General features: G+C 51.4%; 1 protein-coding gene and 1 long non-coding RNA gene across 2 annotated transcripts; one reads left to right on the top strand and one right to left on the bottom strand.

Annotated features, from left to right (window-relative positions):
• Nucleotides 1-14,869: 14,869 nt before the first annotated feature.
• On the top strand, nt 14,870-37,358 carry SPOCD1 (SPOC domain containing 1). Its single transcript, XM_029949861.1, is given in 21 exon segments — nt 14,870-14,998; nt 15,000-15,471; nt 15,474-15,535; nt 15,538-15,632; nt 15,634-15,805; nt 15,807-15,891; nt 15,894-16,180; nt 26,408-26,449; nt 27,218-27,394; nt 28,057-28,095; nt 28,213-28,273; nt 28,532-28,622; nt 29,329-29,488; nt 29,617-29,733; nt 31,308-31,433; nt 33,467-33,599; nt 33,815-33,965; nt 34,279-34,414; nt 34,970-35,059; nt 35,342-35,528; nt 36,524-37,358. Coding segments are annotated over 21 exon segments (3,477 nt in total). The 3' UTR covers nt 37,189-37,358.
• An 18,994-nt stretch (nt 37,359-56,352) lies between these two features.
• On the bottom strand, nt 56,353-62,134 carry LOC115300219. Its single transcript, XR_003912551.1, has 3 exons — nt 62,022-62,134; nt 57,241-57,391; nt 56,353-56,806 (listed from the first exon to the last, which is right to left on the bottom strand). It is a non-coding gene; the product is annotated as an uncharacterized LOC115300219 (long non-coding RNA).
• Between the last annotated feature and the right edge of the window lie 28 nt (nt 62,135-62,162).

The raw sequence follows: 62,162 nt of genomic DNA on the forward strand, positions 1-62,162 counted from the left end.
GGCATGATCAAGGTTGGGGCTGATGCTCACCATGGATGCTGATGTGCCCCCAAATGCCTCTTTCATTCTGCAGGGCAGGTGGTGGCCTTTGGAGCCAGGAGCCAGGAGTTAGAGCCATTCTCTGTCATTCACTAGTGGAGTAGCCTTGGGCCACTGACTGCTTCTCAGGAACCCAGTGTCCTCACCAATAAAATAAGAGTGAATTCTAATTACATATTTAGTAGTTGAATTATTCGTCTGTCCCCCACTGAACTGTAACTCCACATGGGTGGGTACCATATGGATCTAATTCAGTGATGTGTAGGACTGCTTCAGGCCCATCCAGTGCTTTTGGAGGGATTAGGAAAAGGCACCCTGTTGAGCAGACATATTGTGAGCCCACAGTCTGGTGATTGGTCCATGCGCTGGATCTTGGCCCCCACTCGTCTGTCAGCTGGGGGCCCTCCTGTGGTGAGTGACCTGCCTTGGTGTGTATACTCCGTGCTTGGCCTAGGCCTGGCACATGAGAAGTGCTCAAGAAACGTATTGACTAAGTAGATGATTCGGTGGGGGGGCTTAGAAGATGAAGGGACCCTGAGAGGGAACTTGTCCTCAAAAGGAAGTCCTCTGCTTCAGGGTGCAAAATAACATGGAATATTCCAAGTGCTTTTTCTTTTCTTTTCTTTTACTTTATTTTTTATTTTATTTTAGAGAGAGTGAGAGCAGGGGAGAGGGGCAGAGGGAGAGAGAAAATCTTAAGCAGGCTCCATACTCAGTGCAAAGCATGACATGGGGCTGAATCCCATGACCCTGGGACCATGACCTGAGCCAAAATTAAAGGTTGGACATTCAACCACTAAGCCACTCAGGCACCCTCCCCCCACCTCCTCTGCCAAGTGCTTTATTTCCCTTAATTCTTCAGGTACTAGGGATGGTGCCCTCTATAGGAACGGGTGAATCTGATGATCTGGTAGGATGTGCACCCCAGGGCTGAGGGAGCCTGTAAGAAGCATCCTCACTCAGGGAGGAAGGAGCCTGACTTGATAACAAAACCTTGAGCAATCCAGGGAAGTAGAGATGAAGAACAGATGAAGAGTAACTGGTATGTGTGTGTAGGGGGGGCGGTGCTTTCTGAGGAGAGGAAAGAATGGGGTGACCCGAAGGATGAGGAAGAGCCAGACACAAGAAGCATGTCTGGAATATACTTGGATGTTGGATGGAATGTGCAAAAGTCCTGGTGCAGGGGACAGGTTGCTTAGCCTCTTTGGGGAGTTGAATACTGGCAAAACTGGCTAGCCCTCTGTGCATCATTTCATAGACTTTTCATTAATTAGATGCCTTTTGGGATTTTCTACAATGTCCTCCTCTTTCTGAACTTTGTGAAGTTCAAATAACGGAGACATACCCTCACTATAACACTGTCTCCCCGACATGGATTCTGTCTCTTCATGTAAGGCCAGCCTAGGGCTGACAGAGTCATCCAAGCAATACAGATAAGAGTCCCATCTCCATGTGTATTGACTGTGGTATTTGTCAACTCCTCATGGCCTCCTTCTCCATCTGTAAAATGGGGATAAGAAAATCGACCTTACCAAGTTGTTGGGAAGATTCTGCCCTCAGTAATAAGGGCAAATAGTGCAAGAACAAAGGAAAGACAATTCAAAACTACAGGAAAAACATAAAGATGCAGAAGGAAGGAAATATACAAGCACACTCCTTGACTCAGCAATGAACAATATGTAGATGGTCACAGTAATCCTTATGCTTTAAATTTCTTTTTCATGTTTTTCTGTACTGGCCAGAATTGCCAATGCAACGTTGAATAAAAGTACTACTAGTAGGCAACCTTGTTTTGTTCCTGACGTTAAAAGGAATGTTTTGAATGTGTATCACCAAGTATGAATGCTAGCTTAAGCAGCTGTGGGAAGAGTGAAATCTGAATCCTCCAGGCACCTCTGATCTTTTTCTTCCGCAACTAAACAGTGGTTTTCATGCTTCAACCATTCCAAGATTCCACAGTCCCTATGGGATGAAGTTTAAGCCTTTTAAAAGCCCAGAATTCAAGGCCTCTCTTTCCCAATCCTGGTCTTTATGATTTACCCACTGATCCCACTCCAGATGTCTGGACATTCCAGAACACGGTTTTGATGAGATCTTAAATTCTATCTTAGAATAGCTGTTTGATTCCTTCATGCCTGCCTGCTCTTCTCCTTGCCTGGAACACCCTCTCCTTCATGTACACCCACTTATCTTTCAAAGGCCAACTCACCTCTTCAAGGAAACTTTCCTTCCACCCCTCTCTAGCACTTGATAGAAGATTCATTTATAGTCTGAGGACAGAGGGCCCAACACATACCAGGATTTTTAAGTGTCTGTTGCTTAAACAAATCAATGAACCTATGACTAAGACTGTAGGTCACCAAAAGGAAATAAAAGTCCTGTTCTTCCAATAAATCCAGACTGTGCTTTTGCTTCAGCCTCCAAACTCCCACACATGTTCAAAAATGTTGTCTTCTGCTTTATACTTGATCAGCAGTTTGGCTCAAAATAAAATTCTTGAGTCACACTTTCTTTCCTTGCTGACTTTGTAGGTGGTGCTCTGTTGAGTTCTAATGCTGGATGCTGCTGTGAAGAAGTCAGAGGCCAGCCTGGTTTGCCCCCGCTTGTAAGTGACTAGTTCCCTTCTGTCAAGTTGCCCAAAGGATGATGATGATGATGATGATGATGATGATGATGATGATTTATTGAGATCTAATAGCTTTATTAGGACATACTTGGTATTGATCATTATAAATTCATTTTCCTGGGGCTCATGAACTTTTCAATGTCTCCTTTTTCAGAAAACGTTTTCTTATATCTTAGAATATTAGTTTGGTGTATTTTTTTGTTTGCTTTTTCTGTTATGTGTCTATGGTCTCTGTCATGTTCTCCCATCATTTAAGCTTAAGAAAAATCTCTCCATTCCATTTTTCTCACATTTCTCTTTTTTTAAGGTTTTTTTGTAATGCTTATTATTTTTGAGAGAGAGAGAGACAGTTGTGTGTGTGTGTGTGAACAGGGGAGGGGGAGAGAGAGAGGAAACATAGAATTTGAAGCAGGCTCCAAGCACTAAGCTGTCAGCCTAAGCCTGATGCAGGACTCGAACTCATGAGATCATGACCTGAGCCGAAGTTGGACGCTAAAACCAACTGAGCCACCCAGAGGCCCCTCACATTCCTCATTTCCAACCACTCTGCCCCTAGTGTGTTTCAGCAGAGTCTATTTTCTTTGGTGCTACATTCACATTCACGTTTATTTCTGCAATATCATCATTTTCCTGAATCCTTGTTTTATTTCCTTTGGTTGTTTTGCTTTTATTTCTGTGAGCTCTTCTATCTCTTCTCTGTATTCTTGTTTAGTAGAAATAAGCCCTTAATATCTGGTGTATGGTAGGCATTCTTTTTTTTTTAAATCAAGGTGACTGTTTTCATTTTCTAGTGTTTTCTGGCAGGCTTTCATCAAGTCAAGATGAATATTTTGCACCTTTCTGATCATGCTTTAAATCTAATTTTGCAGTCTGTTCATAGACTTACTATATTATAAGGAATTGTTTCCATGTTTTTGTAATTATTTAATGGTGGAACATCATGCCATCGAATCAATGTACCATTATTTATGTAACCATTCTACTACTGGACATTTTGTAGTGTTATAACTTCATACTGAAAATATATTCTATATCATTGGTTTTTTTATTTGTATCTCACTTTTATTTCCTATTTTCCATTGAAGATTGAATATTCTTCCATGATGGAAACCAATTTAACAATAAATTATATTAAAAAAAGAATAAAAGACTGTTACCGGGGCACCTGGGTAGCTTAGTTGGTTAAACCTCTGACTTCGGCTCAGGTTATGATCTCACAGTCCATGGGTTCAAGCCCCACATCGGGCTCTGTGCTGACAGCTCAGAGCCTGGAGCCTGCTTCATATGCTGTGTCTCCCTCTCTCTCTCTCTGCCCCTCCTCAGCTCACTCTCGGTTTCTCTCTCTCAAAAATAAAATAAAGACATAAAAAAAGAGAGAGGTTATATTTTAAAAAATAAACAAGAGACTGTTACTGACAAAAAAATATTCTTTTGCGGTTATTACTACTTCTATTTCCTCACTCAAATTGCTTGCTTGTGTGTGACCTTTGTCCAGCTATATCTCTTAGCAACTCGGGTATTTTTCATTGGTGTGTAAGAACCCTTACATAATATAGAAACTAACCACTTGCCATTTTCCCCACTCCTGGGTGACATTTAAACTATAATAATTTTTCTAATATATGAAATTTTGGTGTTTCATCTATCAGTCTTTGTATCTGTGTTCTCTTTGACTTAGTTCATTATTTATGCAACAAACACTGTGTAAGCACCCTATCCATATGATAGGCACATGGGGAGACAGGGAGTGGGGGCGTGGAGGACACTCCAGTTCCTGATTTCCAGGTAAGTTGGGGAGCAGACACAAGAACAATCAGAGTGTGGCCTCAGTAAGTGCTAGAATAATGAGGATTGTAAAGGCAGAAGAAGTGATGGCAAACCGAGCTAGCTCTCTGCATCCAGTCCCAGTGGAAGAGCTTGCATACTATATCCCGTTTTTGTGTGTGTGTGTTTTATTTTATTTTTGAGAGAGAGAAAGCATGAGCAGGGGAGAGTCAGAGAGAGAGGGAGACACAAAATCCGAAGACAGACTCCAGGCTCTGAGCTGGCAGCATAGAGCCCAACGTGGGGCTCAAACCCATGAACCGTGAGATCATGACCTGAGCTGAAAATGGACGCTTAACCGACTGAGCCACCCAGGCGCCCCCTCACAACAACACCATGACTGAGGCAAGGAGAGTGCGCCTCAGAAGTTTTACAGATGGGAACGATTCTCAGAATGCTAACATGACTTATTTAAGCTCCAGCTATTAGTAAGAGCCGAAGCCTATATTTCGGGTCAGCCAGTTAGACTGTAACAACCATGCTAAACCAGCTCCCCAGGGGCAAAGTGCTGATGATGGTTGCTGATGGCAGTGATAGCGATGGCGTTGCACATCAAGGAAAGCCTCCAAGAAGAGGCAAGTCCAAACTGAGAAATGAAAGATGAAGACAACTTTGCCATCGGCCAAGAGGCTGTGGAGGAATGGCCATCCCATTGTAGCCTGCTGAATCCATGTTTTGTTTGGTTTGAGAAGGAGCAGATTTCCCCCAGGCATGGAGCTATAGCTTTGAGACACCGAAAGTTGGCCAATAGCTTCAAGGAACAGGTGGTTCTTTCCTGACCCACGTTTTATTTGTCTGTTCATTCCCTACAGGCTCCATGTAAGGTGCCAGGGCCATAGAGGTGAGCAAGACATTCGAGACATCTGTCCCATGGAGTTTGTATTCAAGGTGAGAGGAAATAGACAAAAAAGAAGATACCCTGAATGTTTGCTCTTTGCCTGATGGGTTTTTTTTTTGTCTTTATTTTATTTTGAGAGACAGAGAGTCAGTGGGGGAGGGGCAGAGAGAGAGGGAGACACAGAATCTGAAGCAGGCTCCAGGCTCTGAGCTAGCTGTCAGCACAGAGCCCGACACCGGGCCCGAACCCACAAACTGTGAGATCATGACCTGAGCTGAAGTCGGATGCTAAACCGACTGAGCCACCCAGGTGCCCCTCTTGATGGTTTTTAAAATTCCTTTCTCCATTTTGATTATTCCTGGTATCTTGAGTTCCTCCTCCCCAAAGCAGAAGGCTGCCTCCCTTGAAGCGAGTGTGCAGACATGTGACCTACTTTCCTCCAATCCCACTCACCGATCTGAGATGCCAACAGGGAGGTGAGCTCTGTGTGGGGACGGATGCGTACTAGCCTGGGTGGTGGCCAAGGCGGTAATGGCTCTGGGGTCAGTGACGACAGCAGCAGCTCCCCCGTCGGTCAGATTCTGTTGTGTGCTTCTTGGATATGCTCCTGTTTCTCCACCATCCGATAAGCTAACATCCCTAAGTAAATTCCCTTTCTACTTAAACTTGCCAGAATGGACCCAGCTGTGTGCAAGCAAGAATGCTGTGAATGTGCAAAGAAAGAAATCTATGCACCAAGGAAACTAAGAACTTGCGAGGTTAAGAGACTGGCCCAGAGTTCCCTGGTGGTGGCACTGAGATCTGAACCCAGGAGAGTGAGAATCTGGACCCTGACCTCTCATCCTGCTGGAGGGATACCCCACCTGGTGGGATCCGTCCTAGAGGGCTTGCTGGCATCCCCAGAGGACCAGCCTATCTTCCTTCGCCCCCGTTTGGCCAGGGCATAAGAACAAGACTTCCTCCTCCTTCGTTAGGTGCACAGATTATAGGAGCCGGGGATGGAAGCCCTTGCACCTGGGCCCTGGCCAAAGGCTCTTGATCTCCTGCAGGGAGTACTATACTGTCCTCTTTCGTGAGGACAGTGAGATGGTATGTATTAGGATGGAATTGTGTCTTTTTATCTTTTAATCTATTTTTTATTTGTTAAAGATTTTATTTCTTTGTAATCTCCACACCCAGTGTGGGGCTCGAACTCACAACGCTGAGGTCAAGAGTCACCTGCTCTTTCTACTGAGCTAGTCAGGTGCCCCAGATTGTGTATTTTTATTCATGATATATTGTCATACAATTATGTATCCATTTCACAGTCAGAAATAAGTAAGGGGCTAGAGCCTGACCGGATCTGTCCCAGGAAAGGAAGAAGGAAAGAAACAATCCAGGATGTGTGGCCTTGGGGTTGTGGGCCCTCTAGGCCCTGCGTATCTATGTGAGGGAGGCTGATTCAGTGCCCCCGGAAGCCAGATTTTTGCCCTCTGACATCACTGTTAAGACTAGCCTCAGAAGGGGAACCGGGAGCTCCTGCCCACAATTCAGGCCCCTGCTTTAAGGAAATCAATGTCTTGTCCCAGGAGCCAGACAACTCCCCATGAGCACCGAACTGATGGCAGGGGAAGGGGATGTCAGTTGCCCGGAAGGGCCTTATCCGCCGGCAGGGCCAGACTGTTAGCAGCGCGAGATGAGAGGGGATTTTCTGTTAGATGCATTTCTCCGCGTTTTCTAAGGCTGGTGGATCAATAGCTACAAACAGCCAAAATAAATTTCTGTCTTTGCCCTCTGTGCCCTCTGACGGGGGGATGATGGGCCAGTAGGTAACTCAGGTTCCCATCATGTGTTCCTGCTCTCAGAGACTGCTGTCCATGACCTCTCTGGGTACTCACAACAGCCTTCCAAGGTAAGGGCTACTGTGTCTATTTCAGAGATATGAAAACTGAGGCTCAGGGAGGGGACATCATGAGTCAGAGTCCCAGGGCCTCTGTGTATGTAACTGTTTGTTTTTCCAAGTTCTGTTATGACCATTGTTTATTTCGCAGGCTAGAGAGTCATCATGACCCTCTGAGAGGGAAGGTTGCTTGCCCAAGGTCACAGAGCCAGTGAAAGACAGGGCTGGAGTTAGAAGCTGGCCTGTTGGATCACAGAGCCCCTGCTAGGAGAGCTCATCAGCCTGGGCAGGCCTCTGCATGCCTGCCCTGGGATCAATGGGAGGAAGGCATCAAGATGTATATTCCTCCGAGAGCCCCTGGAGGGAGGAGCAGGCTCCTTCCCCATCCGCAGTAGCAAGGGCATCAATTCCTAGCTCTGGAAGGACCTACTCCCCAAAGCTGCTCTATTTTTAGCCTTGAATCCATCAATAAATGGAGCCTAGCAGAGCAGGCAATTCCTGGCTGCCTGATATTAATAAGAGGAGAGAACGGGACCATTTATTAAGCGCTTTCTGGGTGCCGGACATTATGCAAGGTGCTTAACATGGATTATCTACTTAAATCTTACAACATTCCTATGAAATAACTACTATTATTATCATTTTATTAATAAGGAAAATGAGGCACAAAGAGGTTTAGGGAACTTGCTTGAAGCCACACAGCTGATAAAATGCAGAGCCAGGATCCAAATGCAGGTCACACCCGGGTTTGTGGGACTCGGAGTCCATGGCTTTCCTCCCTTCCACTCGGTCCAATAAAACAGACCCCTGACCATTGGGCAGCCTGGCCAGTGGGGGTGCAGGGCAGCAGCAATCACGGCACTAGGAGGTGGTGTGAGGCAGGAAGGAGCCACAGGCTCCAGCTGATTGGTTGGTGTCTGTCACTGAGAACGGAAACCCAGAGCTGAGAGTCTTCAGATGGAGAAAGGCTGGAAGAGCATTGTGGGCAGAAGGAAGAGCATAGGCAAAGGCAAGGAGGTATGAAGCGAGGCCTGTTCAGGGCACAGTGAATAGTCTGGTGGGATTTGGGCAGGGAAGGAAGGTGAGGCCCGTGTTGGAGCAGGGCAAGATTCCGCAAGATCTTCAATCCCAGGAAGTTTCGGTGCTCTGGATCCTGGAGGGATTGTGAGGGGAAGAGTGGCTTCGTCATGTCTGAGCTTCAGGGTAGGGGGGTGGACTTGAGAAAGAGACCAGGGAGAGGGAGACCAATGGTTATTCCCACTACTAATGGCGATTATAGCTTCCATTTGTTGAACACCCACTATGTGTGTTAGGCCCCATATTGGGTGCTTTTCGTAAGTTATCATCTGATAAATACAGCAGATACTCCATCAATGGTGGCTATTTGAAGGCTTTTATTAGCCCTCTTTTACAGATGGGGAAACAGGTTTTGGGAGGTCAAGTGACTGCCCAGGGCCACTAGGACTGGAATCTCTAGAGACCTTGGTGCTGTACTGGCCAGAGAGGGGGGTGTATAATAGTAATAGTCTCAGGCAAAAGGACATTTATCTGAAGTCTCAGGAATGGAGATGATAAGGTAGGTTTCAAAGATAACAGAGACGAAGACGTTTTGTTTTATTTTGCCCTTTAAATACATTTATTCTCACACACTGAGGATAGCATTTATATTGCTAAGGTTACAAAGCTTTCTGGGGCCGGAACTGGCAGAAAGACTCAGCCAAGGGAAAGGGCACTGTTTCGGCAGGGCAGCGACTAGGGGAAGGAGGAAAAGGCAGGGTCTCAAGTTCAGGGTGTCCAGCAGCTCCAAGGTCTCGAGCAGAGCTGCAGCCAGCGTTCGAAGGCCCTGTAGCAAGTGGCAGGGGTGAGTGGAGGAGGGGGTCAGTCTGAGTCCCAGCTGCATCTGACATCTGACATCAGTAGGGTCGCCAGTCTCTCCTCCCTGCCCGTCCCCCCGCCCCCACCGCCCCCGCCACACACAATAATAGGGATAAGTCAAAATGTTAAGAGACACAGAAACCAACTAGAAACACTCCGGGTGGTCATAGCAGGAACAATTTGAGGAACAGAATCAATAAAGCAGCCCTGGGGGCGCCTGGGGGCTCAGGGGGGTGAGTGTCCAACTTTTGATTTGGGCTCAGGTCGTGATCCCAGGGTCATAGGGTCAAGCCCTGTGTCGGGTTGTGCGCTGAGGGTGGAGCCTGCTTGGGATTTTCTCTCTTTCTCTCTCTCTCCCTTTGCCCCTCTCCCCACTTGTGCTTTCTCTCTCTCTCTCTTTAAATTAAAAAAAAAAAGGCAGCATTGGGTTGTAACCCAAAGTATAAAATAAATATCCATGAGTTCATACCGATATAAATAAATGATTGGGTAAATGATATAAATAAATGATTGCGAAGAGACCAATCTCTAATGCGGAATCCCAAATAACTTCTGTAGATATTTCTCCCCTCAAGGAGATGGAGCACAGCTCCTCACTGCTTAAGTGTGGGCTGCACGCAGTGACTTCCTTCCCAAGAGTACAGCTGGGGGCAGAGTGGACTTTTCAGAGGAGAAACCTGGCAAACATGGCCCAGCCAGGTGATCAAGGTCACTGTCAGCAGTGGTAAGTCATATCGATATGATGTGGGTCCATCAGCAGCCTTGGTCAGGGCACCAGCAGCCCCCTGCAGCCGGGAAAGGTCCACTTTTCTTTTTTTTTTTTTTTACGTCTTTATTTTATTTTGAGAGAGAGAGAGAGACAGAGAGTGAGCTGGGGAGGGGCAAAGAGAGAGGGAGACATAGACTCCGAAGCAGGCTCCAGGCTCTGAGCTGTCAGCACAGAGCCTGACGCAGGGCTCGAACCCACGGACTGTGAGATCATGACCTGAGCTGAAGTCAGATACTTAACTAACCGAGCCACCCAGGTCCCCAAGGTCCACTTTTCGTAAATACAAGCACATCTGCCTGCAGTAGCCACAGCTCGGGTCCATTCCTGGCTGTCTGTCCACGACCCGGCAGGACGGGGGCGAGGAGCCTGGAGCGCCTGAATATTGCCTGAGCTGCTGGGAGCCCAGGGGCACGGAAAATCCAGTCACTTCGGCTGCAACCAGGACTTAGATGCAGATGCATCCAGGGGTGTCTTGGCCGGGCTATGGCAGAGGCCTAGTGAACTTGACGGGGAGAAATTAAAGTATACATGCTACAAGTTTAAGTTACTATCGAAGATTAGAAATAGGAAGATTTTTTTCTTTTGAGGAAAATCAAGGGGGTAAGTGTGATTTGATACATCCTAGGGCGCCTGGGTGGCTCAGTCAGTTAAGCGTCCGACTTTGACTCTGGTCATGATCTCGTGGTTTGTGGGTTCAAGCCCTGCATCCGGCTGTCTGCTGTCAGCACAGAGCCCGCTTTGGATCCTCTGTAACCCCTCTCTCTGCCCCTTCCCCTCTCATTCTTTTCTCTCTCTCTCTCAAAAATAAATAAACATTAAGAATAAAACAAAATAAAACCTTAAAGAGGAATACCAAGGAAGCAGAGAAGTTGTAATAAGAAAGCTACAAAGCAGCGATAGAAATAATACCACATATATTAGTGGTCCCAAGAATATGATTGGGTTAAACACATCGATGAAAGACAAAGACGCTCCGATTGGAATTCTGAAGTGTAGCTATGCCACGCAAGAGAGGTGTGGTGAAAGGCAGAATTGCACATACGGGTTGAAAATAATAGGATAGGGAATTTAAGATACAAAACAGATGAACATAAGGGAAGGGAAGCAGAAGTAATATAAAAACAGGGAGGGAGATAACACATAAGAGACTCTTAATACAGAGAACAAACTGAGGGTTGCTGGAGGGTTTGGAGTGGGGGATGGGCTAAATGGGCAAGGGGCATTACGGAGGACACTTGTTGGGAGGAGCACTGGGTCTTCTATGTAGGGAATGAATCATTGGATTCTACTCCTGAAATCATTATTGCACTATATGCTAACTACCTTGGATGTAAATTTTAAAAAATTAAAAAAAAAGAAAAGGATAAAAAAATTATACTAAGTAAATGCTGACCACAAGAAAGCCAGGTACTAGTAAAATATAAAAAATAATAAATGAATGATTATTATAATAAAGAACTTATTACGACTAATAAATGAATGAACTAATACATGAATTCAAGCAAAAGAACACCTATAGGAAGAATGAAGAACATTGGGCACTGAGGAAAGTCATAATCTACCAAAAATATGTAAAAAACAAATGAACGTGTATGTATCTAATTCAGCGTTTGAGATGTATGCAGCAGGACCTCACCAAAGCAGATGAAAAATCAACAAGTCCACAATCATAGCGTAAGATTTAAAACCGCACCTCTTAGAAATAGATAGATGAAGCAGATGGAAAAATAATTTAAAATAGGGTCGAGGTCAAAGGGGACTGATTCACTCTGCATCTGTTCCCACCTGCCGGTGTACCTTCTAATCCTGAAGAGGGAGGAAAGCTGACAATTCTTTCCTAGAGTCTCTTACAGCTAGAGCTGCAAAATGTGGAATCGTTTCCAGCACTGGCTGCCACCGCGGAAGATCCGGAAGGCAGATGACGGGCAGAGGCCCCTGTCCTTTCCCTTAGGTGGTTCCTGCTCATGAGCTTAGTGGGAGGCCCGCTGGGTTGTCTGGTGTTGCGAATGTTGGGAGGCCCGTGGCAGCAGCTGCAGCGCTCTGTCCCAGTCTTGGCTCAGCTCGCTACCCACAGGCCGGCTCTGGTGGTGGGGTGTCCCTGAGCCCGGCCTAGAGTGCACTCCTCCTGTGACCCCTCCAGCCCCCTGGTAAACACCCGACGCCTCCTGATGTCTCAGATTCCAGGAGTGGTTTCTGTTTTCTGCCCTGAGCACTGATGTCTGTAGTTTCAAGTTATTATAGATCACCGCGGGTTTAAAAAACGTGATGTAAACGCCGAGGTAATAAAGAAAGAGGAAAGAAAAGCCTTCGCCATTAAATTGATGCTTTATGTTGTTTCAAGAACACAACACATATTAATCCTGACCCTGACCCAGCCCTCATCTGTAGAAAAGGAGTAATAGTACTTACCTCATAGACTTGGTGTTAGGGTTGATATAGGTAAATTGAAATAGAGAAATAGAGGTAATGCGTTTGGAGCAGTCTCTGGCTCCGAGTAGCACTATGCGTGTTGGCATCGCTGTCTTTGTACCCTCAATAACACCTCCACTGGCCCTTCCTTTGGCGATGGTGGGAGACTTCCATTATGGAAATGGACTAGAATAACAGTTCGCTTGGTCCCAGGAGGCCTGGTCAGGACTGAAACATTCCGTAGTGGGAGGTCTTTTCACTTAAAAAATCATTTCTTTAGAGTGGTAGTTGGATGGAATCAGTGACATCGAGTCTCAACTCCTATGTCGTCTGTGACCCTGACAGCCAGATCAGATCATGAAAGCTTTCGGTATGGATCACATGACACGTTCTTTACTTTTCTTCTCTTTTCTGTTCTTTTCTTTTTTGTAGTAGACCTTATTTTGGACATTCTAATTTTTTTTCTTATTCATTCGTTTTTGAGAGACAGAGACAGAGCACAGGGGAGGGGCAGAGAGAGAGGGAGACACAGAATCTGAAGCAGGCTCCAGGCTCTGAACTGTCAGCACAGAGCCAGATGCAGGACTCGAACTCACAAGCCATGATGAGATCATGACCTGAGCCAAAGTTGGACGCTCAACTGACTGAGCCACCCTGGGGCCCCACTATTATCTTGATTTTTAAAGTGAACATTATGTCTCTGAGATACAGCCATGTTGATATGTAGACCTAATGTGTGCACTCTAACTCACTGGAGTATTCCACTGACCCAAAAGCGTCTCCTGGCCTCACGTGGGTGCAGGTTCAGGGCTGGTGGATTCCATTCCCTTCTCGGTGATGTCTATCAAATCCCTAGTTCCGCAATGAAAATATTTACATAGCTGTAATGTCATAAATGTCATATGGTTTTAGTGTTAAGAATCAATCTACAGGCAAAGTATGGCAAACTGAATTATTTTTACAGGCTAGGGAGGACGTGCTACAAATCTTAAAGCAAAACCAAAAGGTGAGGCGTTGGAGGAAGGGCTGCCTTTGGGAGGGGGCACTGTTCATGTCGCACAGTGGAGAGTCCAGAGATGCAAACTAAAGGAGAAATGGACATTTAAGATTATTATTCAAAGTGGTGATAGCATCCGATACAAACAATAACAGAATAAATATAAAACAGAAAAACTGGGGGGGAGAAAGGGGCACAGGTGGTGAACACAATCACCACAACAGGGAGTCAATAGTTACTATTAAAATTTTTTTAATGTATTTTAAAATTTATTTTTGAGAGAGAAAGAGAGTGTGAGCAGGGGAGGGGCAGAGAGAGAGAGAGAGGGAGACAGAAGCAGAAGCAGGCTTCAGGTCTGAGCTGTCAGCACAGAGTCCAACACCGGGTTGGAACTTGTGACCCATGAAATCATGACCTGGGCTGAGGTTGGATGCTCAACCGACTGAGCCACCCAGGTGGCTCAGTCAATTGATACTATTTACAGGAATGAGCCAAGTACTAGAGTAGGAGAATAATATTCACAGTAATGAAATATTCGCAGTTAAATAAAAACTAAAGCGACAATGAACATGGTAAAAAGAAGGTGGCTCCCAAGAGTCAGAATGCGAGAAGACGGTGAAGATTTTTATTTCTAACCTTTCAGCTGGGCTTGGAGATGCATTTTCACTCATATGAATTATATTTTTACATTTGAGATAATGAAAATAATAATAGGCAGAAATGTGATTCTGATTTCCCTCGGGCTTCAGGTCCTTTCAGTCATTCCCCATGGCCCTAGGATCAAGTTTAAACTGTCAGATTCAAAGTCCTTTCATTCTAATCTCTGGTTCCAGCGCCCACCTGCTCCGCCCAGGAGCCCAAGGGATCGGCACCTCCGCCGGGAAGCCCTCGGGAGGGAGAGCGCGCCCCCTGCCGGTGCCAGGACGCCAGCACGCCTGGGGTGCCGTCCTCGGCGCGTCTTCAGAGGCCCCGCCTCCGTCCCGCCCCCGGGGCTCCCTGCCTCACGTGACCCTAGCTCCTGCCCAACTCGGGGGGTGGAAAGCTGGGAGGGGGCGCTCGGGGAACCCAGGTGAGAGCTTCTGGACGCGCTGGGCGGTAGGGGACGGTCCTGGGCAGACCTGGGAATCTGGAGGTGGCACCTACTGGACCGGGAAGGCTGTGAGGGGAATTATTCCCACTCCCTGTTCACTGCCTGGGGGTCTAGAGCTGGGCTTTCGGTGGGGGGACAGAAGCCCCGCTCTCCCTCTCCTGTCTGCGTGAGTCGCTAAACGTCCCCGTGTCTCAGTTTCCTCACTTGTGGCTGCCAGCACGAAATGAAATTAGGCACGTAGTAGGTCATTATGAAATGGCCCTTTTATTACTCCATCCCGGTTAAGCAAAAGTGTGAACTCTCGGGGATGGAAAGCCCTGAAGTTTCGCTGTAGCTCAACCCTGTTTGGTGGCAGGCCCCCGTCTCCCTCACTGGGACCTGTGGCTTCTGGGCCTCCACCTGGAAGGGAGGCTTGTCTCCCAGATTCCCCGGGGCCCGGTGTCCTGAATAGGCTGCACAATGGAGTCTCCTCTGTCTCTCCGCAGGGCCTGGTTCTGCTTGGGGCCCCTGTAGGTGGACAGACATGGCTCAGGAGGGGGCTGCAGTGGGCTCCGGCACACAGGACCCTGGCCTCAGCCCCAGCAGCTGGGGGCTTTTCTAGGAGGATGTAGAAGAAGCCAGCTCCATGTCAGGCTTGATGCCACACATGGACACATAGAGGGGTGAACCCTGGGGCTGGCAGCAGGAGAAGGGTCCTTAGGGAAAAGGCACATTGAGGTGCCAGCTACCAGGCTGGGGGTACTCCTGGGGCCAGCCTGGAGGCAGAGGTCCTGGAGCTGCAGGCCGTGGGGCAAAGCCAATATTTGGTGCCTGTCACCAGGCTCCATGTCCAGCTGCCCATGGTGCCTGCTTAGGGGAGGGCTCGGGCCTCCAAGAGGCTCCAGATTTCTCTGCACGACATCTTAGCTGAAAGCTGGCCCAGGTATCCTAGTAGCATGTCTGTGGGTCTCCCAAACAGAGCTGTGGTTGGCAGGGAGAGGCTGGCTGGGGTGGAGGAGACAAGCCGCCCCCAGCCAGGAGAGGCCAGAGGAGGCTCGAGTTCTCCAGGGGGTGATGAAGGAAGCCCCAACCTCAGCAAAGAGGAGCCCCCCAAATGGAGCCTGCCTTTCTCACCAGGCTCAGCCCCTGTGAGGGCAGGAAGCGTGAGGCCCGCTCAGAGGGTGGGGAGGGGGCTGGTGGCTTCTTGTGGTTTGGTCAGAGCCGCGGTGGGATGACCCCCAGTGTGTGGGAGCCCTTCCCCCACCAGGTGCTGACCTGGAGTCCTTGGGAGGCCTTTGCAGTCCCCTCTGGGACTGGCTCTGGGCCCAGAGATCCGGGTGGACGTTGTGAGGGATGTGTCTCAGGGGCTGAGAAGTTTGAATACTTGCCCACTGCGGGGAGTGGGGCCCAGCCTGGGAGCCCCTACGACCCCGTCGGGGTCCCACTCCTCGATGGAGGAGAGCCCCTCAGGCCAGCTTCCCCGGGTTCCTCCAGAGAGCTCGGTGCTGTGCCAGGGAGTGCCTGGAAAGGCCTTCACGGAGGGCCAGGGAGCCGAGCACGGAGTTGGGCTGGCAGTGATGGTGGCCCTGCTGTCTCGCACAACCAGGAGGAGCTAGCCGTCCAGGCTCCGCCAGAGTCCAGAGAGAGGAGCCTCGCAGCTCCCGCCAGCACCCCGGCCACCTCCCTTGAGCCTGCAGCCAGCAAAGCTCCCTCAGGCCCGTCCATGGGGCAGAGAAGATCCAAGGGTGCTGGGCGGTGGAGGAGGGGCCCATTGCCCCGTGCCCAGCACCAGGGCACAGACAACTGCGGCCAGGACCAGCCAGAGGGACCCAGCCCAGGAAGGTTCCCCAAACTGGTAAGTTGCATCTGAGAGGTTGGGAAGGGAAGGGCTTGGCCAGTCTTAACACACTATGCTTGGCTGTGGAGTTTCATAGAGGTAAGCTTACAGAGGCTCTTCAAGGACATTATCCTTCACACCCATTTTGTGTATGAATAAACTGAGACCCACCATGTCAGGAAAGAGAAGATGAACTAGATCTGCTGACATCTTGTGAGAGTTCATGATCTCTTGGCGTTGGTGAGTCCTGGCTTCAGATCTTGCCTCTGTCCACTTCCTAGCTGAATGACCTTGGCATATTTTATGTCTTAATTTTATTTTGAGAGACAGAGACAGAGAATGAGCGGGGGAGGGGCAGAGAGAGAGAAGGAGATGCAGAATCTGAAGCAGGCTCCAGGCTCTGAGGTGTCAGTACAGAGCCAGATGTGGGGCTTGAACCTATGGACTGTGAGATCATGACCTGAGCAGAAGCTGGATACTTAATGGACTGAGCCACCCAGGTGACCACCCCCTTGGGATATTTTTTAACCAGAGTTTCCTCATCTGTAAAAAGGGGATACTGATTCCAATGTAAGAGAAGTTGTGTTAAGAATTATGTGAGATGATGGTGTAAAATATGCACCTAGCACGGCATAAAACAAAGTAAATTACTTAATTTACGTTAAATTTGTGTTTCCTTTAGTGTTAACAATAACCCTAAGAGATGGGCTTAGCTACGTGGTTCCAGATGGGAAAACTGAGGCTTGAGCCTCCTCCAAGCTCACACAGCGAGAGAGTCAATGCCCAGCCATTTTCCCTGTATTCACGACTCCTCTCTCCATTGTTCTTTAATGATCGTAATTATTATTTTATTAATAATCATAGCTGACATGTTTCTACACCAAAGCCAGAAGGTGACCTGCTTTTGGTGTATATTCTCTGCTGGGAGTTTTATCACATTCATTGAATATGTATTATGAGCTATAGGCACTTTTGATTTAATATTCCCATGAGGCCCAGAGAGGTAAGGTAACTGGCCCAAGGTCACATGTGGTCATTGACAGAGCTGGCAGCATGTAAACCCTGGCAGTCTGTTCTGAGAGCTCGCTGTCCCTCCTGTTTGTGTAGCTTTGTTGTTGGCATCAAAGTAGTTGTGGTATCTGGCCTGCTCACCCCGTGCTGGTAAGCACGTTACCTTCCTCACAACCCTATGAGGTAGGTGTTACCGATATATACCCATTTTACTAATGTGAACACTGAGGCTCAGAGAGGTGACATGACTACTAGTTCAAGGCCAACCAGCAAATTAGTAGAACCGGGATAGGAACACATGAGCTGCTGTGTGATGTACCACTATTTGGTGTTATAATTGTATTCGAATGCTGTTACATTGTTTTTGTAAACATTGCTCAAAAACAATTAAAAAAATTTTTTTCTAATGTTTTATTTATTTTTGAGAGAGAGAGACAGCGTGAGCAGGGGAGGGTCAGAGAGAGAGGGAGACACAGAATCTGAAGCAGGCTCCAGGCTCTGAGCTGTCAGCACAGAGCCCAATGTGGGGCTTCAACCCACAAACTGTGAGATCATGACCTGAGCTAAAGCCAGATGCTCAATCGACTGAGCTACCCAGGCGCCCCTCAAAAACAATTTTTAATAAAAAAAACCAATATATGTTTATCATAGAAAATAAGAAAAAAAAACCCATGATGCCAACGTTTTGGTATGTCCTTCCTCTCGTCTTTTCCTGTGCATACATATCTTTTCTTTACCTAGAAAGGGGATCACGTGTCAAATGTATAACTCGGCTTTTTGGTATTTAAAAAAATGTGCACAGTGGGGCTCCCTGGTTGTCTCAGTTGGTAGAGCAGGCGACTCTTGATCTCAGGGTTGTGAGTCCAAGCCCCATGTTGGGTGTAGAGCTTACTTAAAGAAATTTTTTTCACAATTAATTTGTTAACACAGCAAGAGGAAGTCCTTTTGAATGTTTCCAGGCCCCGTTTCCCTTCGTCTGGAGATAATCACTGTTGGTGTCCGGAGTCCCCCCAGGCCCCCTGTTATGAACATCTCCTACACGTCTAAGTAGGCTTGTACCTGCTTCGTTGTTCTGGGATTTGAACTTTGTTTCGTGTTCAAGCATTATAGTATGTGGAGATCTTTCCAAGTTGGTACCTATCGTTCTGCTGAATCCGTGCTTTTCCTGAGCCCTGGATCCTAGCAGGCTGCAGACGTATTTGTCACAGCCACAGGCACTGCCAGGACAGAGGATGGGCTGGGACTTCCTTTTCTAATTTCCGACCGCTGTCATGGAGTTAAGGGTAGGGAGCCTGGAGGCTGACAGGCTGGCGATCGGTCCCGGCTTGCCGCTGTCCGAATGACCTACACAAGCGGCTGCACCTCTCTGAGCGCTCTCTCCTCCTCTGCAGAGCTGGGGGGGCGTTAGAAGTGCTTACCTGACATGGGGGTGCAGGGAGCAAGCGAGATGACACGTGTTTGGCATTCAGCACAGTGTGGCACATGAGGTAAACACTCGAGGATGTCACCTGTCATCCACATACAGGCTGTACTGTTCTAAGTAACGTGGGGTGAACGTCACTCTGCATCTGATTTCTCCCCATTTCAGATGATTTATTTGGGCCAGATGCCGGGAATTGGGACTCCGGGGCCTGAAGCGTTTTGAGGGAATTGCTTGAGCTCATGGAGGCGCCAGGTGCCCACCTGCCCTGACTGGAAGCAGCCCACAGCTGCCCCCACTCCAGGCCCCATCCTCCACTCAGCCGGACAGCTTCCCAAACAACCTGTTGCTATGGCAACCAGTTCCCAGCTGCAGGAGAAAAATTGAGAGGGGGCTGTGACAGGGACGGATGGGTGGCTGAGGTCAGGGCTGAGTGGGGTATGGACAAGCGTGGGCATAGTGTCCAGCCTAGTCTGGGCCCCTTTCAGAGACCTAGCACCTTCTCCTGGACGCAGTCCGGCTGGTGCTGGGGGCACGATTAGTCTTTGCTAACTTGAGATGGGAGATGGGAGGTGTCTGTTCTCTGATTCATAGTTGCCTACGATCTGGTGTGAGCAGCTGGCTGTGTGGTGTTCTTCTGGTGTGAAATACAGACTCTTGGAGGACTGTCGTGGGGTGGGTTGAAATGCCATTTTCTTCTCTGTCCCGAGCCCTGCAGTGGCCGTGAGGTCTGGAGCCGCTTTGTGGCTGGAATGGCAGGTGATGCGGGGAGGGCAGCTCTGCCGGTGCTCCCTGCTCTGCCCACCACAAGTGGGGAGGCACAGAGCGCCTCTGCCTCCACCCAGGTGGCCGGGCTCAGGTGCACTGTGTGCAGCCGCCAAGTGTCAGGAGATGTGTGAGAGAGGAGCGTGTCTTTCTAGCAGATGGTAGCCTAAGAATAGCTCTTGTTATTGAGTGCTTACTGTATACCGGGAACCTCACATAATGTTATCATCTCATATTTAAGCCTCATAGTTGCATTATAAGTTAGTGTTAAGGGGCGCCTGGATGGCTCTGTGGGCTGAGCGTCTGACTTTGGCTCAGGTCATGATCTCGCAGTTTGTGGGTTTGAGACTCGCATCGGGCTCTGTGCTGACAACTGAGAGCCTGGAGCCTGCTTTGGATGCTGTGTCTCCTTCTCTCTCTGCCCCTCCCCTACTCATGCTCTGTATCTCTTTCACACAAAAATAAATAAGCATTAAAAAAAAAATCCAAACCGGTTTCCTTTAAAAAAAATAAAATGAATGAAAGTTAGTGTTAATACTCCCGTTTGGGATTCGGAGAAGTTAAGTGACTCAGACAAGGTCACACAGCAAGTAAAGAAGCCAGTATTTGAATCCAGGCCCATGGGATTCCAGAGTCTGTGCTCTGAGCCAGGCTATGGGGTTTGGGTTTTTATGGGACTTTATTATAATTTGTTGAACAAGCAGAGGGGCTCCTCCAGGGATCTCATGGTTCAGTGTGGGGCAGTAAACAAGTAACCAGAGGTACGGACTGAGGCCCAACAGACCTAAGATACCCAGAGGGCAATTGAGTCTACCCTGGGGAAGGGTGGGTGGAGGGCTTAAGGCAGAGTAGGGTAGAGGAGGGGGCTACCTGAGTTGGGTCTGGGCAAAGGAAGCAAGTGTTCAGGGGGCAAAGAAGGTCAGTAGGACAGATCAGGAAGAGGGCAGAGCTTGGGCAAGGGTACAGAGGCAGGAGGCAGCTGGAGGGTTACAGGAGTGGAGCAGTAGACAGGGTGGGGTGTAGAGGGGAGGAGTGAAGTGGGGAGATCCGGCAAGGACAACGTTGCTTGAATGGAAGTGGAGAGACTTAAGTGTGGTCAAGTATCGGGAATGGATCTCTCAGGCATGAGCCAAGGACTCTTAACGTCGGCATTTACAGAGAGAGCATGCCGTGTTCCAGGCACTGTTCGAACGTTGAATTCTAGAATGGTCCTTGCATCCACCCTGTGAAGTAGATAACTGGTATCATCCCCATTATACTGATAAGAAAACTGAGCCACAGAGAGATTAAGTAATTTCCCCAAGGTTATACAGATCTTGGATGTTGGCACCAAGTGTCCCATTGCACAAATATGCTATGATTTATTTATTGATACCATATGGCCATTTGGGTTGTTTGAATTTTTTTGGTCTTACATCAGGTGCTCCTATGATGAATAGTTCTGTATATGTTTCTGGGTACATATGAGCAAGAGTATTTCCACAGAATATTCCTGGGAGTGGAACTGCTAGGTTATAAGGTATACACGTCTTCAGCTTTCCTTAAACAATGCCAGATGTTTTTAAAAGTGGTTAACACAGTTTATACTCCTACCAGCAGTGTATGGATTCCAGGAGTTCCACATCTGCACCAACACCTGCTATTATCAGACTTCCATTTTTGCCTCAGTGGGAATATGCTCTGGTGTCTCAATGTTGCTTCAATTTTTATTTTCATTTCCCTGTACTGAGGAGAATCTTTACATACATTTTGGTCATTCCTGTTGAGTCTTTTGGCAAAAAAAAATTTTTGTTTTGGTTGTTTAATTTTCCTTAAAAATTTTTTTAATGTTTTTTAAAAAATTTATTTCTGAGAGACACAGGGAGAGCACAAGTGGGGGAGGGGCAGAGAGAGAGGGAGACACAGAGTCTGAAACAGGCTTCAGGCTCTGAGCTGTCAGCACAGAGCCTGACGCAGGGCTTGAACTCATGAACCGTGAGATCGTGACCTGCACTCAACTGACTGAACCACCCAGGTGCCCCTAACTTTTGTTTTGATTGGCAGGAGTTCTTGATACATTTCAGATACTATCCCTTTGTCAGTTCTATGTTTGGCAAACATATCCTCCCAAAATATTGCTCATATATTGCTTGCCCTATAGTGTCTGTTGATGAGCAGAAATCCTTAATTATTCAAAAATGTTTTCATTTTAGTGAAATTTACCATCTTACCCACATCTAAGTATACAGCTCGGTGGCATTAAGTACGTTCACTCTGTTGTACAGTCAATACCACCATCCATCTTCAGAATTTTTTCATCTTCCCAAACTGAAATTCTGTATCTGTTAAATAATTACTCCCTGTTCCCTTCCTTCCCCAGCCCCTGGTAACCACTGTTCCTTCTGTCTCTATGAATTTGCTTACTCTTGGTACCTCATATAACTGGAATTGTACAATATTTGTCCTTTTGTGACTGGTTTATTTCACTTAGCATAATGTCTTCAAGCTTCATGTTGGTGCAAGTATCAGAAATCCATCCTTCTTAAGGCTGAATAATATTCCGTTGTATTGCCTAGAGTACATTTTGTTTATCATTTTATCTGTCAGTGGACTCTCGGGTTTTTTTTAACTTACAGCTATTGTGAATAATGCTACTAGAAACATTGGCATTCAAATACCTGTTCAAGTCTGTGCTTTCAATTCTTCTGTGTCGACTACGCTGAGAAGTGGCAGTTGAATCAAAGTGAAATTGAAAAGAGATGGAATTGCTGGAGAAATTCTTAATTTTCTATTTATCGTTTCACTTATGTGATGTATTAAAAAAAACCTTTTAGGGGTGTCTGGCTGACTCGGTGGAGTGTGTAACTCTTGATCTTGGGGGTGTAAGTTCGAGCCCCACATTGGGAGTAGAGGTTACTTAAAAATAAAATTTTAAAAATTAAAATCTTTTCAAGAAATTCCCTTCCTATCACAAGATGATAAAGATGTTCTTGTACATTGTGTTGTTTTGCCTTTCACACTAAATTCTATAATGTACCTGGAAGTAATCTTTGTGAATGATATGGGCTATATATTTTTTATATGGATACCCAATTATTTCCAACACCATTTACTGAAATTTCTGTCCTTCCCCACTTTATGCAGTGCCAGATCTGTCACAAATCAAGTCTCCATATGTGTGGGATTGGTTTTTGGTCTCCCTGTGCTCACCTTGTTCAAAAAATTTTCCCCTTTGCTAATATACAATATTAATTACAGTAGCTTATTAGTAAATCTTGATATCTGGCAGGACATTTCTGCCAACTTTGTTGTTTTCAGGAGGATCTTTATTCTTTATTTCTTTGTTCTTTCATATAAATATTACAATCAGCTTGTCAATTTCCACACACATACAAAAACCTGTTGGGATATGGAGTGGAAATATACTGAATCTGTAAATAATTTTGAGGCGCACTAACATCTTTGCAACATCCTTACAATATGTAAAGATGCACAGTATTGTACAAATTGTTCAATCCATGAACATGGTATATTCCTTCATTTATTTTGATCGCCTTTATTGTATTTCAATAAAGTTTTCTGGTTTTTTTCCATAAAAAATCTTGCATATCTTTCTCAGATATATTCCTAAATATTATATGTATATATAACTTTTTGTTATGGAAAACTTCAAATATATACAAAAGTAGACCGAATTGTAAGGAGGGGTTGGCAAATTAAGACCCATGAGTTGGCTGCCTCACCTGATTTTGTAAATAAAGTGGAAAATGGGCACAACTGTTTGTGTACATATTATCTGTGGATAATTTTCTGACCTAATGGCAGAGTGGAGGGGTTGCAATAGAGACTGCATAACCAGAAACCCTGAAATATTTTCTCTCTGGTTGTTTACAGAAGAAAATTGCCAGCACCTGGCTTGAAATTGCTTGTACTCATCACCTAACTCTACCAACCACCTGTTATTTTTCCTGAAAGTTCACAATAATTCCTTAATATCACCTAATACTCAGTATCTAAATGTCCAATAGTTTCATAAAGATGATGATTTTTATACTTTGTCTTTTTACTTTTTTTTTAATTTATTTTTTTTTTAATCTCTACACCCAATATGGGGCTTGACCTCATGACCCCAAGATCAAGAATCTCATGCTTTTCCAACTGAGCCAGTCAGGCGCCTCTTTAAAAACACAAAGGGGGAGACAGGACAGAGATGGGGACAGATGATCTGAAGCAGGCTCTGCACTGGCAGCAGAGAGCCCGATGTAGGGCTCAGACCCATGAACCAACCATGAAATCATGACCTGAGCCGAAGCAAAGTCAGATGCTTAACCCACTAAGCCACCTAGGTGTCCCTGCTTTTGAAGAAATTAGGTTGTTTGTCCTGTGGCTAACTGCATCTGCATTGTTTGGTGATACCCATTCCCCTGTCTTCTGTATTTCCTGTGAACTGGTGGTTGAATCTGGAGTTTTGATTGGGTTTGGGTTCACAATTTTTGGCTCAACTACTTTGTAGGTGGTGGTGTGGTTTTTCAATCCAAAATCACATCCTGTCTGATTATACTACTTAATATCTTTGGGTGTCATCATAAAACAGTAACTTTTAATTAAAAATTGCAGTTTAAAACTGTTGCTGGTGTGTAAAAATGCAATTGATTTTGCAGAAATCTTGCCGAACTCTTATTAATTCATATGACTTACCTATTAAGTTTTTGTTTTCTATGTAGACAATCAAATCATCTGCAACTAATGACAGTTTTCTTCTTACTTCGACAATTTTTATATATTCTCTGTCCTCTTCCCTTACTGGGCTAGCCAAGACCTTGAGTGTAATGTTGAAAAAAGTCATGCTAATAGGGACCCTTGTGTTGTTCTAGACTTTACAGGGAGTGTGGTCATCATCTTGCCAGAGTATGTTTGCCATGTTTTTCTATACATGCCCTTTATCAGGTTAAGGAAGCTCTGTTCTACTGCTGGTTTGCTCATTATTCTGAATGGACGGTACATTTGACCAAATATGTTTTCTGCATTTTTTGAGAGAATATGATTTTTATTCTCTAATTTATTATTGTAATAAGCTTAATGAGTTGGGTTTAAAATTTTTAAAAGTTTTTTTTACATTTATTATTGAGAGGCAGAGAGATACAGAGGACGAACAGGGGAGAGGCAGAGAGAGAGAAGGAGACACAGAATCTGAAGCAGGCTCCAGGCTCTGAGCTGTCAGCACAGAGTCCGACACGGGGCTCGAACCCACGAACCTTGAGATCATGACCTGAGCCGAAGTCCAATGCTCAACAGACTGAGCCACCCAGGCACCCCTAAAATTTTTTTAATGTTTATTTATTTCAGAGAGGGAGAGAGAGCGAGTGAGCAGGGGAGGGGCAGAGAAAGAGGGAGACACAATCTGAAACAGGCTCCAGGCTTTGAGCTGTCAGCACAGAGCCCCATGTGGGGCTCAAACTCACACACCATGGGATCATGACCTTAGCCAAAGTCAGACGCTCAACTGACGCCACTCAGGTGCCCTATCTAGATACTCAGTTTTAAATTTCTGATGATTATTGTATGTTTATTTCCAGAAGTTGTGTTTGGTTCCCAATCAGATCTGCTTGGGTGTTGTTTAGTATTGTTTTTGCGTTCACTCATATGTTTGATTCCTTCTTTTACTTTGTTTAACGTATGACACATATTTTGTATTCTAATCTGATAAATCCAGTATCTGAAGTTCTTTGCTGCTCAGATTCAGCTGGCTCTTCTGCAGCCTCATAATGCTGGTGTCCAGACCTCTGAGACAGGGGCCAAAAAGTTTTAAGCTGGGGAAGGCTCTTCTTAATGTCTCTCCTGCTTGCCTTCCCAGATGTCCCGTTTTCCCCCTTCCCCCTCCCCACCACCTTTTCCTCAATTTACTTTTTTGAAAGGCTGATTCATTCCCATGGTTAAAAAAAAAAGTGAAAAGTCTCCTCTCCTTTCCAGCTCTACGGCAGCCTCCATTTTTAGATTTGTGGATACTTCCAGAGATGTTTTATGCAGATTCAAGCAAATACAAATTTAAAAATTCTTTTTCTTTTAACGCAAATGGTAGCACACTACATACACATTGTTCTAAACTCGCTTTTTAATTTAAAACTTATGTTTCTGATTATAAGGGAAATACGTGCTCATTTTGAATCACATAAATACCCAAATGTCTACAAGCAGAAAGTGAAAAGTCCCTCTGGAATTTCATTCCCCAGAGATAACCTCCATTATGCCTCTATAAATATATATTTACATAAATGGGCTTATGCAACAGATACTGCTCTGTAACCTGTTTTTTTGTTCTCCAAATAATATGCCTTGACATCTTTCCGTGAATCTTTCCACATATATCAGTGCTGTCCACACAGCAGAGCCATTCTGTGCCTGGGCTTGAGTGAGACAGAAGTAGGCTCTAATCCTAGACCGCGGCTTAGTAGCTGTGGGGCTTTTCATATCCTCTCTGACCCTCAGTTTTCCTCATCTGTAAAATGGGGATCAAAATGGTACACACCTCCTGGTGTTGATCTGAGACCTTAAATAAGATCATGTGTGATGCGCTTTCTTCAGGGGCACCTACTTTATAAGTCTCTGGTGAATGGTAGTTTTTATTATGTCTCATTTTTTAAATGTTTATTTTGGAGGGAAAGAGAGAGAGCGCATCAGGGGAGGGGCAGAGAGAAAGGGGGTCAGAGGATCCGAAGCAGGCTCTGTGCTGACAGCAGAGAGCATGATGCGAGGCTTGAACTCACAAACCATGAGACCATGATTTGAGCTGAAGTCGGATGCTTAATCGACTGAACCACCCAGGCGCCCATGACTCACTCTTTTTAATGGACGCTTAGAATCCATACTATGCTATATCACGGTTTTTAACCATTCGCCTTCTGATGGACATTCGTGGGTACTCATTTGGGGTTTTGGTTTGTTTGTTTTTTGCTAATCCAGTGAACACGGAACATCTTTCATACCTTTTGTGTGAGTGTCTTCTTGTGAATTACCTACAGTGGGGTCACTGGTCCTCTGAATCCTAATTCTCTGCATCCTTTCTCTCCCAGGAGGAAATGAAAATGCCACATGGGGTGAAGCATGTGTGTTACGTAGGTTTTTCCTTTTATTCCTGCTCTTCTTCCTCCCTTTCCTCACGTACGGTCGGGTGGTGGGAGAGGGTCCTCCACAATAGAGGCAGGCCCAGCCCCCCTGGCCTGCTCTTCTCCAGAGCACTGTAGGACTCCCCATTCCCTGTGATGCTGAACCTCAGACCTCCAGTGTCCCCCATACTTTGGAACCTGACCATTCGTGATAATTCATTCACAGACTAGATTTCAGCCACATCTCCTTTTACAAGAGTTCTCCATGGTTCGCAATAAGTTAAAAGAATCCAACCTACTGGTAATGGGATGAAAGCTTAAAGTAAGAAAGAAAAGGGAAAAGAGAAGGAGAAATCCTGGTATGACAGCTTCTTACTCTTTGCCAATCCTGGAAAGATACAGCTGCTGGACCCAAAGTTAATGCTGAGCTTCCTGGCTGCCAAAGTAAAAAGCGGAACAGGATTGATTCTATAGCTCATAACAAGCCCAAAATCCATTTTGCACCTTGAGATTCTCATAAAGGACTGGGGCTGAGCGGGGAAGACAGGATAAGAATGAAGACAGACTCCACTTCTGGGACAGAACCATGTAGTCAGGTTTCTCCAATGCTACTTTGTGTCAGGCCTTTTCTAGGCATCGGGACTAGGAGACACATGGTCTCTGCCCTCATGCTGGCTTACAGCACAGGGGGGAGAGTGATATTAGACAATTGCAGGTACAGGGGGCGCTCCCAAGGGTCTGCGCTGCTCAGCCTGAAGTGCTTTTCTTCTCCGGCAGCTTGGTTCCGGGTCACTGATCTCCCTCCTGGGGGCCATCAGCTGTGGCCAGACAGGGGAGCAACAGCATCCCAAGCTGGAGGCTCTGGAGAACATGATGGAGGTCAGCACCCTGTCACTTGTCCAGAGGTCCAGAAGGAAGGAAAGGCCCGTGGCCCAAGGCCCTGCTGGATGCCCGGTACAGATCAGGCTCTTTTTTTTTTTTTTTAAGTTTATTTATATTTGAGAGAGACAGACAGAATGCGAGTGGGTTGGGGGCAGAGAGAGGAGACACAGAATCCGAAGCAGGCTTCAGGCTCCGAGCTGTCCGCACAGAGCCCGATGCGGGGCCCGAACTCACAGACTGCAAGATTGTGACTTGAGCTGACGTCAGACGCTTAACCGACTGAGCCACCCAGGCACCCAGGAACAGGTTCTTGACATCGACAGTGTTACCTAATCCCTGCCGAGGGAGACACTTGCACACCTGCTTCACAGAGATGTCACTGCCTCCCGCACAGGTGGTGTGACTTGCGCAGGGTCACACAGAACATACTAGCCAGAGACAGGTGTGAGCCCCACTTGGCTAGCTGCTGGAGGGGGCCTGTACACTCTTTCTCCTGCCCCACTGAGTTCAGGAGTGTGACTGGAGCAAGGGGGGACTGAGCCTCCAGGACATTTTGGAGAGGGGACTGTCACTGACCTTTGCTCCTGGCCAACCAGCGGGTCCTGCCATCCTAAGGTCTGCCTCAGGAAGGACAGCATGGGCTTGTGGTGGCCTGTGGCCTCTTCTGCCATCTGTGAGGTCACTCCTTTTCCCTCAGGGACCCCCCCTTTCTCCATGTCCTCTTTCTTTTGCAGGAGGGGGCTCCTGTTCCCTGCGCCGCCAAGTCGCCTGGGGTGAGTGCTCCTTCCCCTGTCCACTGGGAGCACAGATCAGGGAGAAGGTGGGGAGGCTGTTGGGGGGCAGTGACCACCTGGTGCCAGGCCTCAGTTCCTCTTCTGTCTCCCCTCCAGGGCGTCTCAGGGGAGCCTGAAGAGGAGGACCCTGGTGAACAAGACTGGGGAGAGGACTCGGGTGAGAGGCCGCAGCAGCTGCTGGTCTTGCAGGACCTGCTGGGGGAGTGGGCGGGGCCTCAGCCCCTGCTAGGACTCTTCCCTCCCACCCCTGCCCCTTCTCCCATCAACCTGAGTCCTTCACCAAAGGGATGGTGGCTGCTGGCTGCCTGGGATTGGATACTGGACATCTCAGGCCCCTGAGATTGAGCGTTGAGTCGCCCCCTTCTCTTGCCCCTCAGCATCCCATGGGAGATCACGTGACTCTCTTTCCCCACAGCTCAGTTTCAGCCCCAACAGGAGAAGCTGTCCCCGGATATCGGGGTACGGAGCACTGTGGTGCATGCCATGCAGGAGGCGCTGTGGAGTCGGTAAGGCCTCGCTCCCCACTCCCCTGATTTCCATGACATCCTCACCACTGTCCTCACCTCCCGGGGCCATGCCAGGTTCTCCAGGGCTTCTAGATGTCTGACTAACCCCATTTTGTAGTGGTGAGGACACCAGCCCACTGTGTGGGAGAGCTGACATTGGAACCTGAGTGTCTGTGGCTTCAAGGTCACGCTCTCCCATGAAACCACTGCTGCTGCTCACGTCCTTGTGAGTGTCACCCACAGCGAATGCTTCCAGATGCAATGAGCCTGTGTTGGGAGCATCTCAGAGATCTGAGCCCACAGCTCTCATTTACAATGGTGAGACCAAGGCTCAGAGAGGGTAGAACTTTGCCAGGGCCAAACAGCAAGTCAGTGGCAGAGTCGGTGTTCTGTTCAGGGCTGGGGCTGTGTCCCCTGCCTGACGGATGCTTTACCCTTCCCCCCACGCTTCCTCCCTCCCAGTTCCCCTGGACCAACGATGGAGCTCGGGCTGAGCAGTGATTGTGTGGCCTTGGGCAAGCTGCTGTGTTCTCACTCACCCCATCTGTAAATGGAGAACGATGTCGCTTCCTCACAGGGTGGGGGTGAGAATAAATGTGTACACATGGGGAAATGCCCAGGATGGAAAGTGCGGTTGGTCCAGACCCTCTGCTCCATCCACTCCTCCTGGGCTCAGAGCCCTGGCTCCACCCTTGCCCTCCCGCAGCCTCCAGGAGCTCCCAGACCTGGTGCTGAGTGAGGAGGCGGTGGAGGGCATCGCTGCTGGCATCGAGACAGCCCTCTTTGACCTGACACAAGCCACCAACTGCCGCTACAAGACCAAGTACCGGAGCCTGCTGTTCAACTTGCGTGACCCCCGCAATCCGGTGAGCTGCGCTTTGGGCTAGGCCATGCCCTCCCTCGAAGGCTCGAAGCTCCCCCCACACCCTGACAGGACGTTGGGGCGGGGGGCTTCCAGAGCAGTGTGGTGCAGCCCCCACGTCTGCCCCTGCAGGACCTGTTTCTCAGAGTGGTTCAGGGAGATGTCACCCCCCACGGCCTGGTGCGGATGAGCTCAAGCCAGCTGGCCCCCCAGGAGCTGGCCCGCTGGCGGGACCAGGAGGAGAAAAAGGTGAGCTGTTGGGGCAAGCCAGGATAGGTGATGTGGGAGGGGCTTGGGGAGGCCATGGCCCGAGGATGGAGCAGGACAGACAGAGACAGAGTGAGGAGGTGGATGGTGAGACACGGGGAGCAGGAGACAGAGGGAAACAGAAAGGAGGAAGTGGAAAGAAAGAGCAGGCAGCCTGGAGAAAGTCAGAAAGGCTCTCTCCATCAAAAAATAAAAATAAAAAGATAAATAAATAAGAAAGGAAAAGAGGCAGAAGCGGAAAGGGGCTGGGGATGAAAGCTTGGTAAGGTGATACTCTGAGAGGTGTCGTCTTCTACTTGCTTTTCTGGGGAGCTGGGGTGGCAGTGGGGGTACTGGGGATGATGGTCTAAAGTCTGGAGTCCAGGATTGCCATCCAGCATAGCTGGGGGTAGACCCCCGGGCTTCCTCTGTTTCTGTCTCAGCCTCAGAAGCCCCAGAAAAGGCCGGAAGTCTTCTTGGTGCCCCAGGCTGGGTGAGGTACCACACAGCCCTTGCGCTTCACAGTCATGTCTCCCTCGTGTCTGTGTGTCCCTCCCTTCCTGGGGACTGCTCAGGGACAGGGAAGGTGTGGGCACTGAGCCGGCTTGGGGAAATGCTTGCGCAATGCTTGCTGGTGGCCCATGAGAGGCGGGGTACTGATCTAGGGAGCAGGCCAGTGCAGTGGAGTGGGGTACTGAGACCGCTGTTCTGGAAGACACTGGGCTGATTAGATTCACCTAGAATCCACTGGGTGACTCTGTCCACTATAGGTTGAGCTTCTGTGCGGGAGCCTGGGTTGGGGTTGGGGGGGTGGGGCCCAGGAGCAGGAATAGCTACATAACTTGTAGGGGACAGTCTAAAACAAAAGCATGTGGCCTTTTGCTCAACGACTGTTAAGAATTTCAAGATGGTGGCCGCACGATGGATGGGGCCCCACTGAGGTGCAGTGCCCCGTGCCACAGCATGGAGCCCACGCCCAGGAAGCCAGCCCTGCTGGGGAGGATGGGACATCCTCCAGGCTTCCAGAAAACATTTCAGGGAGGATGACACTGATCAGCAGTAAGAATGATAGGCAGTATTTACTGTGAGTCCGGCTCCAGCCCAGCGTTCTACCTATGCTGTTTAACTTAATGCTCTTCATTTAATTCCTAGAAAACAGAGAAATTGAGGCTCAGAGCAGTGAAGTGCTTGCCCAAGACCACACTGCCTTGAGAGTTTCTAGTAATGACACAGCTGGCGCTCCAGAGCCTGCATGCTTTGGACTACACTATACTCTTCCCAGGGCAGAGGCTGGGGTCCAGGGAGAGGCAGCATGGACTTGTGGGCGGGGGTGAAGTTCAGGAAGGCTTGCTGGAGGAGGCAGGGCTTGAGCTTGGAGGGCAGATGAGTGGAATACAGGAGCAGTAGGGCTGAGGGTAGAGGGCTTATTAGGGAAGGGGGATGGTGGAAGCAGAAGTGTGAAGGGAGAGGAAGGGGAGCCACAGGAGAGGGGACGCATGGCAGGGATATGGACACCTGGGCACTTGGTGGCCTGAGACCCCCTGACCTGTCTGTTTGGGCGGCTTGGCCCCTACCAGGGCCTGGAAATCATTGAGCAGCAACAGAAGGAGCCGTGCAGCCTCCCGGCATTCAAACTGACCCACAAGGGTGAAGTCGAGATCCTGCGGGACATGGACCAGACGCTGACCCTCGAGGATCTGGTGGTAAGCGGCAGCCTGACCTGGCGCTGATGAGCCTCGTGCCCAGGGTCCCACGGTCTCGCCTCAGCAGCTGGGTGACCCTGAGCAAGGCACCTGATGACTGGGAGGCCCACGGTCTGCTGTCAGCAAGGCGATGATCGTTGCCACACCCCCCGAGCTGGACCTGTCCGTGCCTTCTTGGCACCAGTCCCCTCCTTCTGGCCTAACACCAGGGCACCCCACGCGAGTGGTGGTAAGTCTTACCGCTGCAGTTTCCCCCAGCCTCAGCCTTTCCCACCAGATCTCTGGCTGGGAAGCAGGAGGGCCACACTGAGGCGGTGACTGTTTTGGGATGTGAGGAACAGAGCCCTACTCTCTCTGGTGGCGTGGTGAGGCTTAGAGGTGCCCTGGGCCGGCAGAGACCCTGCCCGGAGCCCTCTTGTCGCTGGGGATCTGCTCCATCCGCATGTCCCTCCTGCTCCTTCTACCCCTTTGCCCTTCCATCTTGCATGTGGCCTGACATGGTGGCTCAGCAGCCCTCAAATCAATGAACTCATCAGCTCAGCCTCCTGCAGAGAATCAGAAGTCCCCCTTGGCTTAGTTCAGCCACTCTTGGGAGGTCTCTGTGGCCCTGCTTGGGTGTCCGGTGGGTCAGAGGTTCACCCGACTCTAATCAGCAACATGCCCAGAATGGACTTCGCCGGGCTCTTGAGCCATGTTCACTGGAGAAATGGCAGTGAACATGACAGATGAAAATTCCTGCTCCCCCACCTGCTGCAAAGCAATAACCAGGCCAGCCTCCAGAATGGCAGCCTGTGCAGGAAGCAGTCTGTGTCCCCTGAATCAACTGAACACGAGCAAAGAGGGAGGAGCTAGAAAACCCAGAAAGAAGTCCTCACTGGGGAGAGAGGGGCAGAGTAGGGGAGGGGAGACTAACACATAATCACATCTTACTCCTTATTGAGTGCCTGCTAAGTGCCCATTTTACAAACAGAGCCTCATTCGGATCTCACAGTGACCCACAGGCTGGGTGATGCCAGCTTCCTGGATGAGGAACCTGAAGCCCTTTGCCCAAGCTCACTTAGTTGGTCATGGGGGAGCTGTGATTTGAAGCTGTCTGACTCCAAAGCCTGTGCCTTATGCTACTCTCAAGGTGGTTTATGAGGCAAGATGAGAGTTTTAAAATCTTTAAAAATCTTCCAAAAGAAATGTTGTTTTTTAAAAAAATTTTAATGTTTATTCATTTTTTTGAGAGACAGAGTGAGCGGAGGAAGGGCAGAAAGAGAGTGACAGAGAGAGAGAGACAGAGAGAGAGAATCCGAAGCAGGCTCCAGGCTCCGAGCTGTCAGCACAGAGCCTAACGTGGGGCTCGAACCCACGAACCATGAGATCATAACCTGAGCTGAAGTCGGCTGCTTAAGACTGAGCCACCCCCACATCCCAAAGCAATGTGTGTGTTTTTTGTTTTTAAAGCTATTTCTATTGTGAGGGACAAGGGTGATTTGGCAGTGGGCATCGAAAGTCTTCAAAATGTTCATTCTCCCCGCTTCTGTCCCTTGCTTCTAAGACCTTGTCCCGGGACATAGTTGAAGGTTTAGGAAAATACTTTGTGCGTGAGGACATTTCCAGTACTGTTTGCAACGGTGAAGATCTGGGAATGACCCCACCACCCAGCAGTAGAGGAGATGTGTACATGACCGTCCACGGTGTGTACGGCCCGTGTGCATGGCTGGCGTCTTCCAGTAATTCATGGACACAGTGAGAATGCAGGGTGACTATTTGATCCCAGCTATTTTAGTCAAAGAACCCCCAAAGCCCTGTAGAAAAAAAGCTGTTCCAAAGAATACCCAGGATACCAGCTACTGTCTCTGACTAGTAGGAAAAGAGGTGATTTTTGGGTAATTTTCAAATTTTCTTTAACAAGTTCCTAGTACCTTTCTAACAAAAGAAGGTATTCTTTGGATAAAAATGAAACCATATCTCTGAGGCTGCCTGATCATAGAGAGCAGCTGGCTTCCCTGGTGCCTTCCCAGCCCACCCTTCTCTCCTCCTCCTAGGGACCCATGGTGTCCGGAGATGGTAGTCCACTGGCCCTGCCTGCCACATCAGAGGACACCATGGAGCAGCACAAGGACACCACGGAGCAGCATGAGCACCATTTTCTGGACCCCAGCTGCCGCATCTGCACGGGTGGGGGGCAGGGGGCACAGGATGGGTGCAGGGGTGGTGGGCGGGCTGGGGCTGAGTGTGGGCTTCTTGGCCTGGGGAGAAGGTGGCAGGGGGTACGGCACTTATCTGTGTCCCAGGTCACCTCAAAAAGAACCTGTTTGGAATCCTGGTTCTGAAGCTCTCTGCTTCATCTAGCTGCCTGCTCCTGCTTCAGCTCCTGCCTCTGCTCTTTGTAGACTGGAAGCCCTCCTGTGAGCTGCCAGGCCCCTTCAAAGCCACTAGGAGGATAGGGGACAGCGTCTTCCAGAGAGCCCCGAGCCCAACCCTCGTGTCCTCTCCAGCGATGCCCCAAACCAGGGAGAAGCCTCCCACGCGCCTCCAGGACAGGTATGGGGTGGGGGCTGGGAGACAGTCAGCCGGGGGCGGGGGGTGGGGGGGGAGGCCTCCTGCTGGGGAGGCAGACACACCATGGACTTTTCTTTCTATAACGACCTCGGGCGAATCCTGCTTCTGCTGTGGGGCTCAGTTTCCTCCTCTGTACAGTGGAACCCGTCATAGTCTGCTGGTTCTGCCTCCCAAGGCTGTGCTTGCGCTGGTGTTCCAGGCCACATGCGTCGGGAACACAGGACCTTCTCTGAAAGGCAGGGAGATCCTGATAACCTGCTCTCCCTGGTCCTGTCTCTCTGTCCTCTCTCTCTAGGCCCCAGATGCCTGCTGGGCCCACGAAGGCCCTGCTCAGCCAGCCGCCCTGGGAGGGAGCACTGGACATGTTCTCCATCAAGCGGTTCAGGGCCAAGGCCCAGCTGGTGTCTGGAAACAGCTGTCGGCTCCTCAGGGTACTCCAGCCCTGCTTGCCAGGGTCTCCCTCACACCCTGGCCAGCTACCCAAACCCCCTTTCATTCATTCGTTCATTCATTCTTCTACTCCCTCATTCTAAAACAAGGCATTGGGACCGTCTCTGTGCCTGGCCCTGTGTGAGACCTGGGGCAGATGAGATGCCAGCCCCACCCCTGCAGACACACATGTGGGTCAAGGACTCCGTGTAACCCAAGGCATAATGCAAGAGGGCCCGGGGACCTCTCCCTGGTGCTTCCCTGATCCAGGGGAGGGTTTTAGGAGTGACTGTTGAGTGACTGAATGATCAGTTGAACCACGGGGTGTGGGTGGGAGGTTCGAGGAGGGAGGAAGGGGCTCCCGAGGAACTCTAGGATGGGCCGTAGGCCTCCAGGGGCAGTCGGGGCTTCCTGGGCAGCCACCGACCTTCTTGGGGTCCCGGTATACTGCCTGTCCATCCTCTTCCTTGAATGCCGTGGCTTTGTGGTACTGGTGCTGTGTGCCCTAAGTTGGTGGGAAGCTAGCATGGCTGACTGGCCACCCTACCTGCCTTCAGGCCCTGCCCGAGGTGATCCATTCAGCAGGCTGCATCCCCTCCAATACTGTCTGGGAGCTTTTGGCCAGTGTCTGCCCAGCCGAGGCCAAGGTAACTGCCGTGCTCAAGCACCCTCTCTCCTTCTAGACCTCTGGCCCTGTGCTCCCTCTGTCTCCTCCTCTGGAGCAGGGGCCTGGTTCAGGGCATCTGGGTCTAGTTCCCACTATAACTGTAGACGCTCTGTGAGCCTGGGCAAGTCCCTCTGGCTCCTCCTCTGGGGAGTCAGGACACACATCCTCACGGGGTTCTCAAGGGGCTTGGATGAGACCAGGGGTGTGCTCAGGGCCGAAAGGATGGCTGCTCTCAGGGCCACCCTCCTTCTTGCATCTGTAGGACATCTGTGTGGTCAGGCTGTGCCCACATGGGGCCCGGGACACCCAGAACTGCCGCCTGCTCTACTCCTACCTCAACAATAAGCAGCGCCATGGCCTGGCGGCTGTGGAGCACGTGGGGGTGGTCCTGCTGCCCCTGCCTGCCTTCCAGCCCCTGCCCACCAGACTGCGCCCTCTGGGGGGCCCCGGTGAGTGCCCCGATGCCCGTACCAGACCCTGCCTTCCCTCACCTGGGACCAGATGGGGCACTCTTGACAGTCACCCCTGTGGCCACGGAGACAGGCCACATCTCATTTGGGAACTCCTGAGACGGGCACGCAGGGCAGCAAGAATAGGTATATATTGCTTACTGTGTGTCAGACAGTCTTCTAGAAGCTTTGCTTCTACTAATTCATTTAGTCCTCTCAGTAACCCCATCAGAATGGTACTGTCAGTTTCTTGATTTCACAGATGAGGAAACTGAGGTAGGCTTAACCGACTGAGCCACCCAGGCACCCCGAGGAAACTGAGGTAGGGAGAAAGCAAGCCACCTGTCCAGAGTCACACAGCCTGTCAGGAGCAGAGCCAGGCTTCACACCCCGGCAGCCTGGCTGCAGAAACTGGGCTCCTGACCCCCACACATACTGCTCCTTCAATGAGGCGACCTGAATAGACACTCACGGGACAGCCACATTTATGCAGACACAGCGGGACAGAGGCAGGACCCACAGATCAGTGACTGAAAGCATCACCCAAGACAGGACAGGAAGGAAGGATGTTTCCACCACTGCTATCCTAGGCCAAGGTTGGCCTTGGTGCCCAGGGGGGTATCTCTGGGGCGTGGCTCCAGGAAAGCACCTGGGGTGGGGGTGGGGGGTAACCATTCCCAGGCAGAGCGCTTGGCCGTTCTGGGCTTCCTGTCCTGGGGACAGTGTGGTAGGCTCCGAGTCCGTACAGTCTTGAGGTCAAACCTTTCAGTGCACCACCCTCAGGCAGGTGAGCCCTTTCTGGTGCTGAAAGTGACGCTCCTGGGACATGCTTGGCCTCATACTGTTTGCAGCATCTCATGGACCCCCATCTCACTGCTGGAAAGCTCTTCCTAGGGCCTAACCGTGGACCTCCTGCTGCAGCCACAGCACAGTTTCTGGGGATGGCGTGTTCTCTCCCCCCAGGCCTTTGGTCTCTCCGCTTCCTCTTTCTCCAGGCCTGGAAGCCACTCACTCAAGCCTGGTGCTGGCTGTGCTGCTCCCCAGGGCAGGGCTCCCAGACACAGCAGAGTCCAGACCTCTGTGGGGGAAGGTTCAAAAGACGGTCTCCTTCAACAGAAAAGTGGAGATGAGATGCTACCAGCCACAGCACAGGAGTCCCAACGCGGCCCCAAAGGGGTCCCCTCCCCCAAGGGGCATGCTGCAGCAGAGCCGGGGCGAGAGCAGCCTGGCTCCAAGGGGAATGTGTGCTTTGCGGAGGCCACCCAGAGGCAGGGGGAGACTGTGGGGAGAGCCTGAGACCTGGCAGAGTGCTGGGCGTGGGCAGTGGGCCCCCAAGCCAGGCCAGTGCCAATCCGGGCATCCCTATTCAGCAGTACCATCTGGCCACGGCCGGCACCTCCACAGGGCCTCCTGTCCCCACCAGGCCCTGCTCCAGCATCTTGAATCCCTGGTGTCCATGAGCCACCAGCTCCAAGCCTCACTGAGGTCCCCAGGCCAGGAGACCCTTCCCCCAACTCCTGCCCTGTCTCCTGCAGCCCCTGGAATTCTTGGCCTACTGTGCCAGCCACCTGCAGCTCTAGAGCCCCCTAGCCCAGCTCCTGACTCTTGGGGTCTTAAAGATGGAGCTGGCGCTGAGTGTTCCTTCCCCGGAGACACTTGACCCTCATGACCCACCAGAAGAGAGCCTTTGATTCCTTCCCCAGTGCTGAATCCTGAGCTGTTCCCGGGAGAGAGGGGCGGAGGAAGGGGAGGGTCGGCTCTTTGGAGTTTTCTCTTCTGCAGTCTGCTTGGTGTTGATTTTTGGTTCAATAAAGAGTTTGGCAAAGGTGAGATTGCATCTGCTGGCTGGTCAGGAGAGACTCCGGGCCTGGTCAGGTGTGGGTCGGGGTAGGTGTGTCTGAGTTTCTGTACACAGAAGTAGCAGAGCTAATGTGCCGGGGAGGGAGAGGCAGCCGTACAAGCTGCTTGTCGAGATCCTGAACCATCCCTGTGCCCCGGGACACTGCTGTTGCCGTGGTGGGTTCTCGAACCATTCTGCAAGTATTCTGAACCAGGAGGAAGAGGTGATGGGAGAGAGGGCAGGACCAGGGTGGGGGAGAGAGAAAGGAGGCTTTTGAAGGGGCATCAGCATCTAGAGATAGGGAGGAAAAGGAGAGCAAGTTGCAATGGTTTTTAAATTTTATAGTTCTTTTTTTTCAGTTACTGGAATTATTTTCATTTGGATAGTTGGGTGCCACCTTATTACCTATGCATCTCTGTCTGGGTGCATCTGTGAGTGTCTTTATGTGTGAGCATGTGTGTGCATCTGTGTGTGTACATACGTGTGTGTGTATGTCTGATTACATGTCTGTGTGTGTCTTTGGGGGGTAAGCTGGGAGATCCACATAGGATGACTTTTCTCTGTGCCTCTTGCCAGTCCCCAGAGACCGGTACAGGAGAAAGCCCAGGGTCTTGGCCTGGGAGTGGAGGGGGCTGGGCATTCAGGGTGGCGTTGGAAATTGGTGTTAGGGCTAGATGGTGCTGCTTTGCCTGGGGCCTGGAATGATCTCCTAACAGTAGCTACAATTGTGGAGCATCTCTGGGAGATCGAAGTCTGGGGACCTATCTGGACACTAGCTGCCACCTAGCTGCTTAACCCAGTGCAGAGAGGCAGGGCCTGGCTTAGGGGAGAGAACTCTGGCGGGACCCCTCCGTCCTCCTGGACACCTTCCCCGGTCCTTAAGGGGTGTACTTCGTATATCCCTCTGGAAGTCTATCCACGCACAAGCCTCGCTCAGGAACAGGCTGGACTGGGAAGGATGGGGCGTTGGTTGTTTTGGGGCGCCCCTCTTCTCTGCCCCGTGAGCTCTGCAGCTGCCCTACCCGCAGCCGACAGCAGAGGGGGCCCTCGGCCTAGGGATGGAGGTCGGGGCTAGCTGGACGGGAGGACGAGCTGGGGGCGGGGCGAGGTATGAATTTTTAGCCGGAGGGACTGGAAGAGGGGCCGGGATTGTGTGGTGCGAGGGGAGGAGTGGGAAGCGCGGGGGGAGGAGAGGGTACTGGACGTGTGAACCAGGGGAGGGGGCGGGGCTAACTTTACCATCTCCGACGGGCTTGTGAGCGCCTCAGCCTCCGTGCTATATGTAAATGACACAAATTACTATGCAACCTGCAGCTTGATTCTGAGTCGGCAACTTGGGTCAATTTCCTAACGCAGTTGGGGCAGGCCAAGGGGAAGACGGCTGTGAACTCCTCCCCCCGCCCCGGCCCAGGGCTTCCTTCCAGGGAGACGGAAGAGCATTAGCTGTCTTCTCAGGTCACTCAGGCAAGAACAAGCTCTGGACTCTCGGCTGGGACTTCCTTTCAGAGAGTCAGTTTCGTCCCTTGCAAATGGGGGTGATGACGTGGCCCTATAGAACCTCGCCCAGCGAAGAGGGCTAGAGGTGGACCGCGAAATCCTGCACCCTGCTTTGAGGCCGGGGGTCGGACAACACGACCTCCACCCACGTTTTGGCCTTAGTCCAGAAGCCCCTTCCTTCGCCTTTGTTTCGGCCCAGGAGGCCGGGAGCAAGGATTAGGCTAGCTGTTGCTAGGGGGCGTGGTCGGCGGTTGCTAGGCTCGAGGGACGTTGCTGAGCAACGCTGGGCGGGGCTCACGTTGCTAGGCCTGAGTAGGAGTCCCCAGGGACCGGAAAGGCCACCCAGCTCTCCTCGGCTTCAGTGCAAGGCGCCCCACGAAGCTGCTTTCTCGCGACTTTCTCCGGGCCTCAGCTTCCCTCGGGCTGGACGCAGTCTCTGAGGGTCCTTCCGGTTCACACCCTCCGAGACTCCGTGATCCTCTGGGCTGTGGAGCGAGGCACCCTGGGTCTTTGTGCACGTGTCTATACGCTCGCTTGTGCGATAGTGGGGGAAGGGGGGTCGCATTTGGGTTTCCATAGCAACCGCTCCAGTGTCATCCCATTTCTTCCAAAGGTTTGAGAGGTAGCGTGTGCAAATTTACATATATCTGCATGTCATTAACATAGAGGCGGGGCCGGAACTTGTTTGGGCAACTATCCCCAGACAGTTCCCTTTGCTTCCTCTCTCATCCCGCCTGAGGGCCACGTGGGCAGCGCATGCGTGAGTGTTTTTCTTGTGAATGTTCCCAGAATCTGGGTGGGTGGGTGAACTGGGTGGGTGGGCCACTGGCTCTGGCCCCCGGTCAACCATTAGCATGAATTCGTCCAGGTGCCCTTGACGAAAGACCTTGATGAGCACCCCCAGGCAATGCCAGGCCTGGTTGGAATCCCAGTTTTTCCCTTTCCTGTGTGTGTGGTCTTGGACAAGTTTAGTTCCCTTCTCTATGGCTCAGTTTTCTTCTTTGTAAATAGGGATCTTAATCCCTAATTTATCAGGTGATGTGACTATTCAGTGTCGTGTCACTTTCACATACACTTATGCTCCTTCCAACACACAGCAACCCCTTCATGGTAGCTTCCACCCTTCTTCCATAAAGCTCAGCTCCTCTCAGGACCCATGCAAAGCAAACTGACATCCTCTGCAGCTCAAGACTTGACAACTAAACACCAGGAAGAACTGCCAGATGTCAGGATTAGAGCCAAAGGATGAGGACTATTGGTTTGTCTGTTTGTCCTTGGAGGCTGCTGAAGGCCAGGTTGGTGAAGCATGAAGCCCCATTCCCCACCCGTCACCACCATGCACATCCTTCCACCCCTTTCCCTCCTGAGGACCAAATGTTTCCAGAAACCTTGCATTTCTGTCTCGAATGTGCTACAAGATCTCTGCAGCAGCGGAAGCTGAGTTGGAGAAGCTTAAAAACCAGAGTGAGGGAGGTGGTAACCAAGAAGGTCCCCTACAGGACTGAGATGTCTCAGGTAGATCAGGGTCTGGCCAGAGGTTGAGGGCAGAAACTTCACTTGGAGAGTCAAACATCTGAGCCTTTACCAGAGAAGACTGGGAGACCCTGGAGACAGTGTCTCCACTGTGGACTCCTCTGCTAAGACGTGGGGCAAAAAAAAAAAAAAAAAAAAAAAAGACAGAGGTCAGCTCAGGTTGAAGGGCCGTCATTGCTATAGCTGTGCGGTAGTCTCGTGGAGGTAATGAGTTCTCTGTTGCTGGGGCTATGGAAGCAGGGGCTGAGCAGGACTGAGCACATGGCTGGGAGAGAGCAGTAGCTCTCCTCCTGGAATTTCTTGTTCTTGTTTGGACTGTAGTTGCTCCGTATAACCTCTTCAAAAGCTGCAAAGTTGTCCCTGGGTCTAAATTCAGCCTTTCCTCCTCTGGCCTTCTTGTCTCCCTTTCTCCTAGAGTCACTGTAACCTTAACAGCCTTGACTGCCAGAGTCAGAGGGGAGGCAGACGAGGTGTTAAAGGAGAAGAACCAGTTCTACTCTGTGTTGGTCTCTTAGTTCTCAATTAGGTTCAGATAATTAAGATAGATGAGGTTGGCTCCTCTCCTGGGTAGATGAAGTTTGTTGGTGTTGGAGCGGGAGTGGAGGAGCTGGATTCTGATTGGTTGGTTGGCTTCCTGGAGGAGGTAGGATTACATGGGGGCTATACCCTACAGTTGTCACTCTGACCACTGAACGCAAGATTGCTGGCTGCCTGCAGATGGCAGTGGGCCAACTCCCTCCCTTGTAGCCACCTGCGCTCCATAGGTAAGGGTTCCAGGGACAGGCTGAGAGCCTGGCAGTGCCCGGCTGGCCCGCTTGTGTCCCACTCTGGGGGCCAATTAAGTCTCCATCCCTAGCCGTGCCGATTAACAGTTAATAAGGCAGCAAACACCTGCAGCTACGGAGGCGAATTAAGAGCAACAGTCGGCATAATACACAACCCGATAAGTGAGCAATTAACAACCAGAGAAAGATTAATAGAAGCAATTACGTCCTACTCGGAGCTCTGTAAACAGGACTGTCAATGGCTGAGAGATTCAGTCCAGTCCTGCCCAGCCCCACCCTAGGCCACAGCTTCTGCAAGCAGCCCAGCTGGCCTATAGACTCCGGACCCCGGAGCCATAGGCACATGAGAAGTGCACATGTGTGCCAACACTCACATAGACATATACAACGTACATCTGTGGGGAGACGGTCCACAGGATGCAGGCACACGACCCAAGTCCCCGCCTGTCATCCACACTCACAAAAATGTGTACACAGAGGTACACGTAAGTTCTGCCGGAAATACACAGATCTGGATCCAGAAAAATACCCAGAAAGAGATGCTTGCATATTTTACACACTGCTACAGCCACATAGACCAGAAGACACAGTGACACATGTATAAATTTGGACACATAGTTAATCACAGCTATCTACTTACGGAGTCCCCGATGCCTGTGGCCCTCTTTTGATTCCCACCTTGCAAAGGGTCATCCACAGAGAGCTGCAGCAGGGAAACTGGACTGAGCACTGGAACAAGGGTGGCAAGGGACAGAATGTGTGTGAACACACACGCAAGCCTATCTGCAAGCATGTAATAGGCATGTGTGTCCTCGCTGCTCATGAGCATGTTCGTGTGTATAAAAGGGCATGCACCTTACATCTGTGTGCCTGTATGAATGGTTGTGTGTCAGGGTGTATGTACATGCGCTTGTGTCCAGTGGATCTGTGACTATCACGTGGGCTTCTGGTTCACATGTGATCCTGTGCCAGTGTTCATGTCTGGGTAACTGTGTGTCACTACTTCAGAGTGGCCTTCTGTGGGTCTTGTCTCTGAGCTGTGGTAGGTGGGGGAGGTAGTCCCCATGGGTGCTCCCCAGGGAGCCTGGGAGCTCTGATGGCACCTGAAACCGGGGCCCACCTCTAGGAAACAGGGCTCTAAGGCTCCTAGGGCTGACTCGGTTTCCCTGACAGGGCCTTCTAGCCCATCTAGTAGGACTCGACACCATTGGGCCACCCAGGCGGAGGAAGAGAAATGAGCATCATTTCTAAAGAAATGGACCTGGAGGTTAACTTCTCTTGATTGAAAGCTAAGAATGGGTACCTTTCTCTCAAGGCCATTACTCCTGTCCCCACAAGACCTGACTGTCCCTTTCCGCCCCTCTGCCTGGGAGCTTCCATCCAATGGAAAACCTACAGAGCCAAGACCCAAACACTTTGCTCCTATTCTGGGACATACATTGTCATACATAGAAACCCCAGCCCACAAGGATCCAGTCGTGTGGCCATACAGGCATAGACAGTCATGAAAGCAAACATAAAAATTCTATCCACAGTCACACCCAGACCCAGCCACCCGCACACAGGGTCGCCACACACGAAATCACACACATACAGGAGCCTGTGCAGCAACACTCACACACACCTGCACTCTCACGTGCCCCTATGCCCGTTACTCTCTGAGATGAGCCCAGTGTCAAGCCAGAGGGCCCAGGGGGCATCCTGTGACAGGTCCCCCCATCTCCTCCAATAGCAGTCTGACCAGATGGTGGAGGCTCCCAGGCCCCAGGAGAGCTCTCTATCACTGCTAACCCGCCAGCTGACAGGCGGGTGCACTGAGGCCTGGCTCGGCCAGAGGGGCAGGGATGGCAATAAGGAGGTAATGAAGCTCACCAGCACCCTCCGCACCACCCTGCACCCCAGGCCTGGATGACACCTGCCGCAGGGCCTTTCATTGTTGGGCAGGGAGGAGCTTTGAGCAGGGACGCACAGACACAGAGATGCGTAGATTCATACAGAGCCACCCCCCCCACACTCAGGCTTCCACAGGACACAGTAGGACCCAGACACAGGCAGACACCCCCTCCAGCAACCACGGTTCAGCTGCCCCGTCCCAGGAGAAAGCACTCACCAAAGCCAGGGCTGACTTTGCAGAAAGCCTGGCCAGGCCCCCTAACCCCCCCGCCATCTAATGAAAGCAAACAAGAGACAGATCCATGGGCCCCCAAAGCCAAAACATCTGCTGTAGGTCTGTCCTTCTGTCCAGGAATCCAGCCTTCTTTGGACTTTTGGTCATTCGATTTTTGTTTTCCCTTCATTCACTCAACCAATGTTCACTCATTCATTCAGCCAATAAGGACATTAAACGAACCATTATATTCAGTCCAGTGACCTAGCTGTCCTCCCGGCATCTGGCATCCTGGCCTGGGGGTATGGTAGCTGCAGAGGGAAACAGAGAGGGGGAGTCTGGGCTCAGAGGGATGGGGAGGGGAGTGGAAGGGATGTCTCCATCCCCTACTTTCTCAGTCGCTCAAAGTGAAAGAAAAGGTGCTTCTTTTGCAGCTGGAGGGGGAAAAAAGCCAAATCCCACGATAATATAGATAATAATAGTGAACACTTACAAGCCCCTTACTCTGTGCCAGGCGCTGCTCTAAGTGTTTTACATGAATTAACTCAGTTCTTCCTCCTAACAACTGCACGAGGCAGGCCCTATTATTAACCCCACTTGGGAGCATAGGGAGGTTAAGTAACTTGCCCAAGATCAAACAGCTTCTCGGTGCCATCCACAATGTTTAAAAAGCCTAGGGCAAGAATACAACCGGAGACACCCCTGGACCTCGACCACCCACCTCCTCTTGCATCTCTGGGCTCCAGGTAGCAGGATGAGGGGCTTCAAATGCAGGCCTGTGGATGCCCCAACACTAGAGTCCCTGCTTGCTCCACATTCCTGGTAAATAGCACCTTTCGGGCTTGAAGAGAAAGGATGTGGAAAAGACATCATGAGGGCGTTGGCGGCTGGCTTAGGGCTTTTGGGGCAGGGAATTCCAGGGTCCTGGGTTGGGGTATTGTCTAAAAGCGGGCTGGAGCTCCCGGTGGGCACAACCCTCGTGGCCTTTGGACCTTGAAATTCTTCATCCCATGCAGAAGAAGGCTGTCTGAAGTAGAGGGGCCAGGGCAGGGGCCTCCACTGCCCAGGTCTGAGAGTACTGGGGCTGGTAAGCGGCAGGTCCGGGGCACCGTCCTGGGAACCCCAGCTAGTTCAGCTCTTAAGTAGATGGGTGGGGGCTGAGGGGCCAGGGCAGGGGGCTGACAGGAGGGGCAGAACTAGGTGAGTGTTACTTCCCCACCCTTACTCCCAGTTCGGCTCTTAAATTCAGGCCGTTTCCACCAAGGGGACTGCTCTGTGCCCAGCTCCAAGATTAACTCTCAATCTTGCTGCTCCTCCAACCGCATTCCCACGGACATCCCCACCCCTCCTGCCCTGGCGTTAAGGAAGGAATGGAGGCTCCCCGGATTAAATGTGGACCTGGACCAGCCACGTCAATGCACCCAGCTCCCTGCCTGTTTTCCTGGCCCCCAAATTACAGCTCTGTCCCCAGAGGCTTTTTCACACAATTACTCAGGCTAGGAATTTCGATCTCCGGTGCCAGCTAGACCCTTGTTATGCAAATATAGGCAAATGAGATGCAAACAGAGCAGTCCCAGATTAACAGAGAAATCCCCAGCAGCTGGAGAAGTCACCGTAAAGTCAGCTCGCCTGAGCAAGCTTTCCCCAGACCCTCTTATCCAGTCCCTGTCCACCTGAATCTGTCAGGTCCCTCCCTGCCCTTGCCACCGCTTTCCAGCCCTGCTCAGGAGCTGTCTGCTCAGACAGAGGGAGGGTCTGGAAGAGGGGGGACACCGAGGTGCAGGCCCAATACCACCTTTCCTGCTTGTGATCTCTGCCTTCCCTCCATTTTTAAGAGATCCAGGCATGGGTGGAGGTTAGGGATAGGAGTGGTGAGTGGGGCTGGGAGAGAGGGAGAACTCTGTTTTCTTCCTGTGGAAAGGGGAATATTCTCTCTCTCACTCCCGCACGCACATACGCACGCATGCACACGCACACAGAGTTGATGTGACAGTTACTCCTAAGATGGGCATACATATATACTCATCCAGACACTAGCCTCACATACACCACCTCACGAATCTGGCCAAGGTCCACCCTCTTCTTCTTCCCTCAACACACTGTCAATTAAGCCACAGACATCAACATAGGGCAGTGGGAGGGTAGACTGTGTCCCCCCTTCCTGGGGCCTGGAGGTTAGAGGGTACAGCAGGTGGGGCCCTGGGTCTGTGTGAAGACAGAAGGGAGTGGAAGATCCTATCCAGGGCACGATCCTGGGGAAGGAGGCTGGGGTGTGTGGGGAAGAAGCCAAGCATGGGCAGTGCCCACCAGAACCCCCCGGGGGGCCAAGGCTGGTGCCTATGTCTTCAGGCACTGCCCAAGGGAGCCAGGCCCCACCAGCCCAGGCCCAACTTCTAAAAATAAGAGTCGAGAATCTAAGCTCCTGGTTGGTTGTACAGGAGCCTGTTGCCTTGGCAACCCCTTCTCAGAGGCCTCCCTCCCGGCTGCCCCGTTTGGCTGCTGGTCCCTGTGCCAGTCCCCTCTGCTGGCCCCTCTGCCAGCCCTCTGTCTGTCCTCCTGGGGAGGGAGGAGGGCTATGGGGCCCGGGTAAAGCAGCCCGAGGACCTGCGGGCCCCAGTTGGGCACAATGGCCTGAGTGTGAGACCTGTCTGGGACTGCGTCGGAGGCTCGTCTGATGGTGGGTGTGTGACTGTGTGTGCGACAGGCCTGCGTCTAACAGCCTGCGTCAGGCTGTCTCTGTGAACATCTCTCTGCCTGTGACTTGACTCTCCAAGTCCCCGAGGGTGACTGTGCACTCTTTCTCTCTGTGGATCTGGGTCTGTGTGTGTGTGACGGGTGTGTATTATGTCCCAAGGGAAGATCTCTCTGTCTGCTCCTGCCCATGCCGCCCCCAACCACTCCCTATGGGCTTTCCCTTCACCCTGCCTGCCCCTAACTTTCTGGGGGTGCAGACTGGGAGTGCAGGGGCACATGAGTGCCCAGGGTGAGCCAGGGGCCTGACTGGGCCAAGTTCAGCCTCTTCTAGGGTCTGAGGCTAAATATCAAATAAGGCTCAAAGCTGACCCTTTGCGGGGGGCGGGGAGCAGGGCGTGGAATTCACTCCTGAAACCGTGTGATCTACATTTCTGAGTGTGTGCATGTATGTGCATGTGCTGGAGTCCCTGTCAAAGGCAGAGCCTCCCCTCCCCCGCCTGGTCTCCCCTCTCCAATTAATCACCGAGTCCTGTCAAATCTCCTCATCATCCCTGCTCTGGCTCGCTCCTCCTCTCTTCCTCTCTGACACCCTGCCCGGGCCAGGCGCCTCCCTCACCTAGGCAAGGCAACAGCCTCCTATCTGCGGTCCCGACCTTCCAGACTCAGGGTTGTGCCTTGCCCTCTCTCCTGTGCTCCTTATCCCCTCCTCCATTCAGTGGCCACAATGATGATCCTTTAAACCCGAACTCAGATTCTGTGACATCCCCTGCTCGGCTCTTTGTTCTCAGGGTAAAGCCCCAGCTCCTCAGCGTGGTCTGCTAGGCTTTCTCTGGTCTGATCTCTGGTCGCTGCCTTGGTTTACCTGTTGGCCTTTCACCCAGCCCCACTAGCAGCAGCTAAGAGTTTCCAGAAGAGATCAGGATCTCTCTTGCCTCTGTGCCTTTGTACACAGTTTCCTAGCCTACAACCAGTCTTCTGAATCTCTGAATGATAAATAAAGATTATGTGTTCTGAGAGTTAGTATAGGCATCGCCTCTACCAGGAAGCCTGCTGTGACTAGGGTTAGGGACCTCTGGGTTCTCATGACATCCTGGGCTGCACCTGACCCCCCTTCATTGCATGCATTTTTTACTTTTCCCCACAGATTTGGAAGAGATTTAGAAAAAACCAAAAAGTACCAATTGAAACAAACCAAAAAAAATCACCCCAAATTCTCTCAGATTAACTCTTGCCTTATTTCCTCCCAGACTTTCTTTAAATGAGTTGAATAAATATTTTTATGAAATTGAGAACATTCTATATGTATAATTTTGTTTAACTTATCATTATAGAGCACGCATTTCCCCAGGTTATTAAAAATTCTTCAAGAACATGACTTTTAATGGTTGCATAATATTCTTATATATGGATATATTGTAACTTATTTAATGAACCCTCTAATGCCAGACACTTATGTCGGTTGTGATTTTTCGGTTCTAGATAATGGCAATAAACATCCCTTATGCGTGGTTCTTTTTCAGTATCTGGTTATTTCTTGGATGGAATTCCCAGAAGTAGATTAATAAGACCAAGGAGTGTGTTTTTAAAACTCTTGACAGCATGGCCCAATGGCCTTCTAGAAAAGCTGGTCTAGGGGAAGGCTCAGTTGGTCGAGCATGTGACTCTTGATCTCAGGGTTGTGAGTTCGAGCCCCATGTTGAGTATAGAGCCTACTTTTAAAAAAATAAGAAAAGTTGTTCTCATTTACTCTTCCATCAGCAGAGTCTGAGAGTGCCCCAGATTTCAGTTCACATCAACACTGGTGCTGTCTTCAGGAAAAAAAACCCACTGTATTAATTTCAATAGGTAAAACTGCATCATAATGTTTTTTTAATTTGCGTGTCTTTGATTACTGGTGAGGATAAACCTTTTGTATTTTCTTTTTCGTGTCATGCACAGAACGCACTGAGCTATAATTAAATTTTTATATCCTGCCTCTCCCTCACCAACCTCAGCTCTTGAGGGCAGAGTCTATTTGGGTCCATTTCTCTCTATCAGGAGCGGGGACCAACCGAGGGCCTGTTCTCAGTGTACTAGAAGGATTGAAGGCCTTGTCTTCAGCCTGAACTTGGACATTGGGCAGACCTGGGGTCAAGCTTACCTCTGAGATGTGAATCACTTTGCTTGTGTGGGCCTCAGTTTCCTCCTATGTTAAGTGGGTCTGAGCAAGGATTAAGCACAATGAAGAATGTGAAGAGGTGTGTAAAGGGCTGTGAGCAGCAGCTCTTGTTTGAACTCTGCTCATATTTAGGATGTTGGCTTTGCTGAGGGAGGAAGGAATGTTCAGGGAATAGTCAACTCTCCACCCCAGAGATGGGGTGGTACCCAGATGCCCTGGTGGTCCGGAGGTGAGCAGGGAGCTCAGAGTGAAGGGTCTGGGCAAGACTGGGATGGGCTGTGATAGCAGACAAGCCTAAGTTCAAGTTCGATTGAGACAAAGGGGTTTGGGCCCTTGTATCATTCTGAGAAGGAAACTGCTGGCTTTGTTTCCATCTGGCAGGGTTTGTGTGTTGTGGGTTGTGACTCACGCCATTGCCCAGCAGGTGTAATCACCACCCCTGGTGCCCGCTAAACAGAGAGGGAGAGTACCTTTGTCCTGGTGGCACAGCACCTCTTCCCGAGATGGGCCCTCTGCCGTAGGGAACGTCTCAGAGACAAACCCTACCTGGGGGCGCCCTCACCCACGCAGGCTCAGGACGTGTTCCAAGACAGACACGCACAATTTCTCCACACATTACAAGCCTAATGATACTGTCATTCGGAGTCTGGAAATGAGGAGAAATCGGCTTTTTCTTGGTAATTAACGTGAGTGATGGGCCTTGAGATGGAGTGGCAGCCCCCCAAGTGAGAACGAAGCTCTCAGGAAACTCAGCTGGGTCATCGCCCTGCCTCCAGGAAGGCCCGCATTCCATCTTTGGCCTCTGTTCCGGTCTCCTTTAGATAGGCCAAAGCCCCTCTTCCCTCCTCCCCCGCCCCTAGCCTCCACCGCCCCCTACCTGTTGCCCATTCCTTTAGGGATCACTTTAGGGGCTGAACCCTGGTGGTCAAGAGATTCCTCCTTGAGTCTTCCCATAATCCTTTGTGTTGCAGTTCAGTTTGCTGTGCCATTTTCCTCATGAGAGCTGACTTTATGGGGGGGGCGTCCTTCGCTTAGTAGGGGTTTTCTTTACCTAGTTTGTTGAAAGCAGAGCTGAAAACAGCTGGGTAAGAATGGGTTAAGGGAGGTCCCAAGCTTCGTGAAGGTGTTCAGGAAGAGAACCTGGAGGGATGGGGTCAGGGCTTGGCTCCAGTGACCAGAGGGCTGCAGTCTGACCCAGCTTTCCTTTCCTAAGTGAGGCAGCCAGCAAATTCATAAATATTTCTCTGGGTCTCTGCCTCAGTTTCCCCACTATCCTCAGGGGGATTTTTTTTTTCATCTCATCCCTTTGTCTCCTCTATTCATGTGCTTTCTATGCTGGATGAAGGAGGCACAGAGTAAATCAGCTCTGGGCCCTACCGGTGAACAGGAGGCAGACGCTGATACCACCAGCTCCTGTACGGGGTGGACAGTGCCACGGAAGAAGGTGACAAAGGGAGCCCAGAGGAGAGAGAAGAAGTGGTGCTTCCTGGAGGAATCTGGGAGTCAGACGAGGGGGGCCTGGAAGGACCATCCTTGGTAACAAGGAAGGGGTGTTGGGACAGCAATCCAGATAGAGGGAACAGCAGAGTCAAAGGCTCAGAGGTGGGAAAGAGTCTGGCACAATCAGGAAACGGAGTCTAGTTCCCAGACACTGAGTGGCCTGTACAGGGGGAGGGGGAGGGAAAGCTGGGAGGTCTGCAGGGCCCAGGCCTCCGGGAGCATGCCTCAATTCGCTATAAGGGTGCTCTCTGCCTGGCTTTACCCACGTCTACAGCTCCAGCCCTCCTACCGCCCGCCCCCATGTGAGCCTGTGTTCTGGCCTGATCGGTCTCCATTTGGTCCTGAATTCACATGAACCACTCAAGCATCCAAACCTTTAGATGGCTAATTACTGTCCCCCAATCCTCCCCACCTCTCCAGTGAAGGTGGCCTCATCTGCCTCTGCTCCCCTGTCCCCACTATCCAGCCTTCCTCCCCTTCCTCCCCTTCCTCTACACCCTTCATTTAGCAAAGGCCTGGGCGGACCGTATCATCAGCATAAACAGCACTTAAAGATCCTTAAAGGAGAATTGCAGATTTCCGCCCCGTCAGGGCCAAGAGCTGGCAGTTCCCCTCCTCCAGGGGCTCCGATGGGGCCAGGCCGGGTGAACAGTCTTGTCTTCAGCTATCTTGCCTCGGCCAATGTCGTTATTGCTCCAAATTAGGCACCAATTTGCCCGTGTAATTGTTTGTTAATTGGCATGAAATCCTAATGTAATTAGCTGGGCCCCTTATCAGGGAGCCTGGGGAGCCAGAGGCCGTGGGGGGCCGCTGCAGCCGGGAGGGTCTAGGAGGCTGGGGAAATGTTCTGAGGGAGGAGACCCTGAGTTGCCATCAGGGCTGAGATAGGACTGATAGAAATGGGAGAGTCTCACAGTTCAAAGGGCCTTCGGAGAGGCCAGCAGTTGCTGCCTATCTTACAGATGGGGGAACTGAGGACAGGTTGGGAGAAGAAACTCCTGGGAGCTGGTGGCAGAGCTGGATCAGATATCCAGGTCACCTGTCTACCCTGACCACAGCTGTAGCCTGGCTGTGGGTCAGGATGGCATTGCTCAGGACTGTCTGGCCTCTATTTCCAAACAAAAAAAAGGGGCCCCTTGGAGGGGGAGGCTGGAAAGTGAGTGAGGCTGGGGACACCAGTCCACCTTTTGAGTAGGAAATGCAATGGGTAGAGACCTAGGAAGGATGTCACAAGGTTAAAAGTCAGAGGAGCAATGGGGGTGGAGGGGGTGGGGGTGGGGGACAAGGGGCTCTGGCCCCTCCCTGGGGAATGGCCTGGGTGTTGAGAGGAAAGATGGGGGTGGCTAGAAATCCTGACTTTTTTCCTACTAGCAGATACCCTCAAAGCCCTAGCCCAGACTTTTTGCCTCTCTTCCATCACTCCAGAAAGTGTCTGGCAAAGATGCTGGGAACCACCAGTTCATACCAGTTTATGAGAGTTGAACATTGTTAAATGTTCAGGAATATGCCGACCAGTTGACTTCCCGCTGGTTGTCTAAATTGGCCATCACGCGAGGATTTACACCATGGAAATTGGCAATTGCTGACAAATCAAGGCTATGCCTCCCCACTCCCTCCCCAGAGCCAGCTGTTAAACAGTTAACAACTCGCCCACAAAACCATCTGAAATGTGATGAAAGAGCCTCAGAAATTCTGATCCTGTTAGGGCTGGAAAGGCCCTGCTAAGATGTTGTCCCTCCAACCCCAACTGGGGGAAATGGAAGCTCAGAGGCTACCTAGGAAGTCTGTGGTCATCCAGACTCTCAGTCCAGGCTTCTCTGTTTCTCAGAACGGATTCCTGCTCCCCCGGCTGCAGGGTTACACAAGGATTCATCCTCAAGTGAGAGGAAAGAAGCACTAAAGGTGGACAGGTTGGCTCAGATGGCCGGGACGGGGACAGAGGGAGCCCAGGGGACTTCCTTGTAGAAAAGGGCGCCTGTCTGCAACCTAGCCTGTTTCCCCGGCTCTCTCCCAGGAGGCAGGGGAGACTGGCAAGTGCGGAGAGGCTGTGGCTCCAGGGGGATGGGCAGGAGGGGAAGCTAGGACCAGGACCATTCCAGGGGTGCCGTTTTGGCCACATGCTCCCCATCCCTGCTCCCCATCCTAGCAGCCATTCTCCCCCAAACTGACTCTCACACTTCGGGCTGCCTCCCCATTCTCCTCCCCACTGTCTACACTTAATCTCTCCTACTGCAGCAGTGCAAGTTTCCATTCTCTCTAATCTCTATCCCCAAATCTCTCCCGTTTCCTGGTCACTGTCCCTGGATGTCCTGAAGGCACCTCAATGCAGTACGTCCAAAATAGAAATCATCCACTTTCCCACAAGTCTTTTCCCCGTCTGAGTAAATGGCACACGCCCCCTCAGGACCTTTTGCACTTACACTTTCCCCTATTTGGGCTGCTTTTCCTCCTGGCATTCCTCCCTTCCTTCAGGGCTCTGCTCAGATGCTACCTTCTCAGAGAAGAGTTTACCGAAAGTTGCCCCGCCCCCCCGCCTTTCTCTACCATTCCTGCCTCCTTACCCTACACTATTTTCCTTCCTGTGCTTCTCAACACTAACGTTCCACGTATTTGTGCTTTTGTATCTGCCTCCCTTCCCCCACTAGAAGGTGAGCCCCACGTAAGCTCAGCAGTTATGTGGTCAGGTTCTAGAAATTCCTTGAGGTCCTAGATTGTATCCGGTTCACTCCCTCAGCGCCAGACACTATTATTTATTTATTTTTAAGTAGGCTCCATCACCAACATGGAGCTTGAAGTCACCGCCCTGAGATCAAGAGTGGGCATGCTCTACCAACTGAGCCACCTGGGCGCCGACACTTACAGTAAGCTCACAGTAAATACGTGTTGAATGAATAAATGGACAAATGAATGAGCTTAGTCCCTTTGTCCAATCCTGGCTTTCTCAAATCCACCTTCCAGTGGCCCAGCTCTTTCTCCTTAAACAAACTTGACTCTGATTCTTTATGGAACTCTGTTGCTTTGAGAATAAAATCTACTTCTGACTTAGCTTACAAGGCTCACAGTGATGTCTTTCCAGCCTAACCTCCAGCTTCCCGTGTTCTTCCCCCAAATATAAACACACACACACACACACACACACACACACACACACACACACACACGTGGCCACGCAGGGAGCCTGGGTATACTATTTCTGCCTCTGTATGGTGCTCCCTTAGCCCTTAGGTGGTCCTCTAATTCTGTAACTCATTTATTTCTTTTCTTTATTCAGTCAATAGTGTTTTTGGAGCAGCCCCCTGGTGCCAGGCCCCTTGCTGAGCCTTCCTGAGAGGCGTCAGTCTTACCCCTTCTCAAAATGCTGCCTTTCTTGCAGGGAAGGAGGGCCTGAAACATCCCATCCCTAGTTCCTAATTTGTTGTTCTCTGGGTCTCCTGACAGTGCCTGCTTGTTCCAGCCAGGACCCTGGGGGATCTCGCATGAGGAGGCAGGCCCTGGCTCTCACCTGCCTCTGGCTGTGGGATGGCACCTATGGGAATGACCAGGAATAACTGTATGTGGGGTCTCTGGGCCCCCACCTCTGCCCAGCTTCTGGGAGATATGATACAGGGTAAGTCAGCCCTGTCAGGGTCCAACTCAGGGCCGGAGAGAATAAAGGCAACATGAAGTGACTCAAGCTACCCCTTTTCTCTAGGACTTCTGAGCTTTAGCCCTCCTCACCCCACCGGGTCCAAAACCCAGGGAGGGGTGAGTTTGTTCCAGTGAGAGTGAGGTGTGCACACAAACTTACCTGTGTCTCTGGATGTGTGTGCATGCTCACTCACATGTGTGGATTCCTGGGTGTGCACCAGCTGGCCAGACTCCTGAGCTAGGTGACAGCGGCCCGGAGCACATTCCTGGGTGTGTTAGGTGTGCCTGAGTTAGTGTCCATGTGTGCCTGCACCTCTTGGGAGACGGGACCTTGTTGGCGTCCAGGCGGGCCTTCCTGCTCTGTCGCTTGAGTCCCTAGTGCGGCCACAAGGTGGTGGCGATCTCCCAGCCGCGCAGGCCCGTTTCCCTGAGACAAATGTGCCACCCCCATGCCCTGGCCCTCGGAAGAGCGAGCGTGAAACGGGCCCCTTCGGCTAATGGCCCATCCTCTCCGGCCATTGCCTCCCGAGGGCCCATTGAGCACCCGCTGTTTGGCGAGCTGGGTCCCCTGCTGTGGGGGCACTGCGGTGGGGGGCGCTCCGCTCCCCGCTCCCCTTCCCCGCCTCCCCCACCCAGCTGCAAGCTCTCGCAGACACCCACTGTCGCCGCGCCAGCGCTTGCAGACACAGTGGACAGACCCCCGGCACACAGACGCACGGGCACCCTCGCAGACTCCACGCCGGGACGCGGGGACTCTCAGACACGCTCAGACACATGTTCCTATAGACATATGCCCACACGGACTCACAGGGGCAAACGCGCATTCACACTTGGCACAGACACACGAACACACTCTCATACCCCTGCGGACGTCCACTCGGTGACACAGGCACAAACGCCCCAAACTACGGCCCCCCTCCCAGGGGATCGAAAGGGGGCCTGGAGACGCCCCCCCCCCCACACACGGTGGTGCCGACTCCTCCTAAATATACACACTCCCAGCCGCAAGCGTCTGCCCACAAGCATGCACAGACACGCGGACACGCTGCGGTGGCCGTTCTCACGGTGACAGAGACCCCCGGATGCTCAGACACTCACACTCACAGCCCGCGCGGGGCCTCGAACACGCCTTTCAGAGGCACACTCACTAAACAGGCTCACCCGGACACACGCCGCACACGCAGGCGCGCCTTGGTAGGCACCGCAGAGCCGCACACACAATCGCACAAGGCAGACGCACTAGGGCCCCAGCTGCCTTTGAAATTCAAATCCGCGCCTCCCTTCCTCAGCTGGCAACCCCAGGCTCCCCACACCACCGCCATCGCCCTGCTGGCTCGAGCCTCCTTACCAGCCCTCCTGCCCAGAGCGGAAATTAAAATTCATTTCAGGGGAGACCCTGGCAGCGGGGGGTCGGGTGGGGGGAGGGTTTGCAGGTGGCCTCACCGGTAGGGCCCTTTGTGAGAGAGGAGGGGAAAGGAGAGGTGCTGGGGCGCCCGAGGAGAAAGAGCCCCTGTGCTTCCTGACGTGCTACCTTGACCCTTGGCGGCAGTTTCAGGGTTCTCTTAGCACGCCCCTCTCCAATCCCCCAAGGCAAACAGAGAGCTGGCCAAGATGCTTGGGAGTGGGGAGCATGGTCAAGATCTCAGCCTTTGGGAGAGGAGGAGACTTCCTGGGAAGCATTAGCTTAAAAAGTTCCCAAAGACAAGAATAACAATGTCACACGCACAGATCAGCAGATATACACCACACACGAATCCACACCCCACATCTAGACACATATATAGGACACCCAGGGTCATACCCACCCATAGTCACACAGCAAGTAGGATTATACACAATGCCCCAACCCCGCCCCCAACTTGAAGCCTGCCAACAACCCCCAAGTACACACAGGGAAACAAACCCAGGCTGGGACAGACACCCGTGCCACACTGACACACAACGACACGGTCATATACAGGCCCGCAAATGCTGTATGCTCTGACTCATACCGTACTGAAGGGCATAGACACAGACCTGAAAACACTCCCCCTACACACACACATACACACACACACACACACACACACACACACACACAGGCTCAAGCATGAACTGCAAAGAGACACCACGCTGGTTGCACACAGACTCCAACACTAAACCCAGCCCTGTCAACACGCCCCACATTCACCTCGACATTGAGTGGATGGATACACAAACCCCAGCGTCATATCCCTGTATGCATTATATGCCATACGTATACGCAAGCGGAAAAATCAATGCACGAAAACCACCGCACACCCTGCATACAAAGGAACACATGCACATGCATGCACACACACACAGCAGAGATCCCAGAGCTGGGCCCAGGCTTCTGACGTACAAGGCCTAGGCAGACACACACAGAGCCTGCGCCCAGGCACATCATACACACACACAGACTCTCTCCCCACGCATTGACGCACACAGCCACCCACACGTGTACCCAAGCTCAGCCCCACTCACTCCTACTCTGACATGCGGAACACGGGCTGGCGATGCACCCCAGGGCTCCTCCCCTCCAACCACGACCTTCAGAGCCTTCTCTGCACCCCCCTCCCCAGTCCAGCCCCCTGGCCCCATGCACAGGCCTTGTCCGGAAGCCCGGGGTCAGAGTTGTGCCAGGCTTGAGTGAGATGGGAGGCCCACCCTCTCACCCAGCAGTGACTGCTTTACTGCCAGCTCGAGGTGGTTCCAGCAAGAGGGTTGTCCTCCTGGGGTGTGTCAGCGCAGAGCGTGGCCATGCCTGCCAGCAAGATGCGTCCATCTCAGCAGACGTCCTTCCCAGCACCCTCTCAACTCTGGTTGCCTTCCCCAAATCTGGGCGTCCGGCTTCAGCCTCTCCTTATGGGCTGGCCCTGGGGGTCAGGCCCCTTCACATCTCTCACCCTGGGAGAGCTAGTTCTCTCCGGAGTAGCGGCTCTAATCCTGAAAGAAGTTGTTTTCCACAGTTGGCGCTTAGTCTGTCCTCTGGAGGATGGCAAGGAGAGGCAAGACTAGGGCAGGGCTTTACTGAACGAGGTGGGGAGGGGGGCTCCCTCTAACCTCATCGGGAAATTGGGGGTGACCTTGCCGGTGTAAGGGTTTATTGTGACAATAAGTTAAAAGCAACTGGCATAGTGTTAGGCCCACAGAGGGGCTCAACGGGATGAGTCGGTCCCTCTAGACCTCTAGGTCACCCCCCACCCCCCGCCTGCTATGCTCAATGTGTCCTGCTTGGCACCAGCCCAGCCCAGCTGGGTCCAGGTGGCAGAGAGCCCGGGGGAGAGAACATGGGGCATCCCAGATGGTGGGAACACAGTGGCCCCCCACTGCTGGGGTGCCCCATGCCTGCCAAGTGTCCCAGACTCTCCTTGAGGGATTCCCCGTCCCTTTCCACCTGGGCAGGAAGCTGGGAGCAGCTCTTCTCAGGTACCTCCACCCTCTCCATGGCCCCCAGCCTGCAGGTGTGGATACAGGGGATGGTGCTGTCATTTCTGGGCATCCAGAGCGATTGCCAGCGGTCTTCGTCCGTAAGGTCTGTGGAGGGGGAGCGTGGGATTAGACCTCCAGGAGAATTTCCCAAGGAGAGGACCCAGGCTGGCCCCTGTTAACCTGCAGGAGTTGTGACTAACCCCAGCCAAGAGCAGAATGCAACAGGGCTGATAGATGAGCCAGACACATCCCCATCAGGCCAGAAAAATGGAGGGCAGTTGTGTCCTGGGGTTGTGTGTGTGTGGTTATTTATACACCTGTGTTTCTTAGTCAAGTGTATATGTCTGTGGGCCAGTGACTGTGTATGTGTGTGGACATGGGTTCATCTGTACATGCAGCCGTGTGTGCACATGTGTTCACACAGACAAGGAAGGCAGAAAATGGAGAGGGGCTTCAACATAAGGAGAGTAGGGACCGTACTTCAACATAAGGGAGAAGGGGATCCAGACTCAGTTTCTTTGCAGTGGTCTCCCACTCACCGGTGTGACTGTCCTGGTCACATGGGGGGCCTCCTTCACAGCAATGAGTTCAGCAGATAAGAACACCTCTCTCCCTAGGTGGGACGGAGGGGGCATTGGAAAGGCCTCAAGGTCAGGGCCCCATTCCGAGTCTTCTCCATGTCTTCAGGACCTGGAACAGCGGCAGCCCTGAGGAAATCTCAAAAGGGGGCCATATTCATACAGATGACACCCCCCTGGGTCCAGCACTGGTACGGGGTGGAGGGGGCGCTTTATCTTTATCATCTCCTGTGACTCACATCAGCTCTGCTAGGTTCTTTCCCTTGTTTCCATTTTACAGAAGAGAACACCAAGGCCTGAAGAGCATAAATGACCTGTCCAAGGTCACATAGCCAGTCAGGGGTGGAAGCAGAAGTCCTTTCTAGTCCATCACGTGGGAAACTGTTTATTGGGCCTTGATCCAGGACCACAAACTGGAAGCTCTTTGTGAGGGCAGGGTCTTTACTTGCCCTTTCGCCGTTTACTCTCTTGACAAATGCCTATCACATGCCCGGCATAGTGCTTTGTGCCAGAGGTCTAAATATGAAGCGACGGACAAAGTCTCTGCCTTTACAGAATTCCTAGTCCAGTGAGGGAAACAGGTGACATGTGTGTAAATAGATAACATATTTTCAAGCAATGATGCTGTGAAGGAAAGGCAAGTCTGTGGGATGGAATGACTGGGGATGGGTGGGTAAAAGCGTAATCTGGGGAGTCCTCCTTGAGGAGGTGATGTTGGAACTGAGACCTTCCTGGTAAGTGGGGTCAGCCATGGTAAGTGCTAGTGGAGGAAAGATTTGGACTTTTTCAAGAAGACTTGTGTTGTGGGGTGGGGTGAAGGTGGGAGTAGTGGAGATGGCTCTGGAGAGGCTGGTAAGGGCTAGATCATGCAGGACTTGGAAGGTCATGGTGCTAAGTGCAGTGGGAAGCCATTGGAGGGCTTAAGAAGAGGTGCCCTGGCTTCCATGTTCGAAAGATGACTCAGTGGGCTCCAGGAGAATGCAGTGGGGCGGGTAGGTAGAAGTGGGAACATGGAGGTTAAATAAGGGAGGTCCAGGCACCAGACAGATGATGGTGGCTTGGATTCTGGTGTTGGCAGTGGGGATGTGAAGAGGGAATAGATTTGGGATATTTTGGGAGGTAGAAGCAAGGAGCTTGCTGATGGCCTGGATCCCAGCGCCTAGAACATAGTAAACACTCAATAAATATTTGTTGAATGGGTGAGCAAAGGCACCTTCTTGGTGCCAGGCTCTTGTGCGCACCCTCTAGTGTAAGACGTGTGAAGATCACCCAGGATCCTAAAGGTCTTCTCCACCCTCTGCCCCAGGGGTCAGAGAATGCGGGCACTGCCCAGAGGGGTGCACACAAACCCGGTGCTGACCTTCCGGGAGGATGTAGCTAGACAGTAGCTAAGCCACCCTCCTCTCCTTGATCTACAGCACCGAGAAAATGACAAACACCAGAGCTGGGTTGCCCCAGGCTCCTAACCCATTCGGCATCTGCAGCAGGAAGGATGGAAGTTAGACATGCAGAACTTCCTACAGACAGAGAGGGCCAGTCCAGCTTTTCCTGGATACCCCTCCGGAATCCATGACTTTCAGAGCAATGAGGTATGTGTCACACGAGCTCTGGGACAGACCTTGATAGAAGACTGTCACATGGATTTGGGTGTCTTTGGGCACACGTATGAGCTGATAGGTATCTGAGGTGTGGTTGGGGGATTGGAAGGGACCTTGGCACTCAGAGTTTTGGGGTGCCCTGGGTGCCTGGCTAAGTGTCAGCAGAGGGTAGGGGCTGAGGGAGGGGCACTCCTAGGTCCCACCGGCTAGAAGGAAACCTGACCAGGCTCTGGGCCAAATAAATCATTGGGAAGAGAAGAAGAACATTTTCTCATCTGTTTAAAGGGCAATGAAGCATCGCAGTGGCTGGCCCAGTGGGAGGCAGGGCTGAGGCCGGGCCGTGAGGCCACGAGGCTGGGGTTATGTGCGCCCTCATCACCCAGTATCCTCTCCTAAGCTGCCCCACTGAGGGCTCTGCTGCCTCCTGAATGAAGTTGGTTTTGTTAACCAAAATACGAATTAATTGCTAATACAACAATTATTTTAAAAGGCCCCTTTCAGGAGCATGGCTCTAGCTAATCCACATCTTTTATCTCATTGGAGCTGGGTGCAATCATTTATACCATTTCACAGGTAAGGAAACAGAGGCTCAGAAAGCTGGAGGGACTCTCTCAAGGTCACCTGGAGGGGCAATGTGAGAGCTTGGTAGAGAGCCTGACTTCTAGTTGCCCTTGTGGGATTGGTCCTCTCCATGCCTTCAGAGGGTCCCGAGGGAGCCTCAAAGGGCTGGGGTCATTGTCCTTTGCCCAGTTTTTGTTTCAGGGAGGAGGGTAGGCAAGAGGTATCCATTTCTTCTGCTTAAACCCTCTGTGCTCAATCTCCGACGGGTGCCCCTTTCCTGGCCCAGTCTCTGCCCTCAGCTCCCCAGAGGCCCCTCCTGGGGCTTAGACTTGTTCTTCCCACCCCCGCCTGGGCTGTCAGAGAAGTAATTTCTCTTCAACCAGCTGGATTTGAATATGGAAACGATTTGTAATTACTCCAAGTCCTCCCGGGGCGGCATTATCGCCAGAGTGAGTCTGGAAGGGCAGGGGCTCCTGGGAGAGGAGGTGGGGAAGCCCTGATGCTGGGAGGCACCTCCGGAGAGCCTTCCGGAGGTTGGCCCCAATCTAGCCTGCTTCCGCGCACCCCCTGGGAGGTCTGTTCTCTCCACCCAGCTCCCACAGCCCTTGCTGCCTTGCTGCCCTCGCCACCCTGTGCCTTGAGCCCCCCCAGGTATGGGATACCATCTCTGTCAGTTTCCCCCATAGTCTGATCACCTGTCTTTCCACCCTGGAAGAGCAGGGTTGAGAAGTCAGAGGGCTACCGAGGAACACGGAAACAGACAAAACGCTGCTCTCTCTCCCGAGCCAACCCCTCCCATTACCCTGTACCCAGCTGGGGGGAAAGGGAGGGCCTCGGGGATCCAGCTGCGTACATCTGCAAGAGACCTGCCTGGGTTTCTCTGGCTCTGGGTCTCCCCATGCCAATTCAGTGAATATTCATAAAGAGGGAGGCAGGCTCCCTGTGGGAGTGGAAGGGGCTGGAACCCTGGAGTACAGGGTCCTGGAAACTTCTGACGACCTGTCCTTCTATCTTTGTGCATAGCTCATGTCCCGACCACTCACACTCACTCTCTCCACCTTTGCCCACCTCCTTTCCCATCAACTCTGGCCACGCCATTGCTCCTCAAAATGCCCAAGTAGGGAGGCCTGGGATCTCCCGCTGCCCTTGGGGTGGCTCTTGACACGCACTGTAGAGGCCAAGTTCTGCCTGGTTTGGATTTCACAGTAGCAGCTGAGTCTCCAAACCCAGAGACCTGGGGTGTGTTTGAGAGTGTCCAGCAAGAACCCAGGAGCCCTGCCTGCCAGTGCTAAGTGTAAGGCATAGGCCTCCTTGGGCTCCCGCTGGGAAAGGAAAGGTGCCAGCCTCCTCCCTGCCTCGCACAGCCTCATAAATTCCCTTAAGGTGACGGGTGAGATTCCTTCATCGCCCCTTATTACCTCCTTCCATTAAAGTCGATAATCTCTCACAATCACTCACAACAAATGTCACCGAGACTGCTGGAGGGGGGAGAGAGAGACTGAGGGAGCAAACAGGGGCTTTTCTCTCTGCCTCTTCCTGCCCCTGGGGGGTAAGAGGAGTCTTCTTGTCCTAGTCCTCAGGGTGACACAACTCAAGGGGCCTCAGTGGAGAGGTGGAACTGGGATTGGGTGGACTGGGGGCTTCCTTGCCTCCCAGGCTCGGCCCCCCTCCTGGTCAGGGAACCTTTAAAAAGCAGGGTTCCTGAAACCATCCCAATGCTCTCGGCAAAGCTGCCCCCTGCTGGCTCCTCCTCTGACCAGAGCCATCTGATTAACCTACTTGTCTCTGGCTGAAGTGGTGTGTCCCTGGTCTGCCCACCTTCCTAGTGGCAACATGCCCAGGCCACAAAACCACCAGACCAGGGCCCTGAGCCATGGGTATCTCCCTGGGAACCACCTTCACCATGTGGGCTCTGGCCCCACCCAACTGCACAGTGCCAGCATGGGGAGGGGGGCAGGTCTGTACATTCCGGCTGCTTCTACACAAACAGATGCAACATGGGGGCGCCCCTGGCACAGGAAAAGGCACTTGTGGGAATAGACAGGCACTCCGGAAAACATGTAACACACTGCACACGTGTAGCATCCCCGTGCCTAGGGACATGCAACATTGCAGTTTACACTAGAGTATGCACCAAACATACCACACTGCAGTGTACATACGTGGCTCCTACATACAGGTGACCCACAGCACTCAGCCCATATGTGGCCCTTATAAGCTTGCACACATATAGCGTCTCTACACCCAGGAACGACCGACACACGTTCAAGACCTGAACACATGTTACCACGCTGTGTATGTGCGTAGCAATTGCATGCACAGAGCCAGGCAACATTGCAGTGCACACAGAGGGCACCTGTGTGCATAAGCATATGCAAAGTTCAGAGCCCGGGAGCACCTGCACGCACAGGGATATGCAATTTGCAATGCACACGGGGGAGGGTGGGGCAAATGTCTCAGCCCCCGGAGCCCCAGAGACCCTGGCTGCTAGAGCTGCCTCCGGCCCCCGGGGTATCTCTGGAGGGGCGTCGCGGATCGCCGCATCCTGCGGTCCGGGAGGCCGCGGGCGGGGCGGGGGCTTACCAGGGGCTTCTCCCGCGCCGGCGCCTGGGGCCCAGGGCGGGGAGGAGGAGGGTGCGCTTGGCTCGGCTGGCGCTGCTCCCCCTTTAACAGGAGGCGGCGCGCGTCGCCCCCGCCCCCCGCCCCTTCTCCCGCGGCTCCTCG

The sequence above is a fragment of the Suricata suricatta genome, chromosome 8 (genome assembly GCF_006229205.1).
Source record: "Suricata suricatta isolate VVHF042 chromosome 8, meerkat_22Aug2017_6uvM2_HiC, whole genome shotgun sequence".
Lineage (NCBI taxonomy): Eukaryota > Metazoa > Chordata > Mammalia > Carnivora > Herpestidae > Suricata > Suricata suricatta.